This window comes from Lactuca saligna, chromosome 3 (genome assembly GCF_052625555.1).
Source record: "Lactuca saligna cultivar CGN05327 chromosome 3, ASM5262555v1, whole genome shotgun sequence".
Lineage (NCBI taxonomy): Eukaryota > Viridiplantae > Streptophyta > Magnoliopsida > Asterales > Asteraceae > Lactuca > Lactuca saligna.
In genome coordinates this window covers 22,166,356-22,238,444 of record NC_136419.1, presented here as the reverse complement: position 1 = coordinate 22,238,444, position 72,089 = coordinate 22,166,356, and the positions used below count along the sequence as shown (strand labels likewise).

General features: G+C 35.3%; 4 protein-coding genes and 1 long non-coding RNA gene across 7 annotated transcripts; 4 read left to right on the top strand and 1 right to left on the bottom strand.

Annotated features, from left to right (window-relative positions):
- Positions 1-19,360: 19,360 nt before the first annotated feature.
- On the top strand, positions 19,361-21,180 carry LOC145034740 (uncharacterized). Its single transcript, XR_013678193.1, has 4 exons — positions 19,361-19,524; positions 19,728-19,795; positions 20,462-20,527; positions 21,040-21,180. It is a non-coding gene; the product is annotated as an uncharacterized LOC145034740 (long non-coding RNA).
- Positions 21,181-24,051: 2,871 nt separating this feature from the next.
- GLDP1 (glycine decarboxylase P-protein 1) lies at positions 24,052-28,840 on the top strand. Its single transcript, XM_078983246.1, has 15 exons — positions 24,052-25,454; positions 25,538-25,783; positions 25,865-25,942; positions 26,026-26,126; positions 26,206-26,401; positions 26,488-26,613; positions 26,689-26,874; positions 26,966-27,079; positions 27,161-27,313; positions 27,418-27,606; positions 27,702-27,779; positions 27,857-27,982; positions 28,118-28,216; positions 28,311-28,428; positions 28,559-28,840. The coding sequence occupies exons 1-15, from the start codon at positions 24,237-24,239 to the stop codon at positions 28,648-28,650; spliced, it is 3,120 nt and encodes a 1,039-aa protein (XP_078839372.1). The 5' UTR covers positions 24,052-24,236; the 3' UTR covers positions 28,651-28,840.
- A 12,501-nt stretch (positions 28,841-41,341) lies between these two features.
- LOC145034738 (rhomboid family protein) lies at positions 41,342-43,234 on the top strand. The gene is made up of 6 exons (XM_078983245.1): positions 41,342-41,625; positions 41,911-41,981; positions 42,064-42,110; positions 42,217-42,711; positions 42,834-42,924; positions 43,012-43,234. The coding sequence occupies exons 1-6, from the start codon at positions 41,484-41,486 to the stop codon at positions 43,096-43,098; spliced, it is 933 nt and encodes a 310-aa protein (XP_078839371.1). The 5' UTR covers positions 41,342-41,483; the 3' UTR covers positions 43,099-43,234.
- A 2,586-nt stretch (positions 43,235-45,820) lies between these two features.
- On the top strand, positions 45,821-48,820 carry HDA2 (histone deacetylase 2). Its single transcript, XM_078983244.1, has 13 exons — positions 45,821-46,151; positions 46,331-46,386; positions 46,893-47,010; positions 47,145-47,207; positions 47,289-47,357; positions 47,438-47,604; positions 47,689-47,753; positions 47,831-47,877; positions 47,964-48,008; positions 48,085-48,135; positions 48,211-48,297; positions 48,389-48,476; positions 48,560-48,820. The coding sequence occupies exons 1-13, from the start codon at positions 45,852-45,854 to the stop codon at positions 48,658-48,660; spliced, it is 1,257 nt and encodes a 418-aa protein (XP_078839370.1). The 5' UTR covers positions 45,821-45,851; the 3' UTR covers positions 48,661-48,820.
- ATH1 (homeobox protein ATH1) lies at positions 48,765-52,008 on the bottom strand. Of its 3 annotated transcripts, none has more exons than XM_078983242.1 (5): positions 51,180-52,008; positions 49,709-50,527; positions 49,287-49,633; positions 49,134-49,194; positions 48,765-49,057 (listed from the first exon to the last, which is right to left on the bottom strand). In XM_078983242.1, exons 2-5 carry the CDS (start codon positions 50,513-50,515, stop codon positions 48,911-48,913), a joined length of 1,362 nt encoding a protein of 453 aa, XP_078839368.1. In that variant the 5' UTR covers positions 50,516-50,527; positions 51,180-52,008; the 3' UTR covers positions 48,765-48,910. The 3 variants fall into 3 exon arrangements, with proteins under 3 accessions (XP_078839368.1, XP_078839367.1, XP_078839369.1); XM_078983241.1 differs by having other exon boundaries at positions 51,185-52,008; XM_078983243.1 differs by having other exon boundaries at positions 51,218-52,008.
- Positions 52,009-72,089: the final 20,081 nt, after the last annotated feature.

The following is a 72,089-nucleotide window of genomic DNA, read 5'->3' as shown; positions in this document are numbered from 1 at the left end:
TCGTTTTACCGTTAGTAGGCCTCATTCACGAAGTCGGTCTATAAGGTGAGTATAACGTTATTGCCTATAAAATGACGACTTAATGGGTGTCCACTCTCACCCACCGCTTGCTTGATCGGTGGAGGGTCGTTAGCCAAACGGGTAGGACAATGACTTTAAATTCTCATTAAAAGTATAATGATTATTATAAAGTAACTAAATATTTTTATTTAATTCCCAATCTTAGTTACTTTAGGAAAAATGTGAATTTGGTGCTAGCCCATGGAATTCACACTTTGTACCTTACCAAGTCGTTGGTGGAGCGTGTGTGGTTAACCGACACACTAACTTGGACTAGTAAGGACCACGAAGGGGGACTTAATGTTTGTCATAGATCAATGGAGCGTGTGTGGCTAACCGGCACATTGATTAGGTGATAATATTAAGGGAACCAAGTGAATTGGTATGGTTATTCACACCTTGTTTTGTGATCCTCGGCATCCCAGTCACAAAATTTGAGAGGGCACACTCGAGATTGAAACATGCCATTGAAAAGTTCAATGAATCTCAAAAGATCTAGGAATTTCAAAGCCAATTAACCTAATGAATTATTTCGTTTTTCATGGTGGAAATTGGTGAATCGTCATTCGCTTAACTTCAAATATTTTATAGTTTGGATTACGGCATCCCTCTTCCAAGTTATAAATATTGTGTTGGGTCCTAGCCTTAATATTTCATATTGGGTGTTATATTAAGGACTTTGAATCAACTAACTTGATTTCTCCCATTATAGATGTCTGGTTCAGACAACTATGATCTTCCCAAATCTCTTGTAGATGGTGTCCCTCAACATCATGCTTCACTTCCTCCACCTTCTCCAATTATTCTCCCTCACCCACACGTTCTTGAAAAGTTTAAGTCACTCAATCCCTATTGGCAAGCATAGTCAATGTGTGCTCACATCTTGAAGATAAAGTCACATATTGACAAGCCGGGAGAGTTGGGTGTCGAAGTCTCGTGAAAGTTGGATGTTCAATCACTTTCTTAGTAACATAGTGAGTCTCTTTGGGACTACTATGAGATAGACTATGACATGACCCTTAATGATGTTATCTATTTGCTTGATGTTGTGGAATCAGCAATGATTTGGAACACTAGTAAAGCAAATTTGATTAGAAGATCAACTTCCCAAACCTTAAATGGACATTAGCAATGGTAGCATTGGATATCTAGAAAAGCATTTCTCTTCCCAATGGAAAGGGATCGGCCATAGTCAACTCGGTTGACCAAATGGTAAAGAGAAAGGCTAAGTCTGATATAGTCTCATGTGCCATTACCAAAGGGTCCATGTGTTTTGTTGCCAAAGGAAGGGGCATTGGTTGCGAAGCTGCCCTATTCACCTGAAAGGTCATAAGGTTGATCAAGTCAAAAGTTTGACTCTACTTAAGTTAAAGTCCACTGACTAACTCTATTAAGTTCCTATTTGGAGATTCTTATTACATAATGTGAATGGGTCACATGTTGATGTTTTTAAGAATCAAAGAAAAGATAGGAAGCTTAAAGTAAGTATATGTTGATTCTGATTGCGAAGGTGGGTTTCGATCGCATGGTTCGGTAATTAGAATTTTGAGCTGTTACTTAAGAGTTATAATATATTGCTTATGAATAGATAACAACAAGGTTTCCATGAGGATTGTAAGGATAAGTTTTTCCGCAAAGTTTTAAAATAAAAGAAAAAAGGGGTTTTAATTTTATTTATTTTAAAAATATCCTTACAATGGCATCTGTGGAAAATTGTTGTTTATATGTTTCCAGTAATAGCAATATTGGAAAGTGGATTTGATTATTTCATTTGTGGTAGTGTCTGAATTTACCAAATGAAGAAAGTTTTTCATCACCCAAGTTTCAATTGGACAGAAACTTGGAATCATAAAAGTGTAGTGTATGATGAATGAGAATTTTCATCTTTGAAAATTAAGACTAATTCTTTGATCACATGTATATGTGAGTCAATTGAAGGACTACGGAATTAGGCACACTGGGTGTGCACTTGTCAAGGTCCACCACAAAGATTGATTTGTCATGATTTACTAAAGATTAGTAAATATGATTATACTTATAAGGTTAAGTATAATTCTGTAACATTGGAAAGGTTACAATGTATGACAAAACAAATGAGAAGAATCAATTTAGGCAGAAAGATAAGAGTTTCTCAAATCCGAAAGGATGGGAGAGTACTTTAGTATCATATTTCATGATCATCTTAATGATTATGAAACCATATCACAAATTCATACTCTAAGGACGTCTTAGTGCATTGTTATGGCTAGGAAGAGAGGTCATAAATTGTTGGATTGGTTAAAATCAAGAAGATGAGTCATACTTCGTTCCAAAACAATTCTTAGAGTCATACTCCAAGATTGTAACCTTGAGTGACATAAAGGAAGATTTATTAACACTAGTCAAATGTAAGAGTAAAATGTTTTCTACTCTTGTACATTTGAGATTGGTAAGTTGTGATGTCTTGGATGAGACAAAGACCAACTAAGACCAATTGTGTGAAGTGTTAGTCTTGATAAGAATCCGCACTATCCCTTGAATATTTTTTTTGTCAAGGAATGGTTCTTGACTGTGGAAACTTATATGTCAAGGGGACAGTGGGAGCCTTAAAGATCCTGAAAGAGTTTCTAGATTTAATCAAGAGTAAAACCTGTAATTTATCACTAGCACACGACTTAAGGTTTGCAACCTATCGTGTTGACATAATTCTTATTTCTGTACCTACTTCAAATAAGTTGGATTTGCATGTGAGCTATCAGAGTTCAACTTGGAAGCATTGGTGGGCCTTGTGCTACCAAGGTGACAAGAAACTAAGATTGAACAAGTTTAATCCGTGTAAGGCTGAATTTGTCACTAACCTTATCTTGTGATTATGGTTTTGACAAATTCACATGGATAGGAACTCATCCACTATAAAATCTAAGTGTCATAAGGTTTCTCTCCGATTCATGAAAATGATGGTGAGGAAACGCTTTCACTAAGGAGATTTTACGTAGATATCAATTGTGTTATTTGCATTTTCAAAAGTCGTTAGTGGAGCGTGTGTGGTTAACCGGCACACTAACATACACTTGTGAGAAATGGCAAATTCCTAAGCAATTGAGACTATGATTACGGCATCCCTTTTCATTCTGAAAATTGTTTAGACACACATGTGAGCTATCTAAGAAAGGGTGTATGAATCTAAATTTCAGAAGTCTAGCAGATTTCTGGAAATATGTCAGAGCTAGTGGGAGCATAAGTGTTATGCTAATAATCATCATGTTAGTGGGAGCATGATAATTATGATTAGTATTGCAAGTTAGCAATGTTAATTATAGAAAACAAAGTTTCAATTCGTGAAGTTGCAGGGGTTGAAAAGTTGTTTTGCTATAATTAAGGGAGAGAAAATACTTGAAGTTGCAGGGGTTGACAAGCATAGTGTGCATACTTGAAGTTGTTAGGTTTTATACAAACAATCCTATGTGTGCATGCAACCCTAATGTTTGGATCTATGTTTTCACTATAAGACATACAACTATATGAACACAAAATAAACCCTGGCATGCTTCTATAATTTTCGAAATTTACATAGAAGTGTAGTAGACATACCTTTGTTGTTATATAGCAATAACAACTAGTTTCCTTGATCTCTTGAACTCTCTTGAACTCTTGAAAGCAAGCACCACAATTGTAGTGCCTCTAATGGCTCACAAACACCTTGAAGCAAGAAGGCAATTAAGAGAGAGAAGGGAATGATGCTAATTTCGGCCCTAGGGTTTCCTTGGAATCAAGTGGCCTCAAAATGAAGCATAGGGCATGTATTTATACTATAGGGTGCTAGGGTTTCAGTCTAAACCCTAATGGACAACTTAGCCACCAAGCAGCCCAAGGAACCTTCTGGAATGAGGCCTTGGACGAAAATATGATGATCCTTCATCATAATTTCGTTCCCCCTTAGTCCATTAGGTTTCCTAGCCCAAAACTCAACTATCACACATTTGACAGTTTATACCCCTTTATTTAATTTGTCTCTTTTAGTCACCAAATTAATTCCTAATTAATTTATGACTAATACTAATTAAATAAATATGATTTCTCCTTTAATATATTATTCTTATAATATATTAATAAATCATAATATCTCCTTTCTCATATTAAATTACCTTGTCAAGTTGCTTTGGTGAAGGCAACCCAAAAGGACCATGCACATTCGGGTCAAGTACATACCAAATATGGTTACGGACTTAGACACTAATCCAACAGTCTCCCACTTGGATAAGTCTAGTAACTATATCTCACATATGACTTCCGTACCCGATAGCAATCGTAGCTTTCAATAGCCGCTGTCAACTCTGACCAATAATCTGTCCTTTAGATAAGGGATCGTATAATCCTCTGTTCTAGATATCATGCTAACAATACTTATTGTCTAGCATTTTATTTCTTGATCTCGGATTTGTTCGACATAGAACTCAGTTGAACACATCAACTTCATCTTGACCGGGCCCGGCACATAAGTCAAAACAAATCATCAAGTGGCCGAGATATCGCTTTTATCCTCATAGAATAAAAGTAACATAAAAACGTTGACTAATATGCCTTTATCATTTACTAGTTAAACCACACACAACAATACGTTTTATAACATCAAGTCACTGATGCGGTTTTTCGCATTATCAATGTATAATCAACTAGCAAACAATAACCATATCTCTAGGTTTAAAGATTATATGATATTATCATCTTGCAATCACTTGTGACAACATTCATGAAGTGATACAGCAATTGTGGGTCTATTCCAATGCTCAATACAAATTTCATAAGCACTCATAAACTTTGCAGCAAACCTTTGCTATGTCTAAAACTTTTCAGACAATCCACAAACAAATTTATGACAATCTTCCTTCATATCTACTTCCAACATATGAGCGATTGTGGACTGTTCGAATAATCTTATTATTCAGGAAGTCAAAACATGCAAAATCGAAACAATAGATAAATAATCAACACAAGATAGAAACTTTCTTATAAATAACACACATTTATTTAATCATCATTTGTTGAATATGACATTATCTATTACAAGTTTCCTACCTATCTAATCTAAACTAATATCATCCTTCAGCCCTACGCTCCTAGCGTGCTGCAAATGCTTGACCCTACTCAGTCCCTTCGTAAGGGGATCTGCTGGGTTATCCTCTGACGATACCCTCTTAACAACGAGGAGTCCCTCTTCTACCCGATGTCTAATAAAGTGGTATTTCCTGTCGATATGTCGAGATCTACCATGATCCCTTGGTTCCTTGGTTAAGGCAACCGCTCCTTCATTATCACAGAAAATTTCCACGGGCTCCTTTATGGATGGCACAACTCCAAGGTCTCCAATGAAGTTCTTCAACCATATAGCCTCCTTTGACGCTTCGCTCGCCGCAATATACTCTGATTCGCACGTTGAATCAACTACGGTCTCTTGCTTGGAACTTTTCCAAGTCACTGCTCCTCCATTTAGGGTAAAGACCCAGCCCGACTGCGATCGGAAGTTATCTCGATCCGTCTGAAAACTAGCATCACTGTACCCTTGTACCCTTAAGTCATCACTCCCACCGAGGACTAGAAACCATTCCTTGGTCCTCCGAAGGTACTTAAGAATGTTCTTAACTGCAATCCAATGTGCTCTACCAGGATTCCCTTGATATCTGCTGACCATGCTTAAAGCGAAGGCCACATCAGGGCGAGTACAAGTCATAGCGTACATGATAGAGCCTACTGCGGAAGCGTAAGGTACTCGGCTCATATCTGCTATCTCTGTCTCTGTACTCGGGCTTTGAGTCTTACTCAACTTGGTATTGCTTTGTATTGGCAACTCCCCTTTCTTGGAATTTTCCATACTAAAACGCTTTAGCACCTTTTCCAAGTATGTATCCTGACTGAGTCCTATCAGTCTCTTTTCCCTGTTTCTTACTATTCTTATTCCAAGAATATAAGCGGCTTCTCCGAGGTCCTTCATAGCGAAACATTTCCCAAGCCAGGTCTTGACTTCCTGCAAGGTTGGGACATCGTTTCCTATGAGTAGTATGTCGTCGACATACAATACGAGAAAGCTTACTATACTCCCACTGGCTTTGACATATACACAAGATTCATCTTCGCTTCGTAGAAAGCCAAACTCTTTAACCTTCTCATCAAAAGAAAGATTCCATCTGCGAGATGCTTGTTTCAATCCATAAATAGATTTCTCAAGCTTGCATACTCTATTTGGATGCTTCACATCGACAAAATCCTCTGGCTGATTCATGTAGACATCCTCAGCCAACTTTCCATTAAGGAAAGCGGTTTTCACGTCCATCTGCCATATTTCATAATCATGAAACGCAGCTATGGCAAGCATCACCCTAATAGACTTTATCTTTGCAACTGGCGAGAAGGTCTCATCATAGTCAACTCCGGGAGTTTGAGTAAAGCCCTTCGCAACCAATCGCGCTTTATAAGTATGCACTTTCCCATCCATGTCCGTCTTCTTCTTGAAGATCCACTTGCACCCGACTGTCTTACGACCTGGTACATTATCAACCAAATTCCAAACTTGGTTGTCGTACATGGACTGAATCTCGTTGTCCATAGCCTCTTTCCATTTTGCAGACTCTGGGCCTGCCATGGCTTCCTTATAGTTGCTAGGTTCATCCAAATTTACTAGTGTATAATCACTAATAAACGTATCCCCTTCAGTAGTAATATGAAAACCATAAAACTGGGGTGGAACACTAGCCCTAGAGGAACGTCGAAGAGGTAAGGACACGTCAACAGGTTCAACAGGAGTTTCCTCCTCAAGTTGAGTGCCAGTGTCAGAGGTTCCTTCATCGCTTTGATCTTGAATTTCTTCAAGTTCAATTTGCCTCCCACTGTCTTCTTGGCCTATCAATTCCTTTTCTCGGAAAACTCCTCTTCTAGCAACGAAGACAACATTGTCATTCGGTCTATAGAAAAGGTAGCCAAAAGACTTCTGCGGATAGCCGATGAAATAACACTTCTCACTACGAGGTTCTAGTTTGTCGTGAGTCTCTCGTCTTACGAAATCCTCGCAACCCCAAACCTTGATATGTGCCAACGAGGGAGCCCTCCCTGTCCACATTTCGTGAGGAGTCTTGGAAACCTTCTTAGTGGGAACTAAGTTAAGTATACGGGCGGCAGTCTCTAAGGCATACCCCCAGAAAGCTATTGGTAACGAAGTCCGACTCATCATAGAACGAACCATGTCCAACAAGGTCCGATTACGTCTCTCAGCCACACCGTTCAATTGTGGCGTTCTTGGAGGCGTCAATTGCGAAACGATTCCACATTCTTTTAGATAGTCGTGAAACTCAAGACTTAGGTACTCTCCTCCTCGGTCTGACCGAAGCATCTTGATTTTCCTGCCCAACTGATTCTCCACTTCATTCTTAAACTCTTTGAACTTTTCAAAGGTTTCCGACTTTTGCTTGATCAAGTAGATATATCCATATCTGCTATAATCATCTGTAAAAGTCACATAGAAGCGGCAAGCATCCCTTGTGGTGGATCTAAAGGGCCCACACACATCGGTGTGTATGAGGTCCAATAAACCTTCACCCCTTTCACAAGTGCCAGTAAAGGGTGACTTGGTCATCTTCCCAAGTAAACAAGACTCACACGTGTCATCGTCCCTAAGTTCGAATGACTCCAACACTCCATCCTTTTGCAGTTGGGCTATGCGTTTCTTGTTGACATGGCCAAGGCGACAATGCCACAAGCATGCTTTGTCTAGACTAGTAGACGAATCAATATTCAAAACATTATTTCCAAAATTATCAACAATCATCACTGATTCATAAATCCCATTACAAGGTAATGCATTGAAATAAAAGACACCATTCAAATAAACATTAATAGAACCATTAATATTATCAAAAGAATATCTGAAACCTTGTCTAAACAACCCGTGAAAAGAAATAATGTTTCTTGCCATCTCTGGCAAATAACAGCAATTCTCTAAATCTATTCCTAACCCATTACTTAACACTAAAGAATAAACACCGACTTTGGTCACAGGCGACGATCTTCTGTTTCCCATAATCAGGTTCATCTTCCCATGCTCCATCTCCCTACTTCTTTTTAGGCCCTGCAAATCAGAACAAATGTGGTAACCACATCCTGTATCAAGAACCCATGAAGTAGCAAATGATGAGTTATTAGATTTAATAGAATACATACCTGCAAATGTGGAATTGATCTTCCCATCTCTTATGTCCTGCAGATATTGTGGGCAGCTTCGCTTCCAGTGGCCCTTTTGGTGGCAATAGAAGCACTCTGCTTCTTTAGGATCGGAAGAGGGTTTAGCGGGGCCTACTTTGGTCCCACTTGAGGACGAACCATCACGGGGTTTCCCCTTATGGTGGCTCTTACATGGAGCCTTCCTCTTTTTACCCTTTCCTTGACCTATCGCCATCACAGGAGCGGCCACAGCAGGGGACGGTGCAACGGATTTGTCTTTGAGGTTGCTCTCAGCAGTCCTCAAGAGTCCTTGGAGCTTGCTCAAGGAGACCTCCTCTTTGTTCATATGGTAGGTCATCCTAAACTGATTGTAGCAGGAGGGCAAGGAGTGGAGGATTATGTTGATAGCCAAATCCTCATCAAACTTAACATTAAGTTTGAGAAGACGATCAACATACCTCTGCATTTTCTGCAAATTAGAGGTTAGGGATTCTCCACTCCCCATCTTAGCGGTGATCATGTTAGTAATGATCTCATAGCGCTCTTGTCTCGCGCTCTGGTGATACCTGTCCAGCAAATCCTGATGCATTTCATATGGATACATGTCCTCATAGGACTTTTGGAGTTCGAGGTTCATGGTGGCCAGCATGATGCAGTGAACTTTCGTGGCATCACGCTCGTGGGCCTCAAAGGCGGCCAATTCCTCAGGAGTAGCAACATCTGGGATGATCTTCTCAAGCTTTTCATCGAGGACATATTCTTTGTCCTCGTAGCGTGTGATCATGCGGATATACCTCATCCATTCGTTGAAGTTTGAACCATCAAATGTCACTTTCTGACACAAGTTCATCAACGAGAATGACCCAGAAGCGTTGTTGTTGTTGTTGTTTGCAGACATCTGAAAAAGGAAAGGAACAAAGTTTGATTAGAAATGAATCCCTAATTAAACACCCAAATGAGTAATTAGGGCTAGGATCCAACAACATTATTTACAACTTAGAAAGGGATGTCGTACTCTAAAAGTAAATAATTTGAAGGTAAGTGAATGACGATTCACTAATTCTCACCATAAAAAACGAAAAGGCAATTTAGGTTTTAAATGTATTGAAAACTCCTAGGTCTTTGAGATTCATTGAACTTTTCAATGGCATGTTTAAATCTCGATATGCATTTCAAATTTGCGACCGGGATGCCAAGGATCGCAAACAAATTTGTGAATAACCATGCGAATCAACGTGGTGCACTCAATGTCTTTATCACCTAATCAATGTGCCGGTAAACCACACACGCTCCATTGATCTATGACAAACATCGAGTTACCCTTCGCTACTAATGTCATCCCCAAATTGATGTGCCGGTTAACCACACGCGCTCCATCAACGTTTGACAAGGGTACGAAGTGTAATTACATGGATTAGCATCATTTTCACATTTTACCCTAAAGTAACTAAGAGTGGGAATTTGTAAAACAATGTAGTTACTTTAATATTTCCATTATACGTTTAATGAGGAATTAAGTGCCCTATCCTATCCGTTCGGCTAACGACCCTCCACCAGTCAAGCAAGCGGTAGATGTGAGTGTACACCCATTAAGCGCCATTTTATAGGCAGCAACCTTATACCCACCTTATAGATTGGCTTCGTGAATGAGGCCTACTAGCGATAAGACTAGCTTATTCTTATACATATATAATAATTAATCTTATAATATCATAATTGTATAAGGGTGTATTTTAAAACATTTCAAAAATACTAGTATCTTAATGTGTATTTAAAATTTTCGGAATTAAGGCTATTTAATTTAAAATTTTAAACACCAGAAATCTTTGATTTAATAATTATCAAAATCAAACAATTAATTTGAACTATTAAATCTTTAGGGATTATCATAAAATTAAACTATTAATTTATTTAATCCTTTTATTTTTAAATATATGGAAAGGATAATACAAGATCTTCAATTATCTAGTTTAAACAATTAAATTGATAATCACAAAGATAGTATTATCCATATCCCTAAAATCTTGGGATCTTATCTTGGGGACAAGGGATTTTCAAAATCCCTAGGGTTTCATAACCCTAATTTCGAAATTTGGAGGCTAGGCAAAAAGGGTTTAAGAACCCTAGCAAAAAAAATTGCCAACTAGGGTTTTGCAACCCTAATTTGCGAAAATCACCAAGCCTTAGGGTTTACTTGCCTTAAACCCTAATTTGTCAAGTTCATAATATGAATCAAATCCAATTGAAAACAAAAAAACCAATGGCTCTGATACCACTGTTAGGTTTTATACAAACAATCATATGTGTGCATGCAACCCTAATGTTTGGATCTATGTTTTCACTATAAGACATACAACTATATGAACACAAAATAAACCCTGGCATGCTTCTATAATTTTCAAAATTTACATAGAAGTGTAGTAGACATACCTTTGTTGTTATATAGCAATAACAACTAGTTTCCTTGATCTCTTGAACTCTCTTGAACTCTTGAAAGCAAGCACCACAATTGTAGTGCCTCTAATGGCTCACAAACACCTTGAAGCAAGAAGGCAATTAAGAGAGAGAAGGGAATGATGCTAATTTCGGCCCTAGGGTTTCCTTGGAATCAAGTGGCCTCAAAATGAAGCATAGGGCATGTATTTATACTATAGGGTGCTAGGGTTTCAGTCTAAACCCTAATGGACAACTTAGCCACCAAGCAGCCCAAGGAACCTTCTGGAATGAGGCCTTGGACGAAAATATGATGATCCTTCATCATAATTTCGTTCCCCCTTAGTCCATTAGGTTTCCTAGCCCAAAACTCAACTATCACACATTTGACAGTTTATACCCCTTTATTTAATTTGTCTCTTTTAGTCACCAAATTAATTCCTAATTAATTTATGACTAATACTAATTAAATAAATATGATTTCTCCTTTAATATATTATTCTTATAATATATTAATAAATCATAATATCTCCTTTCTCATATTAAATTACCTTGTCAAGTTGCTTTGGTGAAGGCAACCCAAAAGGACCATGCACATTCGGGTCAAGTACATACCAAATATGGTTACGGACTTAGACACTAATCCAACAGAAGTATGGCATAACGATTGTTTAGAAAACAAAGTGTACATGCTAAGAGCATGGGACGACTGTTGTTTTATTCAAGTCTTAAGTTGATTGTTTGAAACATTATACAATGAATAATGTGTAATCAATATGGTGATAAATAAAAGGTGGTTCTATTTATATTCAAAAGGGTTCTGAGACCATATTGGATTCGATTATTATTGTGTTTCACTTTGCATGTTTTGACATCCAAAATAGCTAGGTTATTCTTTCCGAATGACTAAGTTATTTAAACACTCCACAGTCGTTCATATGTTGGAAGTAGGTATTAATCAAGACTGTCATGAATCGGGTTTGTAGATGGCTAAATGGGTTTAGTCATAGCAATGGTTGCTACAACATTCATGAGTGCTCATAAGTTATGAGTATTGGAATAAACCCATGCTCACTTGTATCACTTCATGGAATTTATCTCGAGTGATCGTGAGACGGTAATATCATATAAATCTTCAAACCTAGAGATATGAGTTGTTACCTATGAGTTGGTTGTGCATTGATTGCACGTAAACGCATCAGTAACTTAATGTTATAAAACGTGCCTTTGTGTACAATTCAACAAGTAGTAGAACAAGCATATGAGTCAAAGTTTATCTGTTCCTTCTAGAAATAAAAGCGATATCTGGGGCCCTCGATGATTTTGTTGTGACCTATGTACCGGCCGGTCAGAACTAAATTGAAGTGTTCGATTAAGTTCTTTGTCAAACAAATCGGAAATCGGGAAACAAACTGCTGGACAATAAGTACGACGTTGTTCCATGTATTTTCCCGGTTGATATCATGAGAACAGAGGATTATATGATCACTTATCTAAAATGGCGCTTCATAGTTCAACAGAGTCTTCATAGTTCAACGGAGTTTTCGAGAGCTACGATTGCTGGTTGGTTCCTGAAGTAACATACGCAAATATAGTTATTAGACTTATCCAAGTGGGAGTCTGTTGGATAAGGTGTCTAAGTCCATAACTTATTTGGTATATACTTGACCCGACCCGGCATGGTCCATTTGGGTTGCATCTCATCCAAACTATTTATGGATAATTTTATGAGAGTTATACACATATGTTTATTAATATATTATAAGTTATAATATATTAATATGAGATTATGTTATTTAATTAGTTTTAGTCTTAAATTAATTATGAATTAATTTAGAGATTAAAAGGAAGACTAATTAGATTATGGGCTATTGGTTTTATATGGTGTGGGCTAACACTCATTTGTTAATGGGCTAGGCTTGTATGGAAGTCCATGGATGATCCATGGAGCTTTTAACCCATGGATCCTTGGAAAGGAAAGGTCATGGGTTATTAGGGTTTCACCCTAACCATGCACACTATATAAGCATGATTATGGAGCATGAAATGGTGCCTAAGTGAGCCTAAGTGTAACTAGTGAACTAGTGTGTGTGAGCTTGTGTGTGGCCGAAATATACAAGTGTATAAACTCTCTCAAAGTTTTCCAAGAGTTTGTGGTGTTTTGTGATTCCATTTGAGGCATTCACACTATTGGTGCTTGGCCCTCAAACTCCTCAAGAACCAAACTCATCAAAAAGGTATGTAATCTCTTCTAACTCTTTATGTTGAAATGTTCCCCATGCCATGTTAGATAGGTTATAAACCTTGGAAAAATTATTATTTTGCATGTATTTAGACAAACATAGATCCAAGGTTTATTAGGGTTGCATGCACACTTAGGAAGTGTTAGATTGCTCAAAACCCAACAATTCACACGAATGTTCCTCCAATTCACTCAAACCAAGGCTCTGATACCAACTTGTAACACCCATAAAAATCATGCCAAATTTAAACTTTTTAAATTATTTAAAAACCAACAGTCATTACAAATTTGTTTTCAAAATAGTTTATATCAGAGTCTCCCAGAAACAAAGTCATAAAAAAGTGAGGAACGGTACAATCATGCATTTTCCTTGCGGTGGTCCCCTGATGTACCAGAAACAATAGACTGAAGCTGTAAGCCTGAGAGCTTAGTGAGTTCCCCTAAAATACCCATACACACAATAATACACATATAAACATAAAAAACATACTATGGGTCCAGTCAACCATTGGGTTGAAATACCCCAGGCCCTCAACCATCCAGTTGGAATGCTCAAGATGGAATTCCCCGGGCCCACAACCAATAGGTTGGAATGCCCACATACTATGAGTCCAATCATCCTCGGGATGGAATACTCACGACCCACAACCAACAGGTTGGAATGCTCAGGTCTACTAGCTTTCGCACAAAGCAGATAAGCCTCAACCGCCAAAAAACATGTGCACATATAACAAATAATCATATAACAGTCTATAGACATACAAACCAATCTAACAGATCATCATAGCATATCACATCCTATCTACCATGATACTGATCTAACGGATCACATCAACATATAACCTCCTATCTACCAGGATACTGTTCTAACGGATCATAGCAACATATAACATTTCATCTACCAGGATACTGATCTAACGGATCATACAATACTCGAGCATACAACATATCAGGATAGCAATCCAAAAGGTCCGTCCTTGGTGCCTTAGACCGTTAAGTATAGTGAGGATAACTCGCCTTGCAAGTAGTGTCGAAGTACTAAAAATCTTTTATTGCTATCTCACCGGAAATCCTGAACTATAACACAATAGATACTAAGTCAATACAAAATAACAATCTTGATTATAGTCACACAATCCATCATGTCCTTTTTCTCTATTGGGCCAAGGCCCAATGCCAAATCCAAAATCTTGAAAGTCCTTATGCAAAGTCCATTATTGGCCCAATTTACCAAATTGGGCCCAAATCCCTAATTGGGCCTAATCCCAAGATCCATTATCAAAATTTGGCCCAAAACATCTTATTCATAAAGTCCAGCAAAGGTCCAAACCCAATTAGCCCATACACAGCCCAAACTTGAAGCCCAATTGTCAAAGGTCCAACAGAGGAAGTACGCGGGGCGTACTCCTCTGGTATGCAGGGTGTACTCATCCAGATGTTTGACCACCATCAGGGTGGTTTACCCAGTATGCTGGGCATATTGGATTTACGCTAGGCGTACGCCGAGTTTTGCCAAAATCTTATTAAGTGCTTAATGGCTTAAGCACTTAAGCCCAAACTTCAGATCCAGTGACCTAACATGCCTAGGACCCATAAAGTCACGAACTTTATCACTTTGGACGTCCAGAAAACTCGTAATACTTGGTATTAATCCATTAAGACCTTCTTACTCCATGTATGGGACACATTTAGCTGTTGGGACCTCATTTTTATCACTCAAAGCCCATTCAAGAGTCTAGAAGGACAGTCCTTTTCATCCAAATCACACCATGCACAATCTTGGGACTTTTTGGGACAACAAATCGTTCTTTAAAGCAAAAAGGTAAGATCTATACATATATGCATAAAGTTTGAAGTTTTTTCCTTCTGGAGCTTCTAGGGCACAACCCAACTTCAGATCTACAAGCTTGATCTTATTCTTCAACTCCTTGATGCAACACATTCTTCTCAAAACACTAAAGAAACACTTAGTAAGCTCAAACACTCAAGAAAATGACTAGGGTTTGGGGAAAACGACTTTAAGCAGTGGAGGCTGGGGTAAGGGAAGGTTAGGTGTTCATAATGTTGCTTATATAGCCCCCAAATCCTAAATATTAGGGTTTCATCCTGACATTAGTACGCCCAACGTACATAAATTTACGCCCAGCGTACTAAGGCGGACCTTAGTACACTCAGAGTACTCTTCTATACGCACAACGTACTCCTTCTTGGCCCAAGGTTGCAACTTTGGCCCTTAAACTTATATTGACTCTACACTTCCAACCCTAAGGATTATAAATGACAAGGTAATGATAGATGAGGGTTCAGAAATACCTGCAAAAATCTTGGGATGTTACAATACATACATATATGTAATATATATATATATATATATATATATATATATATATATATATATATATATATATATATATATATATAATTTCAAGTTTACAAAATTAAACAAAATGGTCATTGAGATTTGTAGTATATTGTAAATTTGGTACAATGGTAAAATAGTTTTTTTCATTAAAATCTAATAGTTGAAAAGTTAGATTTAACGTCAGGAGAATATTTCATATAAATTTGCAAACCACATGGAACAGTGACGTGACGCTTTCCTCGAAAGTCCTCAAAATGATATATTTTGCACACCACAGGGACCAATTCAGAAATTTCATCATATATATGGAAAAGTTCAATAGATAACCAATATTAATCAAGGAACCAATGAACAAATCAAAAACGTCGAAATTTAAAGTGATCAACGGCAAAAGGAAAGGTTGTAGACTTTTACAATGGACGCACATGCACCGGATTATAACAAAACTCACTTCCTTTTTTTCATTTTAAATTTTTTTACGCCATGTTTTTTATCGAAAAAAAACGAATATACCATTGTTCACGATTTTTCGTCATCTTTTCATAGAGATCTATGATGATATATATAATAAACGATCTTTTTTTTTTTGAAAAAAACTCACTTCATTTTTTTTGTTGAAAAATTAAGGTCTATTTTTTTATAGAAAAAAATTAATAAATATATCAAAATTCATACTTTTTTTGCATTTTTTAAACGTCTATTCATATTCATGTAAAAAAAACGATAGTTCAATTCAGATTCACATTGTGAGCCTGTTCAGATTCATATTGTGAATCTGTTCAAATTCACAGTGTGCATAATAGTAAGTCAGATCACAATATGAATCTGAACTGATCAAGCTTTTTTACATTGTGAATGTTAAAAATTGAAATATTTACAGTTTAGATTCACAGTGTGAATCTCGACTAATCGAGGTTTTTTTTTTGAACATTCTCATATTCAAATGTGCATAATAGTAAGTCAGATTCACAATGTGAATCTAAATTGATCGAGTTTTTTCACATTGTGAATGTTAAAAATTGAAATATTTAAAGTTTAGATTTATAGTGTCAATCTACATTGTTTGAAAGAGGTGTTGGGTTTATAACCATTGAGGGGCAAGGTGGGGAGTTCGACTCTCATTGGTGGCCACTCATGGGGAATTTTCCTTTGGAATCCCATTAAAAAGGGTGAGGGTTTGCCCTGTAAAGGAGCTTGAACCCGGGCTTCCGCTGTAAAAAGGCGGAAGGGCTTCCGCTTGGTATTTGCCGTTCCAAAAAAAAAATCTACATTGTTTGAAGTTTTTTTAGTCGGTGTTGATGTTTATTAATAGAGTACAAAAAATTAATATTTTTAGTATAACTAGTTTTATGTTAATAAAAAGTAAACTTAAATATTGAAAAAACTAACAAAATGAAGTGAGTGTTTTTCGAAAAAAAAATTCGGTTTTTATATATCAACATGGATCTTTATGGAAAAATGACGAAAAATCGAAAACAACGGCATATTCAGCCTTTTTTTTTTTTTTTTTTTTTTTTAATAAAATATGTGGCCTAAAAAATATTTTAAACGAAAAAAAGATGTGAGTTTTTTTGGTAAGGCGGTTGATTATTTGGTATAATCCGGTGTATGTGCGTCCAATGTAAAAGTGTATATCTATTTGCTTCCTTGACTGACTGTTGATCATTATGATTTCCAACGCTTACGATTGGTTCTTTTTTAATTATGGTTCTCTATTGAACATCAATATATAGATATATGGGAAAAGTGAATATACCCTTAAGGGTATATAAGTTTACGTACCTAAACACACCATAATACGTCGTTTTATTTGATATATTCATTATAATATTTTTAAACTTCAACTTAAACTTGATTTACTTTCAATATTTTCGAAATTTCACTATTATATTTCTCTAACATCGCATATTTTTGCCGAACATCATGGAAGTAAATCAAGTTGAAAGTTAAATTATAAGAACATTGGACAATTACAATGTATTATATGATACAAAACGACGTAATATAGTGAGTTTGGGTACCTAAGCTTATATATCCTTAAAGGTATCTTCAATTTTCCACACACACACATATATATATATATATATATATATATATATATATATATATATATATATATATATATATATATATATATATATATATCATGTTTTTAGGTAGATGCTTTTTACGAATAAACTGAAATTTAATATCGTTTGGTTAATTGTTTTAAACAAAATAATTAATTATTTTGTTTATCAAAGCATTAATATAACATGTATATGTACTAGTTTGTTGATTAAGCCTCTCGGTCGATGTAACAAACACCAATCGAAGTATCGAACGTAAACAATAACATATTTAATTAAAAGTAGTTTACATTTACGAATGGAAAAATAAAGTTTATTTTGTTTCATTAAATTAACTTTTATTTTGGTCTCAAAGAGTTTGGACTTTGGACTATTTAAAGTATTGGATTATTATAAATATTTTAGATTATTTTATATTTGGATTTAGAGAAAATGACAAAAATAACCATTTACACTAATGACATTACAAAAATAGCCAAAAAAAATCGAAATTACAAAATTAATCAACGATTTCACAGATGGAGATGCCCCATCTGCGAAATGAGCATCTCATCTGCGAATGTACAAGCACCTAAAGCACAGCTGTGCTTTAGGTGCTTGTACATTCGCAGGTGCTTTTAATTTAAAAAAAAAAAAAAAAAAAAAAAATTCTGTATATATAGGGGTAAAATCGCAAATGGAATAGGTCCATCTGTGATTTACTCTCACTCTATCTGCGAAATTGTGGTTTTTTTTATATATTTTTTTTTAGTTTGACTATGAAATGAATTGGTTTGACTACGAAATCATGTTGCTATATAAAAAGTTTTGTAGATAGTTTTACTTTCTCAGTCAAACCAATTCATTTCGTAGTCAAACTAAAAAAAATCAAAAAAAAAAACCACAATTTCGCAAATAGAGTGAGAGTAAATCGCAGATTGTAACGCCCGTAGATTCGGGCTAGTCAATTTAGAGGCAATATGGGTCGAAAACGAATTTTCGGCAAAAGATTATTTAGAATAAATAATTTTAACCAAGTTATAGTATATGTCACAAGGTTTCCGTACATATAAAGAACGCCGAAATCTGAGTTATAACGAAGAAGTTATGGCTCGTCGAAGTTTTACAGCAAAACCGGCACGGCACCGGGAAGCGTAAAAAGTGAATTTATGATAGAAGACTTTTTAGCCTTAGTTATCTAAACCAAAGTCGTAGAGTATGTTAAAATGAGAAAATCCGTAAAAAGAACCCCCAAATCTGACTTCGTATGAGGAAGTTATGATTTTTCAAAGTTTCAGCTTAGTAGTGAATAGCCCGAAACTCGAATTTTAGTTCGAGCGGTTTTTGGCTTACGCGACCTAAATGAGAGTTAAAGATCTCATTAATAGGAACTCAACAGTAAAAAGATGGACGAAAACGGAGTTCGTATGAAAGAGTTACGAATTCTTCGCGGTCATTTAACAGTCTAAACGCCTCCTATTGTTAAATTTATGATCGGTCGAGAATTAGCCGACGGAGCCAAAATGAAAGTTGTAGATATTATTTTTACCTACGCATGGATATAAAGAACGTCGAAAACAGAGATAGTATGAGATAGATATAGACGAAGCTTAGTCGCTACTTTTCGAGCGCGGCGAATTCGATACAGTTTTGTAAATCCGAGATTGAATGAGAATTAGCCAACGAGGTCTAAATGAGAGTTGAAGATCTCATTAATAGGAACTCAATGGTAAAAAGACGGACAAAAATGGAGCTCGTATGCGAAAGTTATGGACGAAGCTTAGTCCCTACTTTTCGAGCGCGGCGAATTCGATACAGTTTTGTAAATCCGAGATAGAATGAGAATTAGCCAACGAGGTCTAAATGAAAGTTGAAGATCTCATTAATAGGAACTCAACGGTAAAAAGACAGACAAAAACGGAGCTCGTATGCAAAAGTTACGGACGAAGCTTAGAGACTACTTTACTATAAAACTCCTATAAATACAAGGGTGAACTACTCATATTTTCTTCACACCATAAGCCTCTCTTTCTCTCTCTAACTTCTCTCTAGACTCCCTAAACCCCTCCCAAGTCTACGGAACCTCCCTAGCACGAGAAGAAAGCCCCGGAGCGCCCGACGGCTCCGAGAAGAAAAGCTTCCGGCTTGGAAACGCTGCTCCAGCGAAGCCCGATTTTTAATAAAAACTCGTTGTAAGTGAGCTATGCCTATACCATATTTAATATAGATTTTATTTAATTATAGTAACATTATTAGGACCTTAAAATAATTATTTGGGCTATTATTATGAGTTATATTGAGTGTTATTTAACGCTTATATAATAGTAATAATAGCTAAACTATTAATTAGTCGTGGTTAACGTTAAAAACTAAACCCTAGTGGTATTGATACTAGGTTTTGTCGAGGAAAATTGTTTTGAGATAACGAAGTGCTGTCTGAGTTCGGAATCACCACCAAATCAGGTGAGTGCATAGTCCTTTCATCTTACACATAGATATGAAGTATTTTATATAAACTACGTGCTATGTGTGCATATTATCTGAATACTTGCTGTCTATGCTGGATGAACGTTTTATACATGTTTTAAAGGATTTAAACTGTATACGTATTTTATATATACGAATATGTTGGGTATGATGATGGGTAGATAAATGATGAGAGATAGAAGATGATGTGAGTATACATTGGCAGCTATAGACTTAGTGCCTATGGGACAAACACAGGTAGCTATGGACTTAGTACCTGTTAGACGTTGGTAGCTATGGATTTAGTACCTATTGAACATTGGTAGCTATGGACTTAGTACCTATTAGATAAAGACTGGTAGCTATGGATTTAGTACCCGATGAATAGACTATAGCAACTATGGAATTAGTGCTTTATGAACGAACATTGGCAGCTATGGATTTAGTGCCAGTCCTAGAACCCTGGAAGTAAGGGACTTCGGAATAAACGAATGAAGGATAGATGACTCTTAGGTTAAATCCTTAAAGAGTAAAGAAGATAATGGGGATGGGTAATTGGGTTGATTGTTTGATTAAACATAATAATTATATTATTGTGGGTTGAAAACCCTATGTACTCACCAGGTTTCCCAACCTGACCCACTCAGTTTATGTATACCACAGGTGACGAAATGAAGTGACATTACACTGAGAGATTTAAAGAGATGTAGATCACTAGTGCAAATAATTGTAAGTTCTGTTTATGCTTATGTTTCTGTATTAACGATGACATCCCAAATGTTTTAAGATGAATAAAAATACGTTTCTTCGAAAAAATTTTAATAATGTATTTATTGTGTTTTTCTGGGAACAAATTCCGCAACCTTTTTATAAAATGAAGTACTCTGATTTTCATAAAGCATAAAGAAAATCGGTCTTTTCTGGCCGTGATTTTGGGGATGTCACACAGATTGACCTATTCCATCTGCGATTTTACCCCTATATATACAGAAAAAAAAAAAAAATTAAAAGCACATGCGAATGTACAAGCACCTAAAGCACAGCTGTGCTTTAGGTGCTTGTACATTCGCAGATGAGATGATCATTTCGCAGATGGGGCATCTCCATCTGTGAAATCGTTGGCTAATTTTGTAATTTTGATTTTTTTTTTTGGTTATTTTTGTAATGTCATTAGTGTAAATGACTATTTTCGTCACTTTCTCTTGGATTTATAATTAGGAATAACCTTTTTTTTTTGATAGCTCGATTTTTTTCAAGGAGTAGCACCGCAACATAAAATAGGAAAAAAAAATAGAATTCTTTTACACTATTGACAAAATTTAGGGGTAATTTGTGGTACCCGAGTTCCTTCCTAGGCTGCCTATGATATATATTTGTGAAATATCCATGTATGATTACTAATATATTGTTTTATATGATTCGTGTGATATCTATGTTTGATTATTAATATATTGTTTTATATCCTTATTTCTATAAGACAAATAATTAAATGACTTAATTTTGAACCAAACCACACTCGTTGGTAATCATACTAAAACAAAAAGTCTATAAAGGCACATGTTGTCCTTGAATTTATGAAAATATATTACCTTAGATATAAACACATAATGAAAAATTATCTGAATTTCATTAATCCCTAATCTAATAAATGTATAGTTTTAATTTTTTTGTCAAGTGTGATTCTAATACAACTTCTCATTAATATTATATCATATGTCATGTAGATATATTAGGCAACTCATTTCAAAATTCTAATTTACATTTTCAAATTATATGTTAAATTTGAAGTTATAATAAGTTTAAAATTTTGATATATCTCTTAATTAATAATTTATTTAAAATAATTGATTAAAAAAGTTTAGTTTTTATTTTAAAAGTTTAATTAATTGTATAACTATGATTCCCATTAATTATAAACTAATGTATATATAAAATATTGTCATATAACAATGGTTATATGTCCTTATCTAGTAAAAACCTATTACCATGGTTTCACGAGCACCCATATACTCTTCATGAATGTTCATAAACTCGTCAAATAAACCTAATAAATTATTAGAGAATAACTTCCTCATGAATGGTGAATGATATTCCATTGATTAAGAATACATAAAGAATGAAACAACTCATAAATTCAACCACCACATAGACCATACAAACAATGTTTTAAAACCCGGGTTGATCCGGCCGGTTCAACCGGTTGGACCGTGACCCGGGGTAGAAGGCGGGTCAATTGCGACCTGTTTTATATAAAAATACGAACCGGATCGAACCGGCCGGGTTTCCTCTAAACCGCGGTTCAACCGCTTATGTCGAACCAGTTAAAACCGGATTGACCCGTTTTAATAAGGTTTGGATAGTTGGAAACATGTAACGAACGCCAAAACAACGAGTCGTTTGCGGTTTCTTTAATGTTTTTCAATGTTTTTAAATATTTAAACTTTGTGGACATTAAATTGTTGGTTTTATATGGTTATGCATTATGCATGAAAGTAAAAATATATAAAAATAGAAAAAGACCATAAACCGGGTTGACCCGGCGGTTCAACCGATTGATCCGGTTGACCCATGAACCGGTCACCATACCGGGTCAACCAAAAACCCGGGTTTTAAAACATTACATACAACACTAATTGCAATGGGGTGAAGACCAAAGACCCGTATACCAGTAACGATTAGAGGCTAAAACTGATCATTCATGGTTTGTAGCCACAATGAAACAACTCATAAAAAATGTATACTTAATCCAATAAATATTTTTTATTTAATTTTATCAAGCATCAAAATAATGTTTGTTAACAGTAACAAACTGTAACAATCAAGATAAACACCTTAAATAAGTAATTTCAAACACCCCGTAATAAACTTAACTTTACGGTGCTAAAAGGAGAAACCAAAATCATATAAAAACCGTCAATAAAGGACAATCTATATCAAAAGATCCCCTTTAAAACAAAAGTAAAGATAAATAGATAATAATTAACTGTATGGATTATTTTTTGCAGTTTACTCTAAAAGAATCGCAAGCCTTCACATTATTACATATACTTGAATTGTATCTTTTTATTTTATTTTATTTTATTTATTTATTTATTTTTTTTTTTTTTGAGTTATCGTTGAACTAATTATTGGATTCGAAGGTGTCAACTGTCAAAGTAAAGATATGTATTTCTGGTAAACAGTTAGATTTGTTAAGCATTTATAGCATGATTCTGTGAAGATTTATAAGTTGGGGATCGTTTTTGTCTAGTTAAATCTTGTATCTCACTTTGCTTACACACTTAGCATATTGTTCATGCGGCATTGTAGATGAAAGGTCTAAAGGTAAAGGTGAAGCTTAAGCAAGAAAGAGTAGTGTTAAATGTATAGCCAAGTAATACAGTTTGATTTTTTTTTTTTTTAAATTTTATCCAATGCAATTGTCATCGGATCTTAACAGGAAGGATACGGATTTGATACAGCAGCCATCAGTCTCCCTTGCTATTAATTCCCAGAAATTAGAAGGATAACTTAACATGTCTCCGATGGGAGGTTGAAAGAAAGATAAGGCGAATGTGAAACAGGATTTGCCACCCCAACATAATTTCGCAATTTACCGAAATAGTTTCCCAAGGATTGCGATGCAATTTGCTCCACTGAAACCCAATCCAGTCTATCCACTGCCTGCCACATGTTTGACAATTTGCCCAAGTGAATGAAGATCAACATATGCCTCTGGTTGCTATTTTATCGCAGATAACAAACGATTGGCTTTGATTGCGCGCAATTTAAACTACAGACACGAAACAACATCATCTCCACGTGTTCCAATGCCATCATTTTCCTCACTCCAAATTGTTGGTGCGTAATCTGTCGTAATCTAAGCACTCACCCACCATCTCAGATCTGGGATCTTTTGTATTTTCCTTTTGGTGACTCAACTATACACACACAGTCGTATCTAGCCCTTCAATTTGAACATAATTTTAATCTTGTTCTTGTTCATAGTCCCATCCTAACATAATAATAATCATTTACGTATTATTGCTCAACCAACTAATATTAGTTCATTTCCTGGTAATAAAAGTTTAACCTTTAATCAAAATTGAGATTAGCAAATCCAGTTTATGGTTTTCATAAACAAAACTGTGTTGCAAAATGGAATCAATGAACGAAATATGAAAATGGGTGTATAGTTTTGGGACCAAAAACATAACTTTTTACCCTTTCTTGATGACATGTGACTAGGAGAGCATGTGAGGCCAGTGTATTCCAGTGAACCCCTTTATCACCACCACCCCGACTCCCCCCACCATGAATCAACAAGAAAAGAAACCAAGAAGAACATAGCATTGAAGCTCTTTCTTTCTTTTTTTCTCTTTCTTTCTTTCTCTCATCGACTTGAATATTCTTGATTACAGCTTGAATCATTCAAGTTCGATAGCATCCATCACACACAATGGAGCGTGCACGAAGGCTAGCAAACAAAGCCATCCTCGGGCGCCTGGTTTCACAAACCAAACAAAACCCATCATCCCCTGCGCTCTATTCGCCTTCAAGGTATGTCTCCTCTTTGACTCCATACGTATGTAGTGGTAGTGGCAGTGGCAGAAACGTTAGATCAGAAAGAACCAGTAATGGGTTCGGTTCGCAAGTTCGATCTATATCAGTAGATGCATTAAAACCAAGTGACACCTTCCCACGCCGCCATAACTCCGCCACCCCAGACGAACAAACCAAAATGGCCGAATTTGTCGGTTTTCCAAATCTCGATTCCCTCATTGACGCCACTGTACCCAAATCAATCCGTCTCGAATCGATGAAATTCCCTAAGTTCGATGAAGGCTTAACCGAATCCCAAATGATCGCACACATGCAAGATTTAGCTTCCAAGAATAAGATCTACAAGTCCTTCATCGGTATGGGATACTACAACACATCTGTTCCTCCAGTCATTCTAAGAAACATCATGGAAAACCCTGGTTGGTATACACAGTACACTCCATATCAGGCGGAAATTGCTCAGGGACGTTTAGAATCCCTTCTCAATTTCCAGACCATGATCACCGACCTCACCGGTTTACCCATGTCAAACGCTTCCCTACTCGATGAAGGAACTGCAGCTGCTGAAGCTATGGCGATGTGTAACAACATCCAAAAGGGTAAAAAGAAAACCTTTATCATCGCAAGTAACTGCCACCCACAAACAATCGAAATCTGTAAAACCAGAGCAGATGGGTTTGATCTTAAAGTCATCACTTCTGATCTCAAGGATTTCGATTACTCATCTGGTGATGTGTGTGGAGTTCTTGTTCAGTATCCAGGGACCGAAGGTGAGTTGTTGGACTATGGTGAGTTCATCAAGAACGCACATGCAAACGGTGTGAAAGTAGTCATGGCTACTGATTTGTTAGCTCTGACTGTGTTGAAACCTCCTGGTGAGTTTGGAGCCGATATTGTTGTGGGTTCTGCTCAAAGATTCGGTGTCCCAATGGGTTATGGAGGTCCACACGCAGCCTTTTTAGCAACTTCCCAGGAATATAAAAGAATGATGCCCGGAAGAATCATCGGTGTCAGTGTGGATTCTTCCGGAAAGCCGGCTTTACGTATGGCCATGCAGACAAGAGAACAGCATATTAGAAGAGACAAAGCAACCAGCAACATCTGCACAGCTCAGGTATAAATTAAATCCTTCAAGTGTAGAAAATGTAATTTTGAGATTCATGAAGGTGTTTTGTTAAAATATATTTATATATATAGGCATTGCTTGCGAACATGGCTGCTATGTTTGGTATCTACCATGGACCAGAAGGGTTAAAGACGATTGCACAGAGAGTTCATGGTCTTGCTGCAACTTTTGCTGCTGGGTTGAAGAAGCTTGGAACAGTTCAAGTTCAAGAACTTCCCTTTTTTGACACTGTGAAGATAACATGTGCTGATTCAAGTTTAATAGCTGAAGAAGCTGATAAACATCAGATGAATCTTCGTATTGTTGATAAAAACACTGTAAGTATGTTTTTTATGTTACCAAAAGTACTATATCTATGTTCTTAAGCTTATGGTCAAATATGTTCCTGCTTCTCTCAGATCACTGTCTCTTTTGATGAGACAACAACGATTGAAGATGTTGATAATTTGTTCAAAGTTTTCGCCTTGGGAAAACCCGTGAGTTTGTCCTTTCTTTTGATATAACAAATAACAAATCTTTATATAAATCAAGAAACTTGATTCTTGATTCTTGATTCTAGGTGACATTCAGTGCCACGTCACTTGCACCAGAGGTTCAGGATGTTATCCCTTCCGGACTTGTCAGGGAGACTCCATATCTGACTCATTCGATTTTCAACACGTATGATTCTTTTTTCAAAACTTAGTAACTTTTTTAACATGTAAAAAGCTTTTCCTGATTCTTTATTTATTTATTTTAGTTACCATACGGAGCATGAGCTACTAAGATACATTAGTAAGCTTCAGTCAAAGGATCTGTCATTATGCCACAGTATGATTCCTCTGGGATCTTGCACCATGAAGCTTAATGCAACTACAGAGATGATGCCTGTGACATGGCCAGCCTTTGCAGATATGCATCCTTTTGCTCCTACACCACAGGCACAGGGGTATCAGGTAATCATACCTTTCTAATTTTGACTTAAATTTCCAAATTACATTTCTCTTGACTTTTTTTTAACCTAACATAAAATATCTTGCAGGAAATGTTCAAGAATTTGGGTGACTTGTTGTGTACCATAACCGGATTTGACTCTTTCTCTTTGCAACCAAATGCTGGAGCTGCAGGAGAATATGCTGGGCTGATGGTTATCCGAGCTTATCATATGGTATATGCTATAAACTATACCCTTTTATATAATCATATATAAAAAGTCAAAGTCATTGACTTTGGTCAACTATAGGCGAGAGGAGATCATCATCGTAATGTATGCATCATCCCTGTGTCTGCACATGGAACAAATCCTGCAAGTGCTGCTATGTGTGGAATGAAAATTATTACTGTGGGAACTGACTCCAAAGGTAATATCAATATTGAAGAGGTGCGCAAGGCTGCCGAGGCAAACAAAGAGTATCTATCTGCTCTTATGGTAACCATTTTTTTTTTTTTTTTTTTTTTTTTTTTATTTATCAAAACATATAAAAATATATTCGTAACTAAAGTAAATTCTCTTTTTTTAGGTTACCTATCCTTCTACTCATGGAGTTTATGAGGAGGGTATTGATGAGATTTGCAAGATCATTCATGACAATGGAGGTCAAGTCTACATGGATGGAGCTAACATGAATGCACAGGTACATCAACATTACACTTCTTGTGTCATTTTAATTTAGTTAAAACATCATAAAAATTATTTGGTTTTTTATTTATTACAGGTTGGATTAACAAGTCCAGGGTGGATTGGGGCTGATGTTTGTCATCTAAACCTTCACAAGACATTTTGCATTCCACATGGTGGTGGTGGGCCCGGAATGGGCCCCATTGGTGTGAAGAAACACTTGGCACCCTACTTGCCTTCACACCCTGTGGTAAGACAAAGCAATAATTTTTTTTAGTTTGATGTTTATGTGTAACTAGAGTAATATGTTGTTGAGTTCATAATTTAATTGTAAATGTAAATCTTGATTTAAAGGTTGCAACTGGAGGTATACCAGCCCCTGAACACAGTAAGCCACTTGGCACGATTTCAGCAGCACCTTGGGGTTCAGCACTTATCTTGCCTATATCATATACATACATTGCCATGATGGGATCTCAAGGGCTTACAGATGCATCCAAGATAGCTATCTTGAATGCAAACTATATGGCAAAACGTCTTGAGGTCTCTTTTCCTTATTCATTAAGAATAAATATATAATCTAATTGTCGAGGAGGTCTTACTTTTTTTTATTTCCTTTGGGATTAATTACATTGCAGAGTCACTATCCCATTCTTTTCCGTGGTGTGAATGGAACAGTTGCCCATGAGTTCATCGTTGATTTGAGACCCTTGAAAGTAAGTTATAATATTATTTTTTGTTAAGTCAAAAAGAAATAGCAACTAACTCGACTCATATTCATATTCATATTCAGACAACTGCTGGAATAGAGCCAGAAGATGTTGCAAAACGTCTGATTGATTACGGGTTTCATGGTCCAACTATGTCATGGCCAGTTCCAGGAACACTCATGATTGAACCCACTGAAAGTGAAAGCAAGGTAAATTATAAAAAAAATATATATATAAAAAAAAAAAAAAAAGAGTAAAGTTTCTTTAAAAATTATAATGTTTTTTTTCCTTTCCTTTCATTTTATAATTTATATAACATAACATGTGGAATTTTTGAGTTGTAGGCTGAGTTGGACAGGTTTTGTGATGCTTTGATCTCCATTAGACAAGAAATAGCAGAAATTGAGAAAGGAACAGTGGACATCAACAACAATGTCATCAAGGTAGTTATAGATTTATAGCAATAACTATGTTTCAGTGTTTTTGGATGAAGAATTATATTATTAGGGATAATGATGGAAATTACAAAATTTGTAGGGAGCACCTCATCCACCACAACTACTCATGGCTGATAAGTGGACAAAACCATACTCCAGAGAATATGCAGCTTACCCTGCCCCATGGCTTCGTGCTGCTAAGTTCTGGCCCACTACATGTTCGTCTCTCTTTCTTTCTCTCTCATGGATAAATTTTTATCTGAATAATTATTATTATTTGAATCTTGAATTGTTGATTGATGTGGTTAAAGATTGATTAACTATGGTTGGGTTAATTACGTGTGACAGGCCGTGTGGACAATGTGTATGGTGATCGGAACCTGATCTGCACCCTTCAGCCACCACAGGAGTATGAAGAGAAAGCTGAAGCTACTGCTTAAGGAATAAGAAGCTATACATGTGAATGATGTGATGTGGTTTTAAGGTTCTTTTTCAGCTTTATACTTAAATCTTGTTCTTGTATATACTTGTTTCGTATTTGTAAGCCTTATATGGCTGCTGGCTTTTTATGGTATTATTCATGTAAAATCATGGTGACCAGCTGCTCTTAATTATAGCAATTTCTTGTCATGATGATGTATAGATTTCACTTGTTGTGAAAGATACCATCTTAACCTCTTTTTATCATATTTACAACAATTTTAGCTATTTAATGATTCGATCAAACACTCTTTCAACACCACTTTATCACAAAAATTAGTACAATTTTAGCTATTGAATGATTGAATCAAACACTCTTTTAAAACTTTCAGTTCCTAACAACATTAATAAGTTTAATATTATTTAAAAGCATATTGTTTAACCTTCAATGATAAATTAATATCATAATATGATAAACATTGAGTGTCAAAAGTGACTTTTTGTCCTAGTGTGTAATTGCAATCAGATTTTGACCTGTGGAAACTAAGTTTTATATTGTTTTACGACATTTCAAGCCAACAATAGCCGACATATTCACCTGAATGCATTTATTTGCATGCCCAAACTTTAAAATAATAAATAATAAAATAATAGAAAACACATGGTGTGCAATAAAGAAACCCGTACTTATTTATTTAAAGAGGCTGAGAATCGCACTTTAAAGGTTACATTATTGTTATTTTTGATTTTACAAGTTTGGTTTATGCATATTTAATTTCGTTTTAATATAGAAACCTATAATAAATAAAATCATTTCGAATTTGAGTGATGAAAAACAGGTTCGGAACTATGAACTAAGTTTTGAGAATATATTGATCCATGAACGAAAACTAGGTCATAATTTAATTTTTTGGGTTTGTTGATCACCATATATAATAATAGATCAAATCAATTGATTAATTAAATTCTTTTTCTATTTATTAAAATTAAATCAAACTTAACGTTGATAGCCCCATAAGGGACTCGGTGAATTCAACTGCAACATTTATATAAATTATGTTTTTAATTTTATTTTGAGTAAATTACACGAATGATCCCTATGGTTTGGGGTAATTTGCATGATTGGTCCCTAACTTATTATTTTAACTCGGAAGGTCCCTGTTGTTTGTTTTTGTTATGCGTTTGGTCCCTACTATTTGTTTTTGTTACGTGTTTAGTCCCTATCTTAGCTAAAAATACTATTATTTAAATATGAAAAAATGTTAGGGTAGGTGATATAATGTGAGGGGTGGGGTTGGAGGTGTGTTTATTTAAATAAATTAAAAAAAATCAAGGGCAAAATAGTCTTTTTAGGTATGACGGGACCAAGCGCGTAACAAAAACAAACAATAGGGACCTTCCGAGTTAAAAAAATAAGTTAAGGACCAAACACGCAAATTACCATAAACCATAGGGACCATTCGTGTAATTTACTCTTTTATTTTCGACATTATATGTTAAGCAATTTTTGGCAAATACTATTTTGAATCTTGCCAATATTTGTATCATGATATCAAAAATTATGACTATGAGAGAAGTCAAGTTTTTATACTTTGAGGTTCTTTAAAATATATATATATATATATATATATATATATATATATATATATATATATATATATATATATATATATATATATATATATATATATATATATATATATATACACACGAGCAACAACTCTTCTAATTAAAATTGAGGGTCATAAGGTTTGTCTTGTATGAGGGATCGGGATTGAAGTGTAATTACTATTTAGTTTAAAAGATGAGATTTGACTGTCTTTTATCAAAGGGTCTAAAGATAATGGCAAGCAGAAGAGTTGATAATTGAGTTCCATTATTATGAGTATTAAATTGAAAAAGACTCGTTGAAAATCTGAGATAGAAAACAAAGACTTTTGCCGACACAAACATACATGAAGGTTTCGAAGATGGTGGGAAGTGGATTCTTAAATAAGAAGAAAAGCCGTAACTTTATTTTTTTTTTAGAACTTTGGTTCCCTGATATATTGCTACTTAGGCTATGAAAACTATATTATTTTTTGAGTTTTTTTTAGATTGTTATCTTTAGTTAGTAAAAAAAATAAACTTATAAACTGATATTTTAAAAAACTATTCAGTCTAACCTTTCAATTCATCGGGTTTATGAAGTCTCTTTAAAAAAAAATTCTTTCAAAAGTATCTTTTTTGTACAAGTACTTTTGTAATTAGCCAATATTTTATGTTTTCATTAATGGTTAAATGTTGTTATAGACTATCATTTAATAATATTTTGACAGTAAAAATTTACAAAAACAAATAAAACAAAATTAATATTAAATACGTCTCCAGCGACTATTTCCAGAACCTCTAGAACTTAAATACAAAAGACTTAAATTGTTCGGTTTATTAGAGAAAATTAACTTCCTCTTTGTTTTTCTTTAAAAAAATACAATAAATGTTCATTTTAAAATGTTTATGAAATATTATTATTTTAATTTTTGACAATTTATATTAGTATGGCCTGTATCGACATATTAAATATGAAATAGATAAATCTTTTATATATATATATATATATATATATATATATATATATATATATATATATATATATATATATATATATATAGGGTTAGGTTCATTTGAGACCATCTATATTTTGTGAGACCGTGAGACGCATTTTTTTATTTTTTTTTATTTTTTTTAGTTAATTCATGTTCTGAAAATAATATTTAAAAAAAGAATTTTTTGATTTTTTCATTTATTTTGCATTTTAAAATTATTTTTAGAATATGTACAGTGTAATATTATATTTAGAATATTTCACGTATTTTTCAAAAAAAATAGAATTTTTTTTATTTTTTTATTATTTTTTGTAGTTAATTCAAGTTCCGAAAATAATATTTAAAAAAAGAATTTTTAGATTTTTCCATTTATTTTTCATTTTAAAATTATTTTTTAGAATATGTCAGTGTAATATTCTATTTAGAATATTTCACGTATTTTTCAAAAAAAAAAAACGGATTTTTTTTATTTTATTTTTATATTTTTTTTAGTTAATTCAAGTTCCGAAAATAATATTTAAAAAAAGAATTTTTGGATTTTTCTATTTATTTTGCATTTTAAAATTATTTTTAGATTTGGTCTCACGGTCTCACAAAATTAGAATGGTCTCAAATAAACCTGAACATATATATATATATATATATATATATATATATATATATATATATATAAACAATATCATTTTAATATAAATAATACAAAACTATTATTTTGTATTTATTTTATCTTATTGAATGAAATGTATGACTTAAATGTTTTGTACTAATACAAAACTATATTTAAAATGTCATTGTATATTAGTTTATACTATATTTAAAATATCACTTTATATTATTATATATATATTTTTTTCTGTTATCAATTAGTTTATCACCTTTCAACTAATAACTAATATTTATATTTTCGACTAGTCTATCAATATATATATATATATATATATATATAAAAAGAGAGAGAAAAAAAAAAAAAAAGAGAGGAAGGGGGAGGTTGTCAAAGCGCCTATAAACATTGTTTTATTTAACTCTAAGTTTAGTGTTTTAATATATTTTTTCAACTATCATGGGCTAATATTTCGTATTGTAGGATTTTATTCGGTGGTCTATTTAAGACAAAATTACAAAAATGGTCCCTGTAGTTTACTAAAAGTCACAAACTTAGCTCCTATAATTTTTTTTGATGCAAATGGTCCTTGTGGTTTGCAAAACTTGCAAGGATGATCCTTTTTACTAACTCCGTTAAAATACCACTATTAGTGCATCCAATGTGAGGGTGTTTTAGTCTTTTCAAGTATAAGAGGGACTGAATGCGTTTCACTTTCAGGTTCTGGAAGAAATTTCATGAGGAGTTGGGTACGCGGTTGCATTTTAGTACCGCATATCACCCACAGACTGACGGGCAGAGTGAGCGGACAATTCAGACACTCGAGGATATGCTCCGAGCATGTGTTTTGGATTTTGGCGGGAGTTGGGACACATATTTGCCCTTGGCAGAGTTTTCGTACAACAACAACTATCATTCGAGCATTGGTATGCCACCATTTGAGTTGTTGTATCGGAGGAGGTGTCGAACCCCCATTTGATGGGGAGAGGTGGGACAACGTGTAATGGGTAGCACGGAGATCGTGCTTCAGACGATTGAGCAGATACAACAGGTTAGGCAGAGGTTGTTGACCGCTCAGAGTCGTCAGAAGAATTATACGGACAGGCGTCGGTTCGAGCTCGAGTTTCAAGTCGGTGACTTCGTACTCTTGAAGGTCTCTCCTTGGAAAGGAGTGATCCGATTCAGGAAGAGGGGCAAGTTGGGGCCTCGATATATTGGACCTTTCAGGGTAATCACGAGGGTAGGCATGGTAGCCTACCGTTTGGAGCTACCTACGGAGTTGGGTCAGATTCACGACACTTTTCACGTGTCACAGTTGAGAAAGTGTATAACCGACGAGTCAGCAGTGGTACCATTAGAGGATATACAGGTGGATGTAGGCCTGAACTATGTTGAGAGACCGATGACAATTAGGGATCGGAAGGTCAAGGTTTTGAGGAACAAGGAAGTGTCTCTAGTGTAGGTGCAGTGGCAGCATAGGAAGGGGTCAGAGTTGACTTGGGAGGCGGAACGCGAGATGCGTGAGCAGCATCCTTAGTTGTTTGTAGAATGAGACTTTGAGGGCGAAGTCTGATTCTAGTGGGGGAGAATTGTAACATCCGGAATCCCAGGTATATTATTATGATATTTTATTTTTTTGAAATTTGTGAAGAAACTCGGCGAGTTGATGCTTATACTCGCCGAGTAGGGTCGCGGTTGATCATACGGGTTCGCGTTGGACTCGGCGAGTCCACACTGTTTAATGAAACCCTAATCCTCCGGGGTTGGAGCCTATTTAAGGGCACTCTTAGCCTTCCATTTCGGCTACCAGTCCCTTGAGAGCACCCTTAGTGAGCTAGATCGTGTGGAAGGAATGAGAAGCCATAATTGATCTTTCTATCTTTGGTTTAGCAAGTAGAAGGTGATCAAGAGCAAGAGGAGACTGAAGGAGGTGTGATTCAAGTGGTTTCAGAGTCCACAGACTTCAACTTGAGGTATTTATTCGGACCTTCTTCAGTTTTGGTATTGAAACTTAGAGTTAGGGTGTTCTAACCTCTTTTGAGGATGTTTATGTGGAGCAATTGATCCCTTATCGAGTTCATGCTTTGGATCTGGACTCAAAGAGGTCCAGAGACCTTAACCCTTGGAGCTTTATGAGTTATCTTGAGAGTAATGAGCTTAGGATGCCATTTTTGGGCTAAAATCTCCAAGTGTTACCATTTAGATGATATATGAGTGTGAAAGTCTGGACTTTACGTGATTATATTGCTTGGGAAGGACAAATCTATGGATTTGAGGAACAGATCTGACCTCAGGAGGTCAAAAGAGTTTGTGCATGGCATGTACTCACCGAGTTGTTCTTGAGACTCGGCGAGTTGAGTCGGGGTAGCCCCGCGATTCTTACCTGGGGACTCGTCGAGTAAAGGGAGAGACTCGACGTGTTAAATGGGACTAAAGAGTTAAGTGGACACAGGTGGACTTGCCGAGTTGCCCAAGTACACTCGCCGAGTCGGGTCAAAGTTTGACCGTTGACTTTGGTTGACTTTTAGGGTTTGGTCAACAACGAGGACCTTTGAGTCAAAGGAGGGGTAAAATGGTCTTTCACCCTTCTGAGGGAGCTTAGAGAAAGTAGAGTCTAGTTCTGAGAGTTATATTTATGAGAATATTACTTTATGTGTTTAGGCGGAGGTTAGATCGTATTCTACCGAGTCAGTGATTTACCGGAACATCTGAGGTGAGTCTTCTCACTATACTGTACCTGGAAAGGTACCTATGTGTGACCGGAAGGTCTGGTATGCTATATGATATATGCATTGTATGTGATTAGTTATCTGTTTTGTATGTGTTATGAATGCTATGCTTGATATGGGCCGGAAGGCGTTATGAGGTAGACCGGAAGGTCAGGGAGTCATGGGTCGGAAGGTCGACACGGGTAGGATCGGAAGGTTTACCGGGTTTGGAAGGAAGTCCCCTGAGACACATGGACCGGAAGGTCATGGCCTGAGACAAATTTACAAAAAGAGTAATAAGGAATATTATTGAGGGTAAATGACACCAAAAAACACTTTTTTTACACAAAAATTCGATTTTGACACCGTGTTTTTTTAGTCAATTTTGACACTATGTTTGCTAATTTGTTACAATTCTGAGCACTTGACTGGTTAATCAGGTTACATGCCGACGTGACATGATGACGTGACATGCTGACATGATATGCTGACGTATCAAAATTGAATTTTTTTTTCTCACAAAAAACACTAAGTTTTCATTTTTTTTTTTATTTTGACACTAAGTTTAATTTTTTCTTTTCAATTTTGACACTATATTTTTTTGTTCCAAATCGAACATCATATTTTCCAATTTTGTTCAATGTTGACAATTTTCTATTTGAAACCGTATAAATATTTTTTTAATACATTTAAACCGTATAAATATTTTTTTTTTCATTTAAAAACCATAGTTTTGTATAAATACAATTTTTTTTACACTCAAACCATATTTTTATGTATAAATATGTATTAGTTATATAAAAATTGTATTTTATATTAAATATGCAACTTTAAAATGTGTTTGAAGGTTTGGAGGCGTGTAGTCGAACAAAACTCGGATATCAAGTTTGCAACCCATCAAATTTTTACATCTTATTAGAAGTTTGTGGTTAGTTTGAGTTTCATGATATAACTAACGTTTTGAATGTAAGAAAAAAAACACGTTATATTTAAATAAAAATGTGGTTTTTAAACGAAAAAAATAAGTTTATACGGTTTAAAATGTAATAAAAAAATATATTTATACGGTTTCAAATAGAAAATAGATAAAATTAAACAAAAATGATTTTCGATTGGAACAAAAAAAACGTAGTGTCAAAATTAAAATAAAAAATTAAACTTAGTGTCAAAATCATAAAAAAGTGAACTTAGTGTTTTTTGTTGAAAAAAAAATCAATTTTGACACGTCAGCATATCATGTTAGCATGTCACGTCATCAAAACTGACACGTCATCATGTAACCTGATTAATCAGTCAAGTGGTCAGAATTGTAACAAATTGGAAAACACAATGTACAAATTGACAAAAAAAAAAAACACTGTGTTAAAATCGAATTTATGTGTAAAAAAAGTGTTTTTTGTGTCATTTACCCTCAATAATATTCATTATTACTCTTTTTGTAAATGTACTCATGAGATCATTTTAATTATACAACTTTTATGATTAAATAATATGTTTATATTTGTTAGTTTTCAAAATTAATAAAGTTTCAAGGTTTAAGATATAAATTAAAAAAATCTAGGGTCTTTTCTAACACTACAACGTAAACTGAAGGTATAAAATTATAATATTACATTTTGTCCATAGATTGATCGACACACTTTGACACGATAATTGAAATGATATATGTCAATTGCCATTTTTAATATATTAAATTGAATAGATGCTGCTGGAACGAGTTAAAAATGAGATATTCCCAAAACACCATATGTTTTTGTAGGATTATAGAAAATAACAAAAAAAAATAATTGTTATTCAACAAAATGACCCCTTATATGAAAGCGAACATTGTGGACTTGATAACCAATGCGTTCTATGCGTTTATGTGGTCCATCCTATTTAAAGAGAATTCAAAATCATATACCTAGTCCATCATATTTAAAGAGAATCCAAAATGTGGTACCCATCATATACGGGAACGTACCCATCATATACAGGAATAACATTTTAGATTCTCTCAACGATTTTGACTGAACAACTAATTGAAGTGGTACGGGTGAAGGTCACAAAAATATAGTCTTGTTGATAATATTGTGTTTGGTTTTATTTCTCAATTTAAACATGAACAATGATTATCGACTACTAGTGGTTTGTCTTATGACAATGCCTCTAGGTTACAATGTATAAAGATACAGAAGAGTTCATCAACTCAACGGAAAAAATCGAAGACACATGTTCCAACTCCAATGGTATATGAACGGCTTTTATTGAACAACAATACCATGAACTTAATTGAAAGTTACATTGACAAGTTTGATGATCACTTTGAGGCCGATTTTGCTGGAAGTTTCGCAGGTCATTCGTTGAATTAATATGTAATTTTATTTAGTTTTCAGTATCCGTTCTAAAGCAATGCAAAACGATACAAGGACGTTACACCATATTACAATGACATTATATTAATTCAGGCAATGCCCTTATATGATTCGTATTAAAGAACATCAAAATAATAAAAAGACTAAAACCCATGTAAACTACACAAAAAAATCATGCCAAATCAACTAAAGTACTATCTTTTGTTTTAATTGATTTTTGCACCTGTGGGAAATATAAGATGTTCCTTTCGGTCATCTTAGCCAACTAATTATGCGTTTCAATAAAATTCTCTTTACACTAGGTATTTCATCGTACTGATAAAAATACCCCACAATCTTGCTCTTCATTTCACAAATTTGGGAGTTTAAGCCATTTGAGCAAAGAATACATCACCATTATTCTTTTGAATAAGTGTTGGAGTTTTGTTGTCCTCAATGATTTTAATTGCAAAAAAAGTTGTCTATAATCCGAAACTTGTACTCTACATGTCCTAAATCCATAGTTCACAATCCAAAATGTACATTTTGTTAGATAAATAACTAAATATACGTTGATGAGACATAGAGTTAGTCTAAAACACCTAATTTTTGACATAATGGTTATTTTCGAAACTGTTTACTATTAGTTTTGGAAGACAAACTATTTAGAGTAAATTACACGAATGGTCCCTATGTTTTGGGGTAATTTACGCACTTGATCTCTAACTTATTTTTTTAACTCGGAAGGTTCCTATGGTTTGTTTTTGTTACGTGTTTGATCCCTACTGTTTATTTTTGTTACATGTTTGGTCCATATCTTATCTAAAAAACTATTATTTAAAGAGAAAAAAATAATGAGGTAGGTGAGATAAGGTGAGAGGGTGGGATTAGGGGTGTTTATTTAAATAAATTAAAAAAATCAAGGGCTTAATAGTCTTTTTGGGTAAGATAGGGACCAAACGCGTAACAAAAACAAACAGTAGGAACCTTCCGAGTTAAAAAAATAAATTATGGACCAAACGTGCAAATTACTCTAAACCATAGGGACCATTCGTGTAATTTACTCAACTATTTATGTCTTCGAAGCATCATTTTACATATTTTTTCCAATAAGTGGTACCATGAAAGTTTGAGTTTCTACCTTGATAAGTGTGTAGTTTCAGAATTATTTATCAAATAGGTGTAGTTTCAAAATTTATAGTTTTTTTTTTTTTTTTTTTAAAAAGAAACTTTATGTTATTAATGTTTATCAAATTTGTTTAAAAAAACAAATTTTTTTGAAAAAAATAATAATGCTTGTTTAGTCAAAAACTTCACTTAAACAACTAAACAATGATAAATATCATGAAAAAGAAGATTTTTATTTTTTTCCAAATGAAGTTTAAAGCATGTTAATAGTATCCAAAGTCCTAACACATGTTTGTATTTTCGTTAATTATTATTCGAATTCTGAAGCATAGTAATTGGTTTTTTACTGCTTAAATTAATAATATATATTTTATTATCTTATTAACGGATAAATAATTAGAGTTTTTCTAATTCATTTCTTGAATAATAGAATGATGAACGGTTTAAATTAATTAATAAATAAAATACAAATTAAATTACATAATATAAAGGGAGATTACATTTTATGAATATATGTTTTATCATATTTACGAACGAAACGGATTATCATCACAAAAATGTTACTGTTAAATACAATATACATTTTCAGTTGTATGCTATAATATTCTCATAATTGATATCATTTTGTATTTGAAATCATAAAATTAAACATAATAAAAGTATAATGGAGGACTAAGGATTATCTATTGATAAGATAAAATTTCTTTACTTTTAACATGTTAGTTTATATAATTGTCATTCTCATCTTTGAAGTCGAATTTTTTATATAATAACGTTTCTTATACATTTTTGTTTGTTGATTTCTTAATATATTAATATATCATATGCACAGACAACAAATTACCGAATTACTATAAGATATTATAAAAGAAAAAATATTTGTAAATAAATTTGATAGATATGAATAAAAAAAATTAAATTAAAGAACATAAGAAATAGAATAAAAGCTGGAAATTTAAGAAAATAATATAAAATTATAAACCTATAACTATTTGATAAATATTTTTAAAACTAGTCTAAAACACCTAATTTTAGACATAATGGTTATTTTCGAAACTGTTTACTATTAGTTTTGGGAGACAAACTATTTATGTCTTCGAAGCGTCATTTTACACATTTTTTCCAATAAGTGGTAACATGAAAGTTTGTTTTGAATTGGTTTCCTTGAACTACCATAATGTTGATAATAGATAAACCATGTTATCAATTTTTTATTTTTCTTTCCAAGTACAAGTTTTAATTTTGTTATGATTTGTTTTTTCACAAAATTGAACTTTTTTCACAACGTTGTTTTTAAATGTTTAGAAAAGTAATTTTCCTTACAAATTTATCATTTTTATAAATTTTTAAAATTTTCTACAGCTTTTTTTTTTTTATCTATTTTATTTACAATTTTTGAAAACCTTTTTTTTCTCAAGCTCCACTTACATATTAGTGTGTGTGTTTTTTTTTTTTTTTTGCAAATTCTTGTTTACAATGTTTCTGTGTTTTTTTTTCGTTGCAAATTCTTGTTTACAATGTTTCTATGTTTTTTTTCCTTACTACTCTTAAAATTTTACATGTTTATTACTTGAGAAAGAAACACAACCGAACATCATGTTGTATATATATGGGGAATATGACTTATGAAGGTAATTAACTTTTTAGTATGTTCACATCTGGGTAACTATCTTTTTTTTGTACATATATAGGTAACAAACTTTTTGGAAGTGTTCACATATGACCATTATGACCTGCTATAGCAGGTTAAATCCTAGATGTGAACGCTTTCAACAAGTTTGTTACCTAGATGTGTAAAAAAAAATAGTTACCTAAATATGAACAAAATGAAAATTAAAAATTAAATTACATGAATGACCCCTGTGGTTTGGGGGAATTTGTGGTTTTGATCCCTAATTTATTTTTTTAACTTAAATGGTCCCTACTATTTATTTTTGTTGCGTGTTTGATCCACATCTTACCTAAATTACTATTGTGCCCTTATTAATTAATTTTTTAATTAATTTTCTTATCTATGTATTTATTTTATACATATTTAAAAAAATTAATAGACCACACATATTTGTATCTCCTCGGATTATCTCTACTTTTTATTTTTAATTAATTTTTTTTAACTCGGATGATCGTTACTATTTATTTTTGTTACGCGTTTGGTCTCTGTCTTATCTAAAAATACTATTTTTCCCTTATTAATTTTTAAATTAATTTTCTTATTTATGTATTTATTTTTTATAAAAAAATTAATATACCCCACATATATGTATCTTATCACCGTAAACCTGAAATCATATTTGAGAAATTTAATTTGAGTCTTACCATTCACCATCTCATCTCTGATCCTCCTCATCTTCTATTTCTTTTCCATCTTTAGTAACATCAACGTTTTCACCGTCCTTTTCTTTTGGTACTTCAACTCTGGCGAACCAACACCATAACATACTGTCTCTTCATATTTAGTGGGTTGTGGTGTTATTTCGACGGAGTTGAAGGACCGAAAAAAGAAGTGACGATGAAGACGTCGATATCACTAAAGATGAAAAATAAATAGAAGTTGAGAATGATGAAAGATGGGATGGTGAGGAGATACAGATATGTGAGATCTACTAATTTTTCTTAAACATATAAAACATAAGTACATAAACAAGAAAATTAATTAAAAAAAATAATAAGGGCACAATAGTCTTTTTAGGTAAGATAGAGACCAAGTTCGTAACAAAATTAAATAGTATGGACCATCTGAGTTAAAATATTAAATTAATTAAAAAATAAATAGTAGGGATCATCCGAGGAGATACAAATATGTGTGGTATATTAATTTTTATAAATATGTAAAAAATAAACATATATAAGAAAATTAATTAAAAAAAATAAATTAATAAGGGCAAAATAGTATTTTTAGGTAAGATGGGGACCAAACGCGCAACAAAAATAAACAGTAAGAACCATTTAACTTTAAAAAAATAACTTAGAGACCAAAACCACAAATTCCCCTAAACTATAGGGACCATTCATGTAATTTAATTTTAACTTTTCGTTCATATTTAGGTAACTATTTTTTTTTTGTACACATCTAGGTAATAAACTTGTTGAAAGGGTTTACATTTAGGATTTAACCTGTTATAGCAGGTCATAATGATCATATGTGAACACTCCCAAAAAGTTTGTTACTAAAAAAAAAAAAAAAAAAAAAAAAAAAAAAAAAAAAAAAAAAAAAATAGCTGCCAAGATGTGAAGATACCGAAAATACGAACACCCCCATAAACCCTTATAATTTCTCCAAGGACGAATCTATAGCCCAACTTGGTAGAAATTTGGCCTCTTCGATTCTGATTGTGCTTGATGATCTTCAGGGAATAGCTACATCTTTATCTTTAGTGGACGAATTGATTCCGTTTCTAAAATAAGCAGATACACAATCCCTGCTTTTTGAATCCACATCTGAGAACCAACGCAACCCCTTTTCACCTTCAGAACTCAATATCACTACTGGTATAGCAAATGGCTGACAAACCCAGCAGAGGATTGGTGTTATACGGTGACGGATTGGCTCGATTCGTCAACCCTTCTCATATCCATCTCCACTCATTAGCAGCTCAATCGTTATGTGGCTTCTTATCACTCCCTCACTTTCCTCCATCAGGTCATCTATCATAACGCCTTCCGCTATCTTATTATGCTTCCTTTAGTTTGCATAGATTTAGGTGTTGGAATCATGTAACATTTTTGGGGGATCTTCAACCTTTGATTGCAATTTGCAATTGCTATCAGAGCTCTAGGGTTTTGTAAGGGAAACGTGTTTTTCGATCAAATAGTGGAAAATTGTGGGTTGTATTTCAGTATGATGGTAGCATTTCTTATATATTTATCTTCTTTTCCCTTTCCCTTTCCCCTTCCTGTTTCTATTTACCTGGACATGCATTTGCAGAAAATGTGGATGGCCGAACCATTGGAGAATTTCTGAATCTAGTGGATGCATATGAAGATCACTCCACTTTGGTAACATTTTCTCTGATCAAAATACGATTTTAGCAGATGATAATCAAAGACTGACTTCAATCAATGTTTATCATCTTTCCAGAGTGTAGAATCTCAAGACAAGTGCATAACCCCACTTATATCAGAGAGGTAATATTATATGAACTCAATAATGAAATATTTCAAGAATTCGATTGCTATGAATATGATTATTAATTAAATAATAAATATAAACAATGGGTTTTGATGAATTTAGGTTTATGGGAGTTAGAGCAGCTTTAATTACCGAAAATACAACATTGAAAGCATGTGGAGACAAACTTGGGCTTTCAATTTTGCAATCAGATGAATTAATTAGCAAAAGTTGTTCCCTTTCTGATTCCTCAGTCAATCTTGTTGCTATGGAATTGTTGAAGCTGCTTGGATTTGAAGATGAGAAAGTTTTGGATACAAATAAGTTTGATTTAGTTTTTGTACATGTTGGAGGTGGTCATGAAGAACAATCAAATAAAAAATACACCGAGTATATCAACTCTTTGATTGGTGAGATAATATCCAAAGCAAAACCTAAATCTAAAATTGCCTCTAGGCTTCACTTGTCTGTTGTGTTAAGCTATGGAGATACTGAAAAAGATGATGAGTATAATTTCACCATTATAAACAAAAATGGAACCATGAAGTCGGATTTAGCTTCATTGATCCCTCATCAAAGTTACACAATGAAAGGTAGCAATCCGAGGACTAACGTAAGGTAAACACACAAATATCGTAACAAAAATATATATTAAGTTGTACTGTGTTTGATGTGTATTGTACTGAGACTGAGACTGATGTCAATGAAACTGTATCAACTTCAAATTGTTTTTTCAACAGAGAGTATTGCCCGATGTTGATGGCTCAATGGCAAGAGGGTGTTACTAGGAAGGATTTGGTGAAAACCTTCACTTTTCAAGACTTTAAAGAGGTAGACAACTTAAATTGAATATTTTACTTTATAAATTCCATATAATTTATTATATTGTTGGTAATGATGTTTTAAATGTTGATGCAGAATGGTGGAAACTTGACAATACCGGCTGATAGATTTGTTCATGAAGTTGCTTTTAAACTGTGGAAGGCCCCAAAATATGGAGCGTGATGGACTTCCCCCATTTTTGTTATTTGATAAAGTAAACTAACAGTTTGCATCGATGGACTTTCCCCAAATAAGATTTATGGTTGTTTTTTAAGTGTTTTTATTTAGCTAATAATTTATATGGGCTTTCTGTTTTGCATTTTGAGGCTTTTGTGATTGTCTTATATAGTTATATTCTATGCGTTTGTGTAACTTAAATACATTTCTTTGGGTGTGGGTTTCTTCATGTTATCATCCTTTGTTGTAAATTACACGCTATATTTTGCGATAATATGAAGGAAACTAATGAAAGATGTCGATTATCAAAAGTGTTTAAAAAGTCATCAAACTATAATAAATATATTAAAAAGTTAAAAGGGCATCCAACAAACTGGTGGTGTTTTGTATCCAAATCAACGTAAAAAACGTTATGTTGTTTGGTTGGATTTTAAACCGAAATTATTTAATGGAAATTTATAAAATTTTCAAAGGTATTTTTACAAATTTAATAAAATCTTAGTTTATTTAAAATCAATCAAACAAGAGTTGTGCAATCAAACTCACAGAAGAAAATTTACAAAATTTTTTTTATCAAAGTCTTTTTTTCCTATCTAATACTGATTTTATATAGTTATGTAATTTTGGATTTTTTAGTTAGGGCCATTATTATTATTACTATTATTTTACTATTTTAGTATAAGAAATATTAAGATGAAATTATCTAATGTAATGGTTTATTATTACACAAAAGGCCAAAGGGTATACAATCCACGCCCAAGGGCGTGAGTTTCTTCCGCATCAGCCACAAAGCACCACCATTGATAAATAGATGATTAAATGGTATACTCTCCACATAGTCATGATCACGGAAGAGAGAAAAAGGAAAGAAAAAATGAAAAAAAAAAAAAAGAGAGACAACTGAGAGAAGAAGAAAGCTAGAACCATGCATCTCGATCATTAGCTGTGACCCTTTGTCCTAAACACCACGACCGTGGCACCAGGGGTGGTGTGCACAATCATGGCGCTGCCAACTCAACAAGGAATAATCTGTGACAAGTATACCAATTGGTCTAAGGTCATTGGGTATTGGTGTGAAGGTTCTTATGCATAACTTTTATTGCATAGCCACATCATAGTGAACACCATCTCCTATTAGCACCATCCCCGATTAGTAAATATGTAACTTTATTTGCTAATGGAATGCTTTTTTGTGACGACGTAGTGGTAAGCCGTTATATATTATCTAGGGGTGTGCAAAAAAACCGTAAAACCAAAAAAACGAGCCGATCCGAAACCGAAAAAAACCAAAAAAACCGTGTATCATTGGCAGATGCAAGATTTCACAGTAGGGGTTGTACGGTAGTTAAAAAAATAAAATTTTCGAAAATTTTTCCACTGTTGCCGGAAAAGTTAAGGATTGTCGGTGCCACCATGGACAACCCTAGGTCCGCCCCTACGTCTATCTACGGGTCAGTTTCGGTTTGGATATTTCGATATCTGCAGATACCCAAACTTAACCGCTATATATATATATATATATATATATATATATATACACACTTAAGAAAATAATAAGAGTCTTTCTAGTGCTCCACTGTCATCAACAACTTGCGTCAACGTGTGACTAGCCCACTAAGTAGAGGTGGAAACTTTATAGACAGTAGGTCCCGAGTTCAATCGCGGACATAAACGAATTAACTGATTTGTAGAATTTAACATCTAACCACTAAGCAGTCGTTCAAAAAAAAAAATCAACAATCACCATTGTTTTTTAATTGATCCATACGGCATACCACATACAACCTAGAGGTGTGTATGGGGCAGTTATGGTTCGGTTTTCGGTAATTGGTTAAAACCGAACCATAACCACTATAGTTGGTTAATGTATTTCGATAACCATTGGGCAGCTGTTAATATTGGTTTTGGTTAACGATTTTAGTTGGTTAATGGTTATGGTTAATGATTAATATCAGTTAACCATAATGGTCCAAGATGATATAAAATATAAAAATAATTTTATGTAAAATTGAAAAAGATAAAGTCCATTGTTATAAAAAATGAATGATAGTGTATATATAATTATATTGATAGAAGATTACTTATAATATCCAATTCCAAATAATTACCCTTTAAATATTCAATTCCTAATATAACAACATACTGTATATTTAATATTATATTATATTAAAACATTTATTAATATTATTGGTTCAATTTAGTTTATAGTGGTTCGGTTTTAGATGAAAATCATAATCGAATCATATGTATTCGGTTAATCAAAATTAGAAACCACACCATATCTTTTAATAATGATTCGGTTATATTGGTTAATTTGATTATGATTTGGTTTTTTGATTAATATGCTCACCTCTGAATTACACTCAAATACAAAACTTTCATAATGTTCTATGATTAATTTTATTATTATAGTTATTATATAAGTTATAATGTATAATTTGAACTTCAACAACTTAACTTTTCTGACTTTTATGATGACTTACAGGTAGTTTGTATTTTTGATTAATGGTTTCAATTTTTTATATTTAGCGGTACCTGTGAACTAAATAGTGGTTACTCGTCTTCATACGGTTCGGTTTTGATTAGTACATGTCAGGTATCCAACCGATTGTTACGGTTAACAAATTTATTACTATCCGAACCGAAACGGCTATCGTTAATATTATCCATTTTCTATTAACATTTAAAGGCTGATAAATTGGATCGGTTTCGTTGGGCCGGACAAAGGGATCTTCGTGCCCGGTAAAGTTTTGTTTAGGATGCACCTTGTGCTTAAAGGATTGTACCTTCGCCTTTCTCCTAACACACGCAAAACCACCGCCTCTCACAACCGTTACCGGCTTCCAGCTGGCGCTACGTCTCCTACCACTCCACCACTGCAGGCGGACATCAATCACTTCCGATATCTCATCCCCTCGTTAATCATGGATTCAATTGACGGAGCCTCCGGTCCGTCTTCGTCTTTAGATTGTGCCACAACAACCACTGAAAATGCCGATAAACTTCGTCGGAGTCGAATTTTATCGAGCATGCTCTACTTTGATGTACCTATGTCGAAGGTTTGTAATCCGAAGTTTAAGTAGTCGAGTGATTGTGTTCTTTTGTTTATTTTAAGTTAAACTTCGAAATTTAATGTATTCTTCTTCCTGCACGAAATTTTCATCATACGAAGTTTTCGTTTGATCGCTTAGTTAGTTTTTGAATGATATTAATTTGTTTTCTTTTTCTTGTTTATCAGGCTCCAATAATCTACTCGACTTCTTATGATATTTCTTTTCTTGGAATTGAAAAACTGTAAGTATATACATACCAATACCATAGCGTGTACATTAACTTGCTGATTCTGATCATCAAGCTTTAAGCGTCCAAAAAAATGGCGGCTTACTATTGATAGAGATGACACTTCCTCCTACTATAAATTTAAAAACAAACTACAATTCACTGTGAATTTCAAATATATTACTTCAAATTTCATGATTGAATTGATAGGTATGTTTGGCTCTTTAGATGGAACTTTATGACAAATAGTAAGAAGTGCTAGTTCAATGTTGGGTAAAGATCAGTTATTTCTCATCAATGTGGATCTTGTGGGTTGGGGAAAAACTTGGGAATAAAAAATTTATAATCTCAAAACAGTCTGTAAATGGATTTGGAAGTAGTAGTATCTCCATATCTTGGTATGTGTAAACGGGCCCACATTTGCTTATTTATTATGCTCACAGTAGTTCCATACCTTGGTGTGTGCAGATCAGTGTTTTCTGACATTGAGCTTCATTTGTAGCTAACTAATATTAATGCAGGCATCCATTTGATTCTTCTAAATGGGGTCGCATATGCCAGTTCCTCATTGAAAATGGCGTTTTGGAGAAAATCCATATAGTTGAGCCTCTAGAAGCAACCAAGGATGATCTTCTAGTGGTATTAGTCATGTCCTTTTGAACATAATGTTTGCTCATTGTTCTTATCATTAGTCAATGAAACATGAACATCACTCTCCTTCAAACAAAGCCCCCTTTTGTAATGAAGTTTTTAAAGATTATTGTGTGTGGCAGGTTCATTCAGAATCATACTTGAAAAGTCTCAAAAGTAGTCTTAATGTCTCCATAATTACAGAGGTGGGATAATACTATCTTATTGTGAAATGATATGGGAAATGGAGCTGATTGTGATTCTATTTTTCATTTGTATGAGTTTAGGTTCCTCCTGTTGCAGTATTCCCTAACTGCATTGTTCAAAAGAAGGTTCTTTATCCATTTCGTAAACAGGTAACAATGTGGGATTTGAAAGTTTTCATATTAATTTTATTTCACATGCTACAAATGTTACTGATAAGAAATGGATTTAGGTGGGAGGAACTATTCTAGCAGCTAAACTTGCTAAAGAGAGAGGTTGTGCAATCAATGTAGGTGGTGGATTCCACCATTGTTGTGCTAATCGAGGAGGAGGATTTTGTGCATATGCTGATATATCTCTTTGCATCCACTATGCTTTTATCCGTCTAAATATTTCAAGGTATTTATTTATTTACCAATGATTTCATAAAACCTTAACTCACTTGCCATATTTCTAATTCTCTCAGTTTGAAACTAAATGCAGGGTTATGATAATTGATCTGGATGCTCATCAAGGAAATGGCCATGAAAAGGATTTTTCACATGACAGTATGCTATTGCTTCCTATTCTTGTTTTTCCATATCACCAACTGAGTCAACTCATTGTATCTACTGGTTACTTGTAGGAAGAGTCTACATTCTGGATATGTACAATCCATATATCTATCCGCTTGTGAGCTGTCTTCTTCTAAATCATATACATAAACTTCAATTTTGAACTCAAAAATAATCATTTCCATTTCTTCATTTCTTATTTAGGATTATGAGGCCAGGAGATACATTGATCAGCCAGTTGAAGTTCCTGTAAGTTGATTATTTGTTCTATAAATTCTTGTGCTTTCAGGGATTTATTTACACGTTCTTATTATGTTGTCATCAGAGTGGAACCACAACAGATGAGTACTTGATGAAGCTGGATGAAGCACTTGAGGTAATTAAGTGTTTTTTTTAAGCATCTAGAGTTACAAGACTACAATATTCATTGATCCTTGGATTGAAATATTAGGTTGCAGGAAATGCATTTGATCCTGAACTTGTTATTTACAATGCTGGAACTGATATTTTAGATGGAGATCCATTAGGAAGACTCAGGGTAATGCTACATTTATATCTTCCCATTAAAAATGTCTTAATAATTATGCTAAATTAAGGGTATGCATTGTCATTGTCATTGTCATGATCAGATAAGTCCTAATGGGGTAGCAATTAGAGATGAGAAGGTATTCAGGTTTGCTAATGATAAGAACATCCCACTTGTAATGCTGACATCAGGTCCTCACAACTTCCATGACTTTCTCTTTTTTTATTAACAAGTTGAAAAGGAAGTTAAGGAGCTGTAATTTGTGAGATTTCAGGTGGTTATATGAAATCAAGTGCCAGAGTGATTGCTGATTCAATTATAAACCTCTCAAAGAAATCCTTGATCACCATGGGTGGCACTCCAAGAACAAATTAGACATCATCATGTATATGCATATTCATCTGGTCAGTGTTCTTTATGAATTGTAATTTAGGGTTTTATGTGTTGTAGTAAAATCCTATAGTAGAACATGCATTCGATACTTTTGTAATAGATACAATATATATAATATATACCATTTTTATTTGTGGATGTACACTTAGATTCAAGTACAGAAAATGGCTAATGATAATTAGAAGATACATAGAATTAATCAAGGAAGAAATGAATAGTCATCTTTTCTTCTTCAACTATGATATTCATATTGCTGATTTCTGTGGTTATTACTTGCTGTTTCTTCATCACTTCTCCTCCTCCTATTCATCTCTAAGTACATTTCCTCAATCATGGGCTTCCATAGTCTCACCCTCGCATTTATAAACCAATTCGATACCTGTTCCATCCATTAATCTCCATTAGTCAGTGGCATCTGATGTAAATTAACATGAAAAACGAGGCTTAATGTGTACCTGGCTCCTCGTCAATCCGCTTTTTACAGCCAATAATTGTTTCTCCGCATCCTTTGGATACCTGTGAATTCAAGAATCAAATCCATAAATCTTAAACCCTAATTTAACATCAAACGTGAAAATTGAAATGAGAATGATGAATGAAAAGCTTACGGGTGAAGGAAGTTCTGAAACATCCATGCACGTAACACAGAAACAGATTTTTCCGGAAGCCCTCTTTGCGGCCTCCATAACTGATGATCTTTTCTTCTTAGCTGCTGAAGAGCCCATTGTTTGGGTACAAAAGACGACAGCTCATCTTCTCCTTGATCCATGGTGCTAAAATCCGCCCCCATTGAAAGTATATAATTACTTATCCTCTCTCTTAAACTTTTGTAGAAAAACGTAATCGTATGAAGAGCAAAACAGGCATGAACTTGCGGATTCAATTCTGTTACAGCATGAAACGCCGATATCACCGTATGTATCTCATCTAAACACTGGTTATACCGCTCATCCACCTGTCAACAAACAAATTTCACCAAATTCACAAGTCAAAATCAAATTAATCTGGATTTTAAATGACGTAGACGTACCATTTCTAGTAAGGCGAGCAAATGCTTCTTTTTAGCTTCGACACTTCGTCCTTTCAAAGCATGAACAAATCTATGATCATCGTATTCGTATTTGTTGTTTCCATCTGAAAATTCATCGGGAGCAATCATCGGTTTATAGCTGACCTGGTCAAGGTTTCCGAGTGAGTAAGTCGCGATTTCCGTGAGGATTTGTTGCATGGTATGAAGATAACCGTTGGATCCAGATGAACATTGCAAAACTTGGAGCGGTTTATCGGTTATAGAATTAGAATCGAACCCTAAAGAAAGACTTCTACTGTTGCAGGAACTGGCTTGTTCTAAGCTTCCCAACTGTCTTCCTTGTAAGGAAAGGTTACTGATGCCAGAACACGTGGCAAGACTCAATGACAGCTCATTACCATCTAAACCCACGCTATTTGTAGTAGTGTTGTATTCCCATTTCCGATTCATATCACCAATTCCAATCATCCCATCATACACAAAATTCTCCGACCCATTGTATGACATGGAATTCGGGATTCCAAGAGGTTGACCGAAAGAAAGTAAACTTGAGCTTTCGTGTTGACCTTGTCTGGAGGCAAGAAGGGCTGCAAGAGCAGTAGCTGAAATCGGAATATCCATATGACCAATCGAAGGGAAACTGTCGGTGGGATTTGAAATCTCTGTAGCGTTTATCGGAAATCCGGGCATCATATGGTGGTTTTGATAAACGAAAGCTTTTTGAAAGCTTTCATCTGGGACGATGAAGCTATCACACCCACCTACCATACCCATTGGCATATTGCAATTGAATCCATTGTTTTCCATAACAGATTTTACCTACAACACCAAGAAGAATCATAAGGATGAGATTATAACGTGATTCCACAAGTCGGAATCACTCCATCGTTGTCTCGTGGAGCATACCCATTTACAGATTTCCTGTTCTAAAACAGTGTCCAACAAAGGAAGAAACAAAAATGGTGCACCCAAAAGATAAAACATTAAGACGCATTCCTAGTTGGAATGTAAGATTTCTGACTGGCAAGAAGTGACTTCTCAAAGCTCAACTCTCAACATCACATCCCTGTGGAAAACAGTGGACAAGACTATTTAACATTCCCCTTACCATATCAATTATCTTATCATGTGTCAAATTTTCTCAGATATCAAAAATCCTTCATCATATATATGGGTACACATCAAAAGGTCTTTTGTATCCCTTCTTCTTCAAGTATATGTCTATAGTAATAGTAGTACCTTAACTTAAATACGACAAATGAAATGGTACCCATTTTTACATAAAGCACAAGTTCTTTTTTTTTGCATGGATTAGTGGTATAATCTATACTATCAAGAATCAACACTATTGATACAAAAAGGAATGCTAAAAGCAATTCCTTTTTCTACTGGAGGTCCTAGTGGGGAAGTGAAAAGGGGGTTGACCAAAAGTCAAAATTAGGAAGATAGAAACATAATTGAAGTAAATTACCAAACCTTTGAAGATAAGATGAAGAAACAGTAGCCTACCCTCCGGCAGAAGGGGGTTTAATTTTTACTTTTTTGATTTGGGGATGTGAATGGGATCTCTCCGTTGTTGAGACTTGACCCCTGCAAAGTGGTAAGTAGCAAGGAGTACTAGATATAGCTTCTCTCAGAGGACATTAATCGAGCAGTTGGTGTGCAAGCAAGGAAGGAAGGAAGCAAAGAAAAATGGGAATTGGGATCGAGTACTATACCAAAAGGGATGTCAACAGTGATAAATAGAGAGACATGTGGCCTACGGTGGGTGTTTGCTTAGGATCTTAGCTTTTGAGCCAATAAAAAAACAAGAGCAAAAAGGGAGAATTAAATAATGGTGAGTGGGTTTATTATGGCTTTGCATGGACAAGAAAAAGATGTGATATTTATTACAAATTCAATGATTTACCAGAACCAGAAACAGAACCCAAGAACCAGAAAGTTGAGTAGAGAATCATGATGATGATCACTACTACTACTACCACTGTTCCCTTTCCTCTTTCCTCTGAGTCGACGAGTTGAAGCAAACACGCAAAACAGAAGAATACCCACAGGATTTGTAAAAGCAAAGACAAAGACGACAAATCGGTGATGAAAATGAAGGTCGCTTGTGGGTTTATTTTGTAAGCTACCCCATTAAAAGCATATAAAGTCTGGTTCCAAAAAGCCAAAAGAACAGGGGGAGAGGCCACACAGCGGTAGAATTACATGATATCAAACAATAATGGAACTAGAAATGGACCCATCAAAAAATTTCAAGGATACCACATCCCAGAGAGAGAGAGAGAGAGAGAGAGAGAGAGAGAGGTAACCCAACCCACCCTCCTGCCTTAAATGGTGCAGTGCCACTCATTTCTGCTGCAGGCTTTAACCTGAAAGAAAAGGGGCCCAGTTCCCCTCTGCATGTTTCTCTCTGTAATCCTGCAATCATCACAAAAAAAAAAAAAATCTTGAGTCCGTTGTGTTGAATGAATCAATGGAATGGATGATGGATTTGATGAAAACCCCATGAAACAGGAAAAGGTGTTGCTTTTTTAACCATTTTTGGGGGAATGGGATTTGGGAAAGAAAGTATGTTGCTTTTGTTTGTGTGAAAGGAAGGTAACAAGTAAACAGGTAAAAAAGGGAAGGGGGAAGGGAAGCAAGTGAGATGGATGACCATACGTTTACAGTGGTTACTGTTTGGTTGCAGTGAGTAGGGTTTGTTTGTAAACAGTGACTCCTGTGGGTTTTGTGATGATGTAAGCTAAAACGGAGTCTTGTGTGTGTATGTAGTTGAAAAATCTTGCACCAAAGATCTCTCTTAAATGCTTTCTTTCTTTCTTCCAGCCCACCACACTGTACGGTTTCTCACTTTCTCTACTTCTACACACAACTATTAAATATCTGCTTAATCACTTACATATCTAACAATTTAATTTTGTTCCTCGTTTATATTTAATATTAAGTGTCAGGTTAAAACAGTTAAATATGTATAAACATTATAGAAATTTGAATTTATAAGAAAAATGAGAAAAATATTGAATTACTAAAATTAAAATGTTTTTTTTCTCTTTTAAATTTAAACAAATCATTTAGATAAAATAATCAAAGCAAATTAATAAGATTTTATTTTAAAATTTTGAAATTATAAGGAAAATCAATTAATGAAATTGATATGTATTTATTATTAAATTTAAATACCATATAAAATTTAATAAAATAGGAAAATTATAAAATTACATATGGAATAAAAATTAATTCAAAATAACTATAAAATCACATGTGATAAAATAAATGAGAGTGTGACAAGTGGTAAAAAAAAAACATTCACTTATTAGAGAAAATTACAACTTTTTTATACTTTTTACTACTATTGAACTATTTTTATTATATTATTTATTAAATATCATTATGACCGGCTACTTTATTAATATCACAAAATTAAACGGTATTTTTTACGGTTGTCTAGAAAAAACTTCAATTATTCTATCATCAACATCTAATTGTATTCCAACTTTTGAGTTTTCAAAATAACAATCCGAACAAAATCAAAATCAAAATCAAAATACGAGCACAATCGCAAATGATAATTTAACGCACGAAAACAAAATGACAATGTCTGAACACAACAATGAGGATAACAATATGGTTAGAATATGTATTTTTACATTATTGCTACTATTTCCTTTGGAAATTTTCATCCTTACAGCGGGACTTATTCATTGTTTAGTCCTTCAAAGTTGGAAAAAAAATATCAAATTTCATGATGGAAGAATTTATGTTTTTATTGGCGTTTGCAAACAATTTTTTTTTTTTTTAATTTTATATATATATATATATATATATATATATATATATATATATATATATATATATATATATATATATATATATATATATATAAAAAGAAAGAAAGAAAGAAAGAAAGAAAGAAAAAAGAAAAATCATTTGAAAACTTATAAATTCCCGAAAACCTGATAACTAAAAGTTGAACGTTAGATCAAAATTTTGTATGACTTAGATTGATCATATGACATAATTGTAATTATCACTTGTTTTATGGCATCAAAGACATTTTATAAATAATGATAAGGGGCATATTGGGAATTAAAAATATCTTTTCCTAACAAGTAATAATTAGTTTAGTTAATATATCAAACACACATACACACACTATTTATCTTTGTATTCCTCATCAGATTCAAATCTCTCTCTCTCTCTCTCTCTCTCTCTCTCTCTCTCTATATATATATATATATATATATATATATATATATATATATATATATATATATATCATTCTTCTACATCTCTATAATCAGTTTGTTGGAGTTCATCGTTGTCGTCAACTAAACCTCAACATCCTCTACCGATTGCAGATCTGAACGAAGCAGTTTATCTTCATTCGATCGACAGCAATAGAAGTCTCACCAGATCTGGACAATCATGTCTACAATCTCAAATTCAAATCAAAGTGGAAAACCAACATCTCAACGATCATCAATGACCTATAATCGATCATCGCAACACCTTTATCTACTTTAAGATCTACAATCAGGAAATTTTCAGTCTTCAAAACTAATGTGGAAAGCACAAAAGTCATGTTCTTTAGGATGAATTCATCTATTTTTTGAAAAGCAGGCGTATGGGGGCCTAACGATAAATACCTAGTTAAAGATGCCACACCATTTCATTTCATGTTCAATCAAATTAATAGATTATGTTCAACTAATCCTCTTTATTTCTTCAATCTCCCTACATCTACCTAATCTGATCTCAATTTCTAGGGTTTGTTAAGGTCAGTGGGTCTCTATAATAGCTGTGGTTTCGAGCCATTTCGTCAATTCAGCAGTTCTTCATGATTCCAGTTCCAATTCCAATTCCAACATGATGGTCAATCTCCATTGTAATTCAACTGTATCTTCTTCTTTGCCTTATGTCGGTTCTCGGATTCGCGTGAATTTTAAGCCCGTAAGTGTTAGGACATTCAGTTCTGATAGAAGATCAGGATGTGTAAACCTAAAATGCAAGGCAACGTCGGGTTCTGACTCGAGATCGAAATCAGTATCGAATTCGCCCAATTGAAAGCCCTGTTTCAGTGTGTCCAATTGAAAACCCTTGTCTCCATTCATGGCCAAGAGGTAACCTTTCATTTTTGGCACAAAGCTAAACATTGGCATGACTTATGCCTACGTTTGCAAACAACTAAGAGATATGGTTGCAAGATCGCCACCAACATCTCAATAAAATCTAGGTGATCATCAACCTGAATGTCTTCTAAAAGAATCATTGTTGTCATGTCGGCTACACACTTCCTCAACTGGGATACATGGAAGGTGTCATGAATCTGACTTAGCTCCTCAGGCAGCTCTAACCGATAAGCTACCTTACCCACTCGAGCAACCACCTTGAAAGGACCAATGAATCTAGGGCCCAACTTGCCTCGCTTCCTGAATCGGATCACACCCTTCCATGGTGATACGTTCAGGAGAACAAAGTCGCCGACCTGAAATTCTAGCTCGGAACATCGCCGGTCTACATAGCTTTTCTGTCGAATCTGAGCATTTAGCAACCTCTGTCTAACCTATTGGATAAACCCTGTCGTCTTGAGCACTACCTCAGTGCTCCCCATCACTATATGTCTGACCTCTCCCTAACAGATAGGGGTCTGACACCTTATCCCACACAAAAGCTCAAAGGGAGGCATCCCGATGCTGGAGTGATGGCTGTTTGTGACAACCCGAAATTTTTTTATTTGAAAGTTCATCCATTCAATCCAACAGTGTGTCAGACTCGTTTATGTTATCTTTTAGCCTTGCTTAGAGTCTGTTTAAGGGTTCAAAGCTCAGTACATTCAGCCATTGGGTATAGGATTGAGTTGCGTAAGTTCTTCGCATCGAAATCAAGCTGAACACTCCATGTGAGGGAGTGTACAGCCGTACACATGAGTGTGCGGCCGTACATATGTGTGTGCGGCCGTAAACCCATGTTGGGCTATACACCCCCTCCCTAAGTATGATATCCTTCCATTTCCAAGTCATTCTTCAGTTTCAGGTCAAGAACATCGAGTTTCTCTCAACTATCATCACCTTTCTCATCTTGATCTTTAAAAGTGGTAAGTGATTCTTCCATCTTTCTTGATATCCTTCCTAGTCTTGTAATCATCTCATGATTCATCCATGAAACATCTCTTTTGTATCGATCTTCAAATCTTCATCCATCTCACCAAGAACACACACTTGTTCTTGGTGATTGTGAACCTCAAATCGTAAGCACTCCTTCCCTATGCTTAGTACATGTTAGGATCACTAGATTAACACCTTAAAAATGCCTAGAACACAAGAACATAAGGAGTGTATGGCCGTACACCCATGTGTGGCCGTACACCCCTCAAAACACCCCTTAAGGGCCCTCAAAATGCAAATCTAGCTTCTAGACTTGATGAGCAATAATCCAACAAGCATCCCTACCATTCAATCCAACATTTGTGCACTTGTTACCATGAGTGTATGACGTACACTCCCTGGCCATACACCCATGGCCGCACACTCCTCATTGTGACCATATACACCCCTTAGATGAATCACATGTGATTCTAACACTTGGTCCAAATGTTTCCTAGCCCCGAAAGGTGTTTCCTTGCATATGGTTGCTTCTAAACACTATATTCTTGCCAATATACACCATTATATGTCATTTAGGACTCGTGTGTGTCTCGGTACTTCACTAGTGGAGCTTCTCATCCTTACGCGCGTATTTGTTTGAATCACCCATTTAAGGTGAGTTCATACCCCTATAATCAATCTTTTAAACTGTTTTTAAATGCTTTTAAGGGGGGGGGGGGGGGTACAAGTTGAACACAATGTTAATTATGTAAATGTTTTGTTATAAACATCTTTTAAAGGATTGCTTATGTGATATTAAGTGATATTAAGTGATCAAAATGTTTCTAAAACTCTTTTTAAGTTATGTTACTTTATAGTTTATAAAACTCCGTTTTTAAAGTACAATCATAACTTAGTATATAAACGAGTCTTTTCAATAACAGTTCAAGTAACACATGCTAGTAAACTATAATATGTATAGTTTAGGGGTTTAGTTCATACTATAACAAGCATAGAGAAGAACATAGTATAAGAAGTACAGAGAAGAGCATACTATAACTGTTGGAATAGTGTCTAAGGCTATAACTATATTCGGTGGTGCATGGTCCTTTTGGGTTGCCTTCACCATAGCAACTTGAAGGATGATTTGTTAAGAGAGAGTAAATATTATAAGGAATAATATTTAGCTATTTGATTAATATAAGTCATAAATTAATTGGTATTAATTTGGTGACTTAAAGAGATTAATTGAATAAGAGGGTATAAACTGTCAATTGTTTGATAGTTAGACTTTAGACTATAAATCCATTAGGATGGACTTTGGACGGATTCTAAGAGCTTTAGGATAGCTCAAAATCGTCCATAAGGATATCTATGAATGGATTTAGATAGCCTTAAGAGAAGATTATCCAATTAGGGTTTAGGGTGAAACCCTTAAGGAGTCTAAAGGTATAAATAGGCCCTTGGAATGTGGAATTCGTGTACAATCTTTCAGAACCTAAAGCAAGGAACCTCTGGTCGAATTCCATCCCCTCTCCTCTCTCCTAAATCATCTTGCTTGCTATTGGTGTTTGTAAGCCATTAGAGGAGTGGCAATTGTGACTCTAGAAGCTCCAAGACAACAAGATCAACAAGGAACTCAAAGGTATGATTCTAGATCTGTTTTTAATGTTGTTGTTTAACCTAATTAGCCATTAGATGTCTTGGATTCAAAAGCATGTTTATTAGAAAGCCTAGATCCAAGCAATAGGGTTTTGCATGCGCACATAGGAAAGTTCTTATGGCTAAAACCCAACAGTGGTATCAGAGCCTAGATTGGTTTTCTTCAAATTGTTGCTTGAATAACTGAAACAAACCTGCAAAATTCGATTTTTTGGGTTTTGAGTCACTGACTCGTCGAGTTCCATGGTGGACTCGTCGAGTAGGCCTGACTCGTCGAGTCCCCTTGTGCACTCGGCGAGTCCAAGCGTCAGGAATGGCCAGATTCGGGATTATTTCATAATTATCTTATGGAAACTTACCTTAATCATATTAGATCAATGTAAATCCGATTTTTTGATAAATATGACTGTTATCTTGATCTAATTAAAGATATTTATCATCTAATAAATATTTAATTTCCTTATATGATAATAATTAATTATTTTTGGTAATTATCTTCAAAGAAATCAAGATAAATCAAATAAAGATAATTAGAATATTAAATTGTTAATTGGAATTATTTGTTATTTGATCCTCCATGTTTTTAAATATTTAAAACCTACCCTATAGTTTTGAAATTTATATTTGTGATTAAAAGCTTTAATTTAGACAACTTAAATTTCAAACCCTAGATTTTGAAAAGTTTAAAATGCAACCCTATACCTATATGATATTATTAGAATAATATATATATGTATAACTAAATGCTAGTCTTACCGCTAGTAGGCCTCATTCACGAAGCCGATCTATAAGGTAGGTATAAGGTTGCGGCCTATAAAATGGCGCTTAATGGGTGTACACTCACACCCACCGCTTGCTTGATTGGTGGAGGGTCGTTAGCCGAACGGGTAGGATAGGGCAACCTCATCCTCTCATTAAAAGTATAATAAGAAATACGAAGTAACTAAAACTTTTTTTTTAAAATTTCCCAATCTTAGTTACTTTAGGAAAAGTGAATTGATGCAATCCCATGAAATTACACTTTGCACCTTGCTAAGATGTTAGTGGAGCGTGTGTGGTTTACCGGCACACTAATTGGTTCTAAGCGAAGGTGGCAAAGGGTGATTCATTGTTTATCATAGTTCGATGGAGCGTGTGTGGTTTACCGGCACATCGAATAGGTGATCGTAACAATGAAGGCACCATGTAAATTTGCATGGTAATTCACACCCGCTTTGTGATCCTCGGCATCCCAGTCACAAACGAGAGGGGCATATCGAGATTTAAACATGCCATTGAATAGTTCAATGAATCTCATCCGAACCTAGGAATTCTCAAAAACACTTAGGACTAAAAGTTTAAGTTTTGTAATGGAGAATTAGTGAATCGTCATTCACTTACCTTCAATTTATTTGCATGTTGGATTACGACATCCCTTTTCTAGTATGTAAATGTTATTGTTGGATCCTAGCCCTAATTTTCTTATTGGGTGATAATTAGGGATTCTTGTTCTAATCTATCTTTGTCCTTTCTATAGATGTCAAACGCAAACAACGCTGCTGCTAGTTCTTTCACGTTGATGAGCCTTTGCCAAAAGGTCACCTTCGATGGAACGAACTTTGGCGAATGGATAAGATACATTCGCACCATTGCTCGCTATGAGGATAAAGAGTATGTCCTCGACGAGAAGCTCGAGAAAATCAACCCCGAAGTTGCTACTCCCGCCGAAATCACCGCCTTTGAAACTCATGAGCGAGATGCGACGAAAGTACATTGCATCATGATCGCCACCATGAACTCCGAATTCCAAAAGTCCTACGAGGACATGTATCCATATGAGATGCATCAAGACTTGTTGGAGAGGTACCACCAAAACGCGAGACAAGAGCGTTACGAGATTTTCACTAACATGATTTCCGCTAAGATGGGTCATGGAGAATCTCTTACCGTGCACTTGCAAAAGATGCAATGGTATGTCGACCGCCTTCGCAAGTTAAATGTTGACTTCGGCGAAGACTTGGCGATCGACATGGTGCTTCACTCTTTGCCTCCGATGTATAATCAATTTAGGATGACCTACCACATGAACAAAGAGGAGGTCACTCTAAGTAAACTCCAAGGTCTCTTGAGGGTTGCTGAGAGCAATTTCAAGGACAAGTCTGTTGCACCAACTCCCAATCCATCCGCTGCTCCTGTCTTAGCTATTGGTCAAGGGAAGGGAAAGAAGAGGAAAGCTTCTACAAATAACTATCGAAAGGTGAAAGCCCGAGATGGTTCCTCTTCTAGTGGGACCAAAGTTGATCCCTCTAAGCCCTGCTCTAACCCGAAGGAGGCAGAGTGCCACCACTGCCACAAGATAGGACATTGGAAGAGAAGCTGCCCGGATTACTTGCAAGCCATCAAGGAAGGAAAGATCAAGCCATCTTTCGCAGGTATATATGCAATAAAATCTAACGATTCTAATCATGCTATTTCTTGGGTTCTTGACACCGGTTGTGGTTATCACATTTGTTCTAATGTGTAGGGACTAAAAGGAAGTAGGGATGTGGAGCAAGGAAGGATCAATCTAATCATGGGGAACAGAAGATCGTCGCCTGTGACCAAGATTGGAGTGTATTCTTTAGTGCTCAAGAATAGTTTAGTTTTAGATTTGAACAATTGTTGCTATTCACCAGAAATGGCTAGAAACATCATTTCATTTCATGGTTTATATAGACAAGGTTTTAGATTTTCTTTTAATAATGAGAATGGTTCTATTTTGGCTTATCTAAATGGTGTCTTTTATTTTGAAGCTATACCATGTAATGGAATATATGAAACTGTTATGATTGTTGATAACTTAGGAAATGATGTTTTGAATATTGATTCTTCCACTAGTATGGATAAAGCATCCTTGTGGCATTGTCGTCTTGGACATGTCAACAAGAAATGCATAGCCCAACTCCAAAAGGATGGAGTGTTGGAGTCATTCGACCTTAGGGAAGATGACACATGCGAGTCTTGTTTACTTGGAAAGATGACTAAGTCACCCTTCACGAGTACTTGTGAAAGGGGTGAGGGACTATTAGACCTAATACATACCGATGTATGTGGACCTTTTAGATCAACCACGAAGGATGGGAACCACTTCTATGTGACCTTTACCGACGATTATAGTAGATATGGGTATATCTATTTAATCAAGCAAAAGTCAGAAACCTTTGAAAAGTTCAAAGAGTTCAAGAATGAAGTGGAGAATCAATTGGGCAGGAAAATCAAGATGCTTCGATCCGATCGAGGAGGAGAGTACCTAAGTCTTGAATTCCACGATTATCTCAAGGAGTGTGGAATAGTTTCGCAATTGACGCCTCCTAGGACATCGCAATTGAATGGTGTGGCAGAAAGGCGTAATCGAACCTTATTGGATATGGTTCGCTCTATGATGAGTCGTGCTTCACTACCTATCTTCTTTTGGGGGTATGCCTTAGAGACTGCCGCCCATATCCTTAACCGAGTCCCTACTAAGAAGGTTGCCAAAACACCTCACGAGATGTGGACGGGGAAAGCTCCCTCGTTGGCACATATCAAGGTTTGGGGTTGCGAGGCTTTCGTAAGACGAGATACTCACGACAAGCTTGAACCTCGAAGTGAGCGATGTATTTTCATCGGCTACCCGCAAAATTCCTTTGGATATCTCTTCTATAGACCGAAAGATAATGTTATCTTTGTTGCGAGGAGAGGTGTTTTCCGAGAGCGAGAACTCATAAGCCAAGGAGACAGTGGGAGGCAAATCGAACTTGAAGAGATTCAAGAATCGATAGATGAAGGAACCTCTACCGCTGGCGTTCAACCCGAGGAGGAAACTCCGGTTGAACCGATTGACGAATCCTTACCTCTTAGACGTTCCGATAGAGTTAGAGTTCAACCCCAGTTTTATTGTTTTCATATTACTACCGAAGGGGGCACGTATATTAGTGATGGTACACTAGTAAATCTTGATGAACCTAATAGCTATAAGGAAGCCATGGCAGGCCCGGAGTCTGCGAAATGGAAAGAGGCGATGGATAGCGAGATCCAATCCATATACGATAACCAAGTTTGGAATTTGGTTGATTACGTGCCCGAACGTAAGACCGTAGGGTGCAAGTGGATCTTCAAGAAGAAGACCGACGTGGATGGGAACGTACACACATACAAAGCGCGATTGGTTGCGAAGGGCTTTACTCAAACTCCCGGAGTTGACTATGATGAGACCTTCTCACCAGTTGCGAAAATTAAATCTATTAGAGTGATGCTAGCGATTGCCGCATTTCATGATTATGAGATTTGGCAAATGGATGTCAAGACCGCTTTCCTTAACGGAAAGTTGACTGAGGATGTTTACATGGCTCAGCCAGAGGGGTTTGTGGATCCAAAGCATCCGAATAGAGTGTGTAAGCTTGAGAAGTCCATTTATGGACTTAAGCAAGCGTCTCGCAGATGGAATCTTTGCTTCGATGAGAAAGTCAAAGAGTTTGGATTTGTACGAAGCGAAGACGAATCTTGTGTATATGTCAAAGCCAGTGGGAGTGTAGTAATCTTCCTCGTTCTATATGTCGATGACATATTGCTCATAGGAAATGACATCCCGACTCTGCAGGAGGTTAAGTCCTGGCTCGGGAAGTGCTTCGCTATGAAGGACCTCGGAGAGGCTTCTTACATTTTGGGAATAAGGATAGTAAGAGAAAGAAGTAAGAGACTAATTGGACTTAGTCAGAATACTTACTTGGAGAAGGTACTAAAACGTTTTAGTATGGAAAACTCAAAGAAGGGAGAACTACCGATACAAGGAAATGCCAAGTTGAGTAAGACTCAAAGTCCGAGTACCGAAGCTGAGATAGCAGAAATGAGCCGAGTACCATACGCTTCCGTAGTTGGCTCAATCATGTACGCTATGACTTGTACTCGCCCTGATGTAGCCTTCGCTTTGAGCATGGTTAGCAGATATCAAGGGAACCCTGGCAAAGCACATTGGATTGCGGTGAAGAACATCCTTAAGTACCTTCGGAGGACGAAAGAATGGTTCTTAGTCCTTGGAGGGAGTGATGACTTGAAGGTGCGAGGGTATAGTGACGCCAGCTTTCAAACCGACAGGGACAACTATCGTTCGCAGTCGGGCTGGGTCTTTACCCTAAATGGAGGAGCAGTGACATGGAAAAGTTCCAAGCAGGAAACCGTAGCTGATTCAACGTGCGAATCAGAGTACATCGCAGCGAGCGAAGCGTCGAAGGAGGCAATATGGCTGAAGAACTTCATCGGTGATCTTGGAGTTGTACCGGCCATAAAGGAGCCCATGGAGATTTTCTGTGATAACGAAGGTGCGGTTGCCTTGACCAAGGAACCGAGGGATCATGGTAGATCTCGACATATCGACAGAAAATATCACTTCATTATACATCATGTAGAAGAAGGACAACTCGTAGTGAAGAGGATATCATCAGAAGATAACCCAGCGGATCCGCTTACGAAGGGACTGAGTAGGGTTAAGCACTTACAGCATGCTAGGAGTATTGGGCTGAAGGATGATATTAGCATAGATTAGATAGTATTAGAAACGTATAATAGATAAATGTAATTGACATTTGATGATTAAATAAAGAAGTTTTATTTATGAGTAAAGTTACTATCACATGTTAGTTGTTTAACTATTGTTTCGCTTTGCATGTTTTGACTTCCAGAATAATTGAGTTTATTAGGAATAATCGAATTATTCAAATGATCCACAATCGTTCATATGTTGGGAGTAGATATGAATGAAGATTGTCATGAATTGGTGTGTAGAATGTCTAAATGGTGTTAGACATAGCAAGGGTTGCTGCAACGTTCATGAGTGCTTATGAACTGGTTTTGAGCATTGGAATAAACCCGCGCTTGCTGGAATCACCTTATGGAATACGATATAAAAGGTGATCGCAAGACGATAATATCATATGGTCTTAAAACCTAGATATATGGTTTATTATTTGTTACTTGATTGTGCATTGATAATGCGAAAACGCATCAGTAACTTGATGTCATAAAACGCATTGTTGTGTATAGTTGGTTAATGAATAAGTAAATGCATATAAGTCGAAGTTTATCTGTAAATTTTATCCTAAGAGGGTAGAAGAGATATCTTGGCCACTCGATGATTTGATTTGACTTATGTGCCGGGCCCGGTCAGAACTGAATTGATGTGTTCGATTAAGTTCTGTGTCAAATAAATCGAAGATCGAGAAATCTAAATGCTAGACTAACCATTCCATAGGATTGTCAGCATGATATCTAACAGAGGACTGTACGATCCCTTATCTAAAGGACAAGATTGATTAGATCAGAGTTGACAGCGTCTTTGAGAGCTACGATTGCAAACCGTATTATACTTGTATAGTTACTAGACTTATCCAAGTGGGAGACTGTTGGAATAGTGTCTAAGGCTATAACTATATTCGGTGGTGCATGGTCCTTTTGGGTTGCCTTCACCATAGCAACTTGAAGGATGATTTGTTAAGAGAGAGTAAATATTATAAGGAATAATATTTAGCTATTTGATTAATATAAGTCATAAATTAATTGGTATTAATTTGGTGACTTAAAGAGATTAATTGAATAAGAGGGTATAAACTGTCAATTGTTTGATAGTTAGAATTTAGACTATAAATCCATTAGGATGGACTTTGGACGGATTCTAAGAGCTTTAGGATAGCTCAAAATCGTCCATAAGGATATCTATGAATGGATTTGGATAGCCTTAAGAGAAGATTATCCAATTAGGGTTTAGGGTGAAACCCTTAAGGAGTCTAAAGGTATAAATAGGCCCTTGGGATGTGGAATTCGTGTACAATCTTTCAGAACCTAAAGCAAGGAACCTCTGGTCGAATTCCATCCCCTCTCCTCTCTCCTAAATCATCTTGCTTGCTATTGGTGTTTGTAAGCCATTAGAGGAGTGACAATTGTGACTCTAGAAGCTCCAAGACAACAAGATCAACAAGGAACTCAAAGGTATGATTCTAGATCTGTTTTTAATGTTGTTGTTTAACCTAATTAGCCATTAGAAGTCTTGGATTCAAAAGCATGTTTATTAGAAAGCGTAGATCCAAGCAATAGGGTTTTGCATGCGCACATAGGAAAGTTCTTATGGCTAAAACCCAACAATAACAAGTACATGGAGGAACACACTATAACAATAATAGAAGGACAATTCTAGAATTACACACTTATACGATGTTCCTAGTACTCTAGGAAGACATCATATCCTTAATTCACTGTTTAGAACAAATTAAGATGTTAATATATCTTTCCGGGTTTGCGTTAACACTTGTACTTACACGTACCTGGGTTAGTAGGCACCAGGTGATAAAACATAATAATATATATTTTTTTCGGATATGTGTTAAGAATTGTACGATTACACGTACCTGGGTTAGCAGACACGAGGTGATAAAACATAATAATATATATATCTTTCTGGGTTTGCGTTAACACTAGTACGATTGCACGTACCAAGGGTTAGCAGGCACGAGGTGATAGTAATGTATGGAATCAAAATTATTTATACATAGTATTTTAGTAAAGTACCTGACAATAATAAGTAAAACACATAACTTATTCGTAACATGAACATTATGTAGAAAAGGACCTATAATGCTAACTTTATGATTCTTTAGTGTATACTTCAAGGATATATATATATATATATATATATATATATATATATATATATATATATATATATTAATAGGGTCTAGGAGATAGTAGGACATGTGCTTTCCGCATTGCTTCATGTTCCTTGTTTGGTTGTTGGCTTAGGGCAGATGCACCCACTCTACTATCTATCTGATCTTACTTGTATATATATTTCGTACACACAAAGTAATCATAAGGAGTACCAGGTATAGGTCATGCCATAGTATACTAATTCAAATACATCATTTTCTAGTACAAGAACATGCTTTTTAGAAAGAACACGAAGTAGACAAAACTAGGAACTTACCAGTAAAGGGTTTATTCCATTTAATTAAACCAATATAACTTAAAGGACCTTAGGTGATTAATATTATAATACCTTAGTTTATACATCAGGGTTATATATAATTAATACCCGTTAGGTAGTTGGATGCGTGCTTTCCGCCTTACTTCCTGTTCCTTGTTTGGTTGTGGGCTTAGGGCAGATTCATACAATTAACTATCTGTTCGATATTAGCTTATATATAGCTAGTATAAACTAAGTGATTATAGAAGGAACCATCGTGGTTACCATTTTTACTAAAAGAAATAAGGGTTTTTCTTACAGAATTTTTTCATTAAATATAAAGGAACTATTGCATTAAACTCCGTGAGTACCAAGTGAATACACCAGGGTTATGTACAACGATGATCTAACAAACAATGGGAGGTGTGTCTTCCGCCTCATTCCCAATTCCTTGTTTGGTTGTGGGCTTAGGGCAGATTCACACAATCGATTGTTTGTTTACTCTGGGTTTTACATAATTTGTATCCACTTAGTACTCATAGAAAGGATTGTAGAGTCACTTTTACTTATCTTTCATCAAAGCAGGAAATATAGGATTTTTTGGAGAAACAGACGAGATTTTTTAAACAAAACTTACAACTTACTACCACTTTCTTACAACTTACTTACATCACTAAAATCTTATGAACTCACCAGCTTAAATGTTGATCAACTCTTTCAAAATAACTTGTATTCTCAGGAAACTAGTAGACAGTTATGCCCACTGGGATTCAGAAGATGGAATATAGTTGCTTCATGTCTTGTTTTGTTATTTACATATGTAGTATATGTTTTGTTAACTACATACTTTGTAAACACTTTCTTTCAAATGAAATGGTTGTTTATTACTTTGATTACTATGATGCATGTCTTGTGATACTAAACATGACGTCCTCCACCCCCGAACGTTTCCGTCGTTCCAATTTTGGGGTGTGACATTGTTGTTGTAAGAAAACTCAGCCAAAGGAAGGTAGGAGTCCCAACTCCTCCCAAAATCTATAACCCAAGCGTGAAGCATATCCTCGAGCGTCTGAATCATCCGCTCGGTCTTCCCGTATGTCCGCAGATGGTGCGTGATGCTAAAATGCAGTCGGGTACCCAACTCCTCATGAAATTTCTTCCAGAATCAGGAAGTAAAACGCACATCATGATCAGACACTATAGATATCGGCACTCCGTGCCGAGCCACCACCTCTCGAACATAGACCCCGGCCAGATTCTCCGCGGAAGAGTTCACACTTATAGCCAATAAGTGAGCACTCTTTGTTAACCGATCCACTATCACCAGATGGTATCCACACCCCTCGGAGTCCTTGGTAACTTGGTAATGAAATCCGTAGAAATTTGTTCCCATTTCCATAGGGGAACCTCCAGAGGCTTTAACTTGCAATGAGGGCGATGGTGCTCTGCCTTGACCTTTCGACAAGTTAGACACCTCTCCACAAACTATGCCACATCTGTCTTCATACAGGGCCACTAATAATTATGCTTTAGATCAAGATACATCTATGTGGTCCCCGGGTGGATTGAAAACCTTGACTTATGGGCCTCCTCCGTCAAAATCTATCGAGTTCCACCCGTGTATGGCACCTATACTCACCCATGAAGAGTCAAAATCCCTCTGATGTCAATATCAAAAGCGAAAATTTTCCCGATCACCCGCTCACTCTTACGGTTTTCTTCCGCTATGGCCTTCGATTGTGCCTCCTTAATGACATATAAAATCGGAGTCATCACTGTCATCCTCATACATACGTCTCGTATCAGGGTAGTTGTTGTGTAGCAATTCAGGGCATCGACGACCAAATTAGCATTGCCTGGATGATACAAAATCTCACAATCGTAGTCCTTTACTACATCCGACCACCTCCTTTGCCTCATATTCAGGTTGGGCTGGTCCGTAAGGTACCTCGGGCTCTTATAGTCCGTGTATATAGTACACTGGACAACATAGAACTAATGACACCAAATCTTGAGGGCACATAGTGCCGCCCCCAGCTCCAAATCTTGGGTGAGATATCTCGTCTCGTGAGGCTTTAGCTGCCTCAATGCATATGCTATCATGTGACCTCTCTGCATCAACACAACATCCAACCCAGCTATGGATTCATCGCAATAGACTACAAAGTCCTCTACTCCCTCTGGGGAGGGCTAACACTAGAGCCTCACACAACCTTTGGCGAAAGGTCTCGAATGATGTCTGCTGCTCAGGCTCCTAAATAAAAACAACATCCTTCCTAGTCAATTTGGTGAGAGGAACATCAATATTGGAAAAAACCCTGATATATCTTCGATAATAACCTGCCAGACCAAGGAAGATCTGAATCTTGGATGTAGATCTCGGCACCTCCCATTGCATAAATGCCTCAATTTTGGCTGGATCAACCAAAATACCATTCTGATTAACGAGGTGCCCGAAGAACTGGACCTCTCGTTACCAGAAATCACACTTGGAGAATTTAGCATAAAGCCTTGTTGGGTTTTGAGAATTCTAACACTCCTATGGTGTACATGCAACCCTATAAACCTTGGATCTATGTTTTCTCTTTTATACATGCAAATAAGAACTTTCCAAGGCTTTAATCCTAACTAGCATTTTATGAAGTTCTTATTCTACAAAGTACTAGTTAGATGACATACCTTTTGATGTAACTTGATGTCTTCAAGCTTTAAGAGCTTATCCCTAATAGTGTGGAAGCCTCAAGTGGAATCACAAATCACCAAAACACCTTGGAAGACTTTAGAGAATATGGATACTTGGTTCTCTCCAGTGAAATCGGCTAGCCCTTCTTAGTGTACCACACTAGTTCCAATTTCACCAACCAATGACATCTTTATATAGTATGGAGACTAGGGTTAAACCCATGACCTTTCATTTCATATGATCCATGGGTTAAACAGTCCATGGACTATCCATGAAAGCTTAGCCCAACCTAAATGAACTTGGCCCATTCCATATAAATAAGAGTCCATATTTAATTAGTTCATTTTGATCACTTAATTAATTCTAAATTAATTCTTGATCAATACTAATTAAATAATATGATTCCATATTAATATATTAGAACTTATAATATATTAATATTAATCATAAATATAATATTCTCAAAACACTATCCATATAAATTGTGTTGGTGAAGTGCAACCCAAATGGACCATGCCGGGTTGGGTCAAGTACATACCAAATATAGTTATGGACTTAGACATTAATCCAACAAGCCTGTCCATCCTCAACACCCCAAGAATCTCCCAAAGATGCTCTTCATGTTGTTCCCTAGAATTCGAATATACCAAAATATCTTCAATGAAAATGATCACTGATCGGTCCAACATGGGCCTACACACCCGTTTCATGAGGTCCATGAACACTGTCGGCGCGTTGGTGAGCCCGAAAGGCATCACCACAAACTCGTAATGCCCATAATGAGTCCAAAAGGACGTCTTATGAATATCCTCATCATGGACCCTCATCTGATGATATACACATCTCAAGTCGATCTTAGAAAACCAAGACCCCCCCTGTAACTGGTTGAATAGGTCATCGATCCTCGACAATGGATAGCGGTTCTTAACCGTAAACTTGTTCAACTACCGGTAATCGATGTACATCCAGTGTGAACCATCCTTCTTCTTAATAGAAAGGGTCAGCACTCCCCACGATGAACTACTCGGCCGAATGAATCCCTTCCCCAACAGCTCCTGAAGATGCAAGGATAACTCCTGCATCTCAAGCGGCGTAAGACGATATGGTGCCTTGGCGATAGGTGCTGCCCCAAAACTAGAACGATCTAGAACTCCACCTGCCTCTCAGGTGGCACACTCGGTAACTCCTTAGGGAAAACATCAGGAAAATCACATACCACCGGAACATCGGAAATAGAAATCAACCCCTCTTTTGCAACCCATGTATCCACCACATAAGCCAGGAAACTTATACATCCATGCTGCAGACTCTGCCTTGCCCTGATGGCAGAGAAGAAAGTTGATCCTGATATAGTTGATGGGTTTTGATCATAAGACATCCTATGTGCTCATACAAACCCTAATGCTTGGATCTAGGTTTCTCTATTGTACATGCTTTGAATCCAAGACTATAAACCCTAATTCTAGCATTCAAGTAATCATATTAATATGTAATTAGGTTTAAGAACATACCTTGATTGTTATGTAGCAATAACAATCCCAATTCCTCCTTGAATTAGCTTTGGAATGCTTAGAGTCACAAGTGTCACTCCTCTAATGGCTTACAAACACCATAAGCAAGTGGAGAAGGTATAAAGAGAGAGGTGAGAGGTTAGAATTCGTATCTAGGACCTCTTGGGAAGGGATTTACGAATTCATGACCCTAGGGGTGTTTATATAGGTGTAGAGATAGGGTTTCAGTCATTATCCTTATCTAGTTGATTATCCATTAAGCAACCAATAAGATAATCCTTGAATCCTTATCATACTCGAATTCTAAGGGATTTACACCTCTAATTCGTTCACCATCTATATAAGATAATCCTTACCTTATATTGTAACTATCACATAATTACAATTCAGCCCCTCTAGTTTAATTAATTACACTTGATCACAAAATTATTTCTTAATTAATTATTGACCAATAATAATTAAACAAATATGATTTCTCCTTTAATATATTATTCTTATAACATATTAATAAATCATATTATCCTCTCTCTCTTTATTCATTTCTCCAATCAAGTTGCTTTGGTGAAGGCAACCCAAAAGGACCATGCACCATCGGGTCAAGTACATACCAAAATAGTTATGGACTTAGACACTAATCCAACAGTCTCCCACTTGGATAAGTCTAACAACTATTCTGCATATGACTTTAGATCCTGATCTGCAATCGTAGCTTTCCAAAGCCGCTGTCAACTCTGATCATATCAGATACGCGTGTCCTTAGATAAGGGATCATATATTCCTCCATTCCAGATATCGTATGAGATATGATTTCTAATCATTCTCTTTGTACTATATCTCGATTTCCGATTTATGACGACAGACTAATTGAACAAATCAAATTAGCCCTAGCCCGGCCGAGCATTTACGTATGTCATCACTAAACCATCGAGGGGCCCAAAGATATCGCTTTTATCCTACTTTGGATAAGAGGAACAGATAATCTTTGATACAATGCTCGCTTGCACTCACTCACCGAATTACACACAACAATATGTTTTATAACACCAAGTTACTGGTGCATTTACATATTATCAATGTGCAACCGATTCGCAAGATACAACTCACACATCTCGGTTTCAAGAATATAAGATGTTATCGTCTCACTAATCACTCGTAATACAATTCATGGAGTGATCCAAGTGAGCGTGGGTCTAATCCAATGCTCAAATCATATTCATAAGCACTCATGAACGTTGCAGCAAACATTTGCTTATGTCTAATACTTTTTTAGACAATCCACACACCAATTCATGACAGTCTTCATTCATATCTACTTCCAACATATGAACGACTGTGGCCCGTTTGAATAATTTGATTATTCTTAATAAACTCAATTATTCTGGAAGTCAAAACATGCAAAGTGAAACACAAGAATAATACTAATCCCATATGGCCTCAAACCTTTGAGTATAAACAAAACACGTTTTATTTATCACCATATCGATTACTCATTATTTGTCGTTTCGGGTAATCAACTTCATACTTGAATTATTACACTTGTCCCATGCTCCTAGCATGCACACAATGTTTACCTATGGTTCTTACTTTTGTGAAATAGACAAATTGAACACGTTTCCAATCATTCTCATTTTACAACTCCAAATCCATTTCCTTAAGTGTAAGCATATCAAATTCTTGTTACTTATAGAATCTACTAGATTCTAACACTTTATGCAACGATCCTTTTGTAATGTCACTGCACCAAAGTCTCAAAGACTATTGCCAATGATATTACAAAGTCCTCTATCGGAGATTGTTACAAGACAATTCCTTAGATATGATGTCTCTCACTCAAAGTACATTCCTTTGAACATCCTTTTGCATAAAAGTTTCTAATCTAGACATAGATTTTCAATATTTACTTCCCAATATGGACACGCTTCCGTATTTTCCATATGACAACTAATTTCTTTAATAGAATCTTATCTATTCGTAATGATGTCGATATTGTCCATCTATTATGGAAACATTTCCATAATTTCCAATACTATACTTCCAACTACTCACAAGCAACCAATCCTCGTCGAACTTTGGATTGTCCTTTGATAGTTGTTTAATTATTTTAGTCAAAACCGATTCTAGTCCCTTTTCCCTCTAAATGCACTAGACATTTGGGAAATTTTATAATGGTCAAACATTAAAGCATTTGCAAACCATCCTATACCCTAAGGGTATGGGACACGACGCACAATGTGTTATTTTCTATGTTGTCAAAAATTCGAATTATGAAGAGGAATGCCGTAATCATAATCGAAATTTTAAGAACACACTATGTACCCTTGACTAAATTTATTAACATTCCACAACCTAATCCTTTAGATTTGAAATAAAGCATAATATTCTCTCCCTTAATTATAGCAAAACAACTTTATAACACTTACTACTTTGCAAGGTTTAACTCTTGTTTTCTATAATTAATATTACGAACTTTGCAATACGTGTCTTAATAATC

Excerpts from the sequence above, each read along its gene's own strand:
- GLDP1 (XM_078983246.1), top strand. The coding sequence starts at position 24,237 with ATGGAGCGTGCACGAAGGCTAGCAAACAAAGCCATCCTCGGGCGCCTG. Across the intron at positions 27,080-27,160 it reads GAGCTAACATGAATGCACAG|GTTGGATTAACAAGTCCAGG; the intron begins GTACATCAACAT and ends TATTTATTACAG. Across the intron at positions 27,314-27,417 it reads ACTTGCCTTCACACCCTGTG|GTTGCAACTGGAGGTATACC; the intron begins GTAAGACAAAGC and ends CTTGATTTAAAG.
- LOC145034738 (XM_078983245.1), top strand. The coding sequence starts at position 41,484 with ATGGCTGACAAACCCAGCAGAGGATTGGTGTTATACGGTGACGGATTG. Across the intron at positions 42,712-42,833 it reads AATCCGAGGACTAACGTAAG|AGAGTATTGCCCGATGTTGA; the intron begins GTAAACACACAA and ends TTTTTTCAACAG. Across the intron at positions 42,925-43,011 it reads CTTTTCAAGACTTTAAAGAG|AATGGTGGAAACTTGACAAT; the intron begins GTAGACAACTTA and ends ATGTTGATGCAG.
- HDA2 (XM_078983244.1), top strand. The coding sequence starts at position 45,852 with ATGCACCTTGTGCTTAAAGGATTGTACCTTCGCCTTTCTCCTAACACA. Across the intron at positions 47,208-47,288 it reads ATGTCTCCATAATTACAGAG|GTTCCTCCTGTTGCAGTATT; the intron begins GTGGGATAATAC and ends GTATGAGTTTAG. Across the intron at positions 48,477-48,559 it reads ACTTGTAATGCTGACATCAG|GTGGTTATATGAAATCAAGT; the intron begins GTCCTCACAACT and ends GTGAGATTTCAG.
- ATH1 (XM_078983242.1), bottom strand. The coding sequence starts at position 50,515 with ATGGAAAACAATGGATTCAATTGCAATATGCCAATGGGTATGGTAGGT. Across the intron at positions 49,634-49,708 it reads TGCTCGCCTTACTAGAAATG|GTGGATGAGCGGTATAACCA; the intron begins GTACGTCTACGT and ends GTTTGTTGACAG. Across the intron at positions 49,195-49,286 it reads TTTCAGAACTTCCTTCACCC|GTATCCAAAGGATGCGGAGA; the intron begins GTAAGCTTTTCA and ends TTGAATTCACAG.